The sequence below is a fragment of the Pinus tabuliformis genome, chromosome 5_2, assembly GCF_031772625.1.
Source record: "Pinus tabuliformis cultivar Carrire ecotype Pingquan chromosome 5_2, CPIR1, whole genome shotgun sequence".
Classification (NCBI taxonomy): domain Eukaryota; kingdom Viridiplantae; phylum Streptophyta; class Pinopsida; order Pinales; family Pinaceae; genus Pinus; species Pinus tabuliformis.
The window spans coordinates 732,074,510-732,146,598 of NC_142306.1; the positions used below are offsets into that span (position 1 = coordinate 732,074,510).

At 35.1% G+C, this 72,089-nt stretch overlaps 1 pseudogene; it reads left to right on the plus strand.

Annotated features, from left to right (window-relative positions):
- Nucleotides 1–8,571: 8,571 nt before the first annotated feature.
- On the plus strand, nt 8,572–28,737 carry LOC149161305 (putative disease resistance protein At5g05400; annotated as a pseudogene).
- Nucleotides 28,738–72,089: the final 43,352 nt, after the last annotated feature.

The following is a 72,089-nucleotide window of genomic DNA, read 5'->3' on the forward strand; positions in this document are numbered from 1 at the left end:
ACCTTGCCCGCTCTGCTGACTGGGGAAACTACGCAAAAAGGGTTGGACAGACACCTAGTGCCCGTCCCTGTCTCCCTCCAAGAATTGTGCAATTTTCCCAACCAGCCACCAAGACAGACGACCGACTTCTCACCCAGCAAATTGTGTAGATTTTGAGCAAGCCCCTTAGCAACCCAACATTCCACTTAGCTCAGAAATCGTGCAAAGGTGTTCAACAGGTCAGCCTCCCAGCAATTGTGTAGTTTTTGTCTGTGGCAACCCTGCAACCCACTGCTAGCTCCCTCCAAGAATTGTACAGATTTTGCTGCCAAGCCTCCTGAAGCCCGTAGTCAGCCCCCTCCAGGAATTGCACAGTTTTTTCTATCAAGTGCCTTAGCAGCCCACATTGCCTCCCTGTAGAAATTGCACATATCTTCCCTCTAGTAGAGCCAGATCCCATGGATAGTCATTGCTTAGCCAGATTTCCTATCTCAGTCTCCCAGTGACTTCTACGCAATTTTCACCAGTAGTGCTTGGAGCTCGCATCCCAGCTTGAAACTTGCCTTGCACAGTTTTGCAACCTTGTCCTCTCTCCCAGCCACCTACATCCGAAAGAGAACGACCATACATCATGGTGGACTAGGAGGTTTATGGATTTGATGTTGTCTCGTCATGGTGACTGTGACTGTAGATATAGGTACATGAATAGACATAATGCGATGACATATGGGATGAACGAGGAGAGTACATGTAAGAAGATGTGTTCTTGAACGAACGAATGAACGATGCATGTGAGGAGATGTGCTCGTGAATGAACAAACATGTGAGGAGAAATTTTTGTGAACAGACAAAAATGTCAAGCATGCCAAAGTACAAGCAAGGAGCAATGTGCACATACGACATCAAGTGAACCCCAATGACCATCGAAGACTCCGCACACCTTTCCATGCAGAGGTGAAGTTGTGATACACCAAGAGGACATCCATCACTCAGCAGTAATGCAACTCGACATGTACACCACCACTAGCATGAACATACCAGCATTGTCATGTTGAGTAGTGTCACGATTCATGTCAGCCACATCACTACTATGGGCCCTACTGTTGTAAATCAATGTAATGTAATGTGGAAGTCCAAAGGACCCACTTGTAATTGGAAGAGTTATGTAAAGCTGAAGAGTCAAATAAGTCAAACAGTCATGAGGGAAGTTGAACAATCAAAAGGGTGAGTTTCATCCTTGGTTATAAATACCCCCTCATTTGTACATGAAAAGGACTTTTCACCTAACTCCTCCCACATAGCCTTGAGATTCTGTAGTCTTTTCTTTGAGGAGCGAGGAGTGGCTCCAATGCCCCTTTCACGTGGTTAGTGATGTATGGTGTATCGATGTGTCTTGGAACTTTTGCTTAATTCACAAGCCTGATAACAGGCCAACATGTTTTCACACATGTGTTCTAACTATTTGTAAGATTAAACTTGAACACTTGTAATACATGTTTCTTTAACCTGTGTTAAAAAATTGACCTCATTCATTTTCTCTAATACATATAATTATGAAAATGTGTTGTATAAGTTATTAACACTATCTTGTCCGTGTTGGTTACCTCCACGGAAATCAGACAAAACCTTTCACATAAACTTGTTATAACGACCGTCGCACTCATGCAGGCTGCTCTATTGGGTGTTTTACGTGCTATATTCCTGTGTGTGTTGTGACTTCTGCATAAGTGTGGACTGCTCCTCCAGAAGTTGTGCATGTCCTGTTGTGTTGTGTGTCTCTGACAGAGTTGGGATTTTCTCCCCATCGGCTAGAGACTCACTTCCTTCTTCTCTCTCTGCTGTGAAAGAACCTTGACACAAGTAACATTATCATTAACTAGGAACGTGAACCTAAAGACAAAGTAGACCACTCTCTCGTGCTGACAAGCAAGAGCTAAGGCAAACATTTAAGATAATGGAAATCGGGCCATCATACCTTATGGGACTCCTACACCAAACGGTGTGCGGTCTAGTTGGGACTTCATATTGGGGAGATCCCCTGAATGTTAGCGGGTCCAACACCGTTAACATCTTCCTGTATTGTAAGAATTCCTTTATTTTTATATCCCCATATAAGGATATCCGTGCCTTTAGAAATCGTTATCCTTCTATATTTGACCTCCTTATCATATGTTGCCCATTGGGGAGAATCTAGAGCATTGGGCTAATGTTGTCTACTTTTCCACTCTCGCTAGGTTGATCTAGCACCTGAGCCCCAAAACTTATTTGTTGTCAAGTTTGCAGATCGGTTAGTGAATAGGAATATCTCAGGAAGGTATTGACGAATAATTAAGTTTTCCCTCTATTTCCATGCATCTTACCAAAACATCACTTTGTCTCCCCCCCTGATCTCCCAGAAGTTGTGATTACGTATCAAGTCTCCATTTTCTGCTGCTAGGTTCCATATTGTAGATCCTCTTGGTGTACCCCGTGTTCTCAATCTCCCTTTCGTAGATGGTGGCATTCTGTATTTCCTCTCCTGCATCAGCTTCCATAGGTAATTTCCTCCCTGAATCCATCTCCACCATAGCTTTGCTCCCATGACTTGATTTAGAGTATAGGGATCTCTGAGACCTAGACCCCCTACCAGTCTGGGTTTGGTTAAACAATTCCAAGATAAGAGGGCCCATTTCTTGGATTTTTGTGCCCCTTACCAAAGGAATCTCTTGAAAATATTTGTCATTTCAGTGAAAGCAATTTTGGGCGCAGCAAGTCCTGAGAGTTGATATATGGGGATCGATTGCAGCACTGCTTTCAGGATAATTACTCTACTCGCCATGTTGAGGGCCCAAAAGGACCATATTTGAAGGTGGGCTTGTAGATGATCAAGAAGAGTCTTCCAGCTTGAAACTCTGAGGGAGTTGAAGCTGAGGGGAATACCCAAGTATTTTGAGGGTAGGGAGCTAATACAAAAATCCAATATTCTAGCCATAAAGGATTGAGACTAAACAATGGCATTAAAGAAAAAATATCTGACTTTCCTTTATTAATCTGAGTTCCCGAGGCTTGCATGAAGTCTTGAAGAATGATCAAGAGGAATCTTGCCTCTTTGAGAGTGACTTGGTAGAACATCATGATGTCATCAACAAATTGTTGATGTGTTAAGGAGATATCATTCCCCCACACGCACGACCCTTTGAATTGACCTTCTTGAACCTTTGTTTTAATATATCTCCCAAGACTTTCTGCCGCTAGGATAAATGAGAAAGGGGAGATTGACTCTCCTTGTTTAAGCCCCCGGTAGGCATTGAAGGTTTGAGTAGGGGAGCCATTGAGGAGGATAGAGAACACCAGAGAGGATATAAGGGAGGATATCCACTGAATCCATCTAGGGTCAAAGTGAAAGGCTTGAAGGACATGCAGAAGGTAAGTCCAACTTAGATGGTCATAGGCTCTAGATAGACCCAACTTAATCATCATGCCTTTTGATCAAAGGCTTTTGAGGGAGTGGATGGCTTCTTGAGCCGTAACTATACCGTCTAGGATTTGGCAACCCTTGTTAAAGCCGGTCTACTCCAGGGATACTAAATCCGAGATAATTGGTTTAAGAAGATTCACCATGATTGTAGAGAGGATTTTATAAATAACATTACATAAGGGTATAGGCCTGAAGCCCCGAGGCTCTTCAAAATGTTTAGTTTTAGGGATTAAAGCTATAAAAGTAGAGTTGAGGGCTAGATGTACCTTCCTTGACCTTCTGGATTCTTCTACCACCTCCAGGATGTCTTTGCCCAGAATTGACCAGGTTGCCTGGAAGAATTCTGTAGCGAATCCATCTGGCCTTGACACTTTGTTTTTGGCCAAATATTTAACCACCTTTTACAACATAACAACTCGCATGAGTGCCAGGTTCTGATCTCTGTTGACCAATTGGGGTATGTGTTTGGTTATTCGATCAATAAATTTTGATCTGTTAGGGAGAGGCTCTAACATGGTATTTTGGAAATTGTTAACCAATAGGTTTTCCATATCTTCATGTTGTACCAATCTATTCCCTCCTGGGTTGAGCAACGAAAATATTTGATTATGTTGTCTATGTTGTACCATGGCTTTATGAAAAAAGTGGGCGTTTCTTTCTCCTTCCCAGAGCCATTATACCCGGGATTTTTTTCTTCCATAAAATCTCTTCTTGCTTCCTCCTTTCCTCAATATTGGTTAAGAGCTTTCCCTCTTCCACAAATAAGGAACCCGAGCGTCCATTCGTTATCATTTGTTGTTGTACCTGTTGCATGCGGGCCTGAAGTTGTTCTTGGTCTTGCAGGATATGACCAAATTCATGTTTGTTCCATTTCTTGATCTTCTGCTTTAACTCTTTCAAGCAAAGCTGGAATGTGTGCATGACATTTCTTCCCTGTTCCAAACTCAAGTTCAACCAGTCCTTTACTTTATCAAGGAAGGCAGAGTCACGCAGCCAAAAGGATTCAAACCTAAGAGGTTGGTTTCGATGCCCCTGCTTCAAGTCTTCTTCCAACTGAATAGGGCAGTGGTCAGAGCCCAGGCATGGCAGAATCAAGGTTTCGTAGTAAATATCTCTACTGATAAGATCTTTAGATGCCAAGAACTGATCCAGCAGAGAGGCCACCTAGTGAGCTCCTCCCCACCTGTTATTCCAAGTGTGTATTTCGTTAATGGTTGGAATGTCCACGAGATGAAAATCTGCTTGCATGTTCCTGAACAATTCCATTTCTGGTTCCTCTCTTCTTATACCCCCTTTTCTCTCTGCTAGCGAGGTTATCAGGTTAAAGTCTCCCCATATCAGCTAGAGTTTTCCAGTGTACAATTGACTCAGCTTCCCTATGCTCTGTAGGAAAGTTCCCTTTTCGCTTGGAGTGTGAGGACGATAGATCATCGAGATTAGAATCCATTCCATGGTTCCAATGTGCCAAAAGCGCCATGACAAGATGTGAAGCATGCCCATCTAGAATTCCACGATTACTTTTGTAGGGTTCCAGAGTATGGCAATACCTCCTGCACTTCCTTTTGCATCTATTTCTACTACTTCATACTTAGGGTAGATTTGTCTAAGTATTTCCTCTATTTTTTCTCCTGATACCGTGGTTTCTTGGAGGAGCATTATCTGAGGCTTCTCCTTTTGTAGGCAATCTTGTAAGTATCTCTGCTTACCTTAGCTATTGAGGCCTCTCACATTCCAAGAGATTACTACCATTAAGAAACTTTGTGTAGTTTTTGGAATACTGCTGATAGCGGTATTACCCTTCCAGAGTTAACTAGCATCTTGCCAACCATTTGGATTGGCTCTTGAAGGTTTTTCCTTCCCCTTTTCATTCCTCCTTTACTTTGGGTCTGCTGCTCCTGCAAACTTCCCAATTACATCCCAGGTTGATCCATCGAATCTGACTGTCTTTGGCCTTGGTTAGCCATGTATTGCTGGAACGTTTCTCTATACAGTTTCTTTTGGTCTTATGGCATAAATCTTTCATCTAGGTGTTGCCACTCGTTCAAAAGCCTATTCAGAACTACATCCTTCGTGCTTAGCTCCTCCTTGGATGCATCGACGCCCATTGCAGTAAGATCAATTGATTGTTCTTGTTCCTCTTTGTCTGACAGTTCTGTTTTGGCTTTCCTCTTTGGTGTGGTTGTTGATTTGGATGGATCTCAATCTTGGTCCAGGTCCTCTGGTAGTTCTGCCTCTTTTGAGGTTTCCCCTTCCTCCTGCAGCACTTCAAACCTGTTCTGGCTTACCCCTTTCTTTTGATGGTTGGAGCCTTGATTTTGCTACACCTTTATGTTCTTCTTTTTGTGTGGAATCTCCTTAAACCCCTCATTCTTGTCTTGTGGTGAGGTTTGTTCCTGCGACAATGTCAACTCTTCCAAACTAGATTTTTTCAGTGGGCATGCTTTGTACAAATGACCATACTCATGACATCGGCGACAATGAAATGGTATGTGCTCATAATCTAGAGGTTGCTGCCAAACCTCGTCTTGGTATTCCATTTCCACTGATTCTGGGAGAGGTTTCGAGATATTCATATAAACACAGATGCGTGCATAGGATGTATATCTTCCCCTACAATTAGACTCTGCTATTTTCACAAATCTGCTGATTGAGTTTCTGATACCTTCCAAGATTTCAGGGTCCCAGAAATAAATTGGTAGGGCATAAAGGCGAACCCAGACAGGAGCTGCAAGGAATTGCTCCCTGTCTGGGTTGTAGAATTCCTCCTAGTATCTCATGAAGAGACCTGCATTGTGGTAGAAATAAGGGCCATTTTCAAAAATCTTTCCTTATCTTACAGATTCGAGAAAATTACTGTAAAAAAAATTCTGGCTCCCAACTTTAGTTCTATATGGCCTTTTGGATGCCATCTCCATTGGATCCATTTGATCAGATCCTTTTCCGTTGGGGAAATGCCAATAAACTTGCAGATCATAACATGGTCTTTCACATAGATACTATATTTCTCTAATTTATTCATTGGGATTACAAATCGAGGTTTCTTGGTTGCTCTATGGAGGTATTGCCCTTAGATTCATGCCTGCCACTAGGATTTGAACACAGGGCCAGTGATAGGGCCGACATTCTCAAGGGAGCCAGGGTGATTGCGTGGATTACCACTTGAATCTCCAGCGGCCACACTATCATACGAGGGGATCACTCCCCCCCCCCCTTTCCGGGGCTCTCATCGCCCTTGTCAGATTCAGACTTTGTCGTATCGATGGCAGGGTGATTAGGGTGGCTTCAGCGTTCGAGCAGGTTCACGAAACCCTAGTAGAGCTCTGATATTATTCTTCCATTCATTAAAAATACATTTTTAAAAATTTAAAAATTACACCCACCATCAACCTCACCAAAATCACTACTTTATAACATTACAATATTAATATAGAGAATTTTCTATCACATTCAATATTTTTAACTAGAATATTGTGAGTTGTCTGTCACCATCAAGAGGTAGAATTGTCGTTCTTCATCTACATTAAGAAGACAATTGTGAATTTCCATAACCAATTGCAGGTTGTCCATCACCATATGGAAACATGATGATCTAAATAAAGATAAGAGATTCTAATAATTACTGCTATATTTTATTTTTTCATCTTTTGCTATTTGTTTCCCATGGCACTAATTTTTTTTTATTGGGAAGGTGTGCATATATGATGGTGATATCATGTTGTAAATTTTACATCTAAATTTAAAGCCTTCTCGTAAAGGTGGGAAGGAATTTAAAAATGCATGTCTATACTTTTAGGTAATACTATTGTTGTTATTATATATTCGAAGTTATAAGTAAAGACGTAAAAGTATTTTTATAATTTATTTGATTTAAATAATTGGTGATTCAAATGAGATTAGTTCCTTCTCTTGTTATATCATATACCATGTGTAGTCGAGTTGGGTAAGAAGATTTTAAGTCTCCAACGATATGCATCCAAAGGAAATGATGGTTTGGTGATAAGAATGGATTGTCTTTGGGATATGTTGTGGGAGTTTGAAAGATGGACAATATAATTTTATTTAAATTGGAATTAGAAAATATTTCTCTTAAAATAAAAATAAAATAACAACTTAATTAAAAAATAATATTTGCTATAATATTTATATATATATAGAATCTAGAATTGCTTTACAACCTCTAAAAAATATGGTAATTTTTTTTTAATATTTTCAAAAATTACCCTTACCAATAAGTCATCTTTCTACATTATCAATTGAAATACAAATAATTTCCTATTATACACTTTATAATATATCTCTAATAAATCATGGTTTGATATTTTATTTAAAAAAATATGATTTAATAATTTCCTATTATACACTTTATAATATATCTTTAATAAATCATGATTTGATATTTTTTTTTTTAAAATATGATTTAATAATTTCCTACTATACACTATAATATATCTCTAATACATCTCTAATAGATCATGGTTTGATGTTTTATTCTTTAACTAATATATGTGAAATCCTTGATGGATAATCTAATAAAAATCTAAGTAATATATAATATATTTCTTTGTCGGGTTTGTCCACACCCATTCAAATATGACACGCCCACTTCACAGTGAACCGCTAATTTTTGTCTAGAGGTACAGTAATGAAGAAGATGCATGGAAGTTTAATAATGCTTTCTTTAATTCGCTTTCATGCCCACCTTCCAGAAACGACATTTCCAATTTCCACTAATCCATTCATAATAATGAATGACAACAAGTGGGAATGGGAATTTTGAGTGAGCTGTTTTGAGTGGTCCCTCCACTGGCAGCTGAGTTGCTTCACAGCTCCTGAGTGCGAAGGCAAGGTTGTCAAATCAAGTGACTGAGTTGCTTCACAGCTCCTGAGTGCGAAGGCAAGGTTGTCAAATCAAGTGACTTTCCAGCTGTTTGAGACCGAATTTCTCTGAACGTCACTGTGAAAACCAGGTGAAACAGAACTGCAAAATAAATCCACACACCCTCTGCACAGCCTTGGCGCAATTTGAGCGAAGAGAAATCTTAATCTCGCTGGTGATTTAGCCCTGGGAAGAGCAATCATAATTTTGCGTTGAAAGTTTGATTTGGGATTCACGCGCCGTATATCTCTTGAAGCCAATGGCCGGCGTTAGTAATGCTACTGGATGTGCAGCCAATGTGTCGAGCAATATTTTGAGTGGCCCTTGGAACAAAGTTGCTCAGGTTGTCAAAGACATTATTTCTTTGCCTCAAGCTGTCGCTGAAATGGAATATCAAGCTCAATGTCTGGAAAATGTAATAGATGCAATAAACGAGAAGCTGGCTCAAGAACAAAAACCCCCTCAAAGAATAGTGAAGGCTTGGCTGGACAAGGCGGGACAGGCCATTGAAAGTTCAGGATCTATCGGCAACGAGTACCAGCAACGAAGAAATTGTGTGAGTTGCTGCCCAAACTGTTTCTCCCGCTATGAAATCAGCAAACGTGTTGGAGATTGGAAAGTGAAAGTTGCTCAACTCCACTCAGAGGTGGCCAATTTTCCAGCCAACGGAGAATACGGTGAGCTTACTCCGCCGACCCAGATGCCGATCCAGACCCCAAAGTTTTTTGGGAATGGAATAGCAGATGCACAGTCCGAGCTTGAGAGTCTGTTAATTGAAGACATGAGCGTTCGAGTTATCGGTGTGTGCGGCATCGGGGGTATCGGTAAGACGTCGCTGCTTGAGACCATCAACAACAGCGACAAGGTACGCCAATCATTTAATCCTATCATTTGGGTCACCGTCTCCAAAGATCCCAAGATCTTAAATCTCCAAAAGTGCATTGCTGGTAGATTAAACATAATATTACGAGATGAATGTGACTTTGAATGGCTAAAATCTGCGCTGTACTCATATTTAAAGGATAAGAATTTTCTCCTTTTTCTTGATGATATATGGGAGAGTCTGGAGCTTCAAAGCCTGGGAGTGTCATTGAATGACACAGCTTCTAAAATTGTTCTGTCCACCCGGAGTACAGCTGTTTGTACGCGAATGAGAGTGGATAAGATCATCAGCGTGAAACCGCTGTCAGATGATGAGGCTTGGCAACTGTTTTGTAGCGGAGCTTTTCGGCATGGGAATGTTCCACAGGAAATGGAAGACATTGCCAGGAAAGTAGCCGGGGAATGCAAAGGTTTGCCCCTTGCTATAAATGTAATTGCTGCTGCAATGCGAAACCATAGCTATCAACATGAGTGGGTGCATGCTTTACATCAAATGCAACCAGTGGAGGAGACCTTCTATGGCACGCACGATGACATTGAAAAAGAATTATTTCAGCGCCTCAAGTTGAGCTATAATGTTCTTCCAGAGTATATGAAGATTTGCTTTCTATATTTTGCAGCTTATCCTGAAGATCATCGAATCAGGGTCGAAGAAATTATAGACCTCTGGGTGGCAGAAGGTCTGGTCAAAGGCAGCGGAGAGAATTATTTGGCTGACACTGCGCACAGTTTTGTCAACCACTTGAGTGATCGCTGTTTGATTGAGGTGGTAAGCAAGGATCCTGTGGGAAGGATTGACAATGTGAAAATACATGATGTTCTTCGCGATCTGGCGATTCGGGTTGCGGAGAAGGAGCAGAGGTGTTATTTTAAAGAAGCCGGACGGGACGTGATAAATTTTCCCTCAGCGGAAGTCGTGGGCGAGGGCTGTGAAAAATTGTCGCTGATGAGGAATAATCTACAATCCCTCCCGACAACATTCGCATGCTCGTCCCTCTCGGTTCTCCTGTTAAGTGGGAATCATGGTATTAAGGAAGTTCCTGAAAGCTTCTTGAACGAGTTGCCCTCACTGAGTGTCCTCAATCTTAGTTACACTGGCATAGAGTCTCTGCCGCCCTGCATCCGAAATCTGAAGCATCTTGCCTCGCTCCAACTACGTGAAACAAACATCCGTGAATTGCCTGAAAGCATTGGCGACCTGAAGGAGCTACAATTCTTGAATGTTAGTTGGTGTAGACAATTACGGTGTCTTCCCGATAGGATAAGTGAGCTCAAACGGCTGAGGGCCCTCGACATAACCGAATGCAGCAGTTTGGAGCATCTTCCGCGTGGAATCTCGCAATTGGTTTCACTGGAAAGATTGGAGATGTATGAGTGCGAGATTGCATTGGAGTTCGAGGAGGAGGCAAATGCAGAAAGAAAGAATGCTTGTTTAAAGGACCTGCAAACATTGAGCCGTCTCAGGGTTTGCCAGGGGGTAAAAATAAAATCGGCCGTTAAAGAGGGGTTTTTCGGAAACTGGTCAAAAATGAGAAATCTGTCTCTAGATTGTGAAGATGCAAATGGTCAAGATTACCTTCCCCAGGATATGCAGGTGATGAAAGATCTAGAAAGTTTGACTCTTGAAGGATGCGATGTGGAGCGACTGCCGAGTTGGGTTACTCAATTCCGAAAGCTCGCATTGCTTGGGCTACATAGATGTAAGGAGTTGAAATATCTCCGGGCGGAGTTGCCATATTTGAGACACCTGGCGATGTATGATTGCGGTAAGTTGGAGGAGTTGGAGTTGGGGATGGGGGCAGTGGGAGCAGCAAGTGCAAGTGGAGGGTTGGGAGAGGGCGCGTCACCGCTATCCCCTATGCTCAAGTCTGTCGATGTATACAATTGCCCGAAATTGAAGAGACTGCGTGGCGGATGGGACAACCTGAATCATCCGGAGGAAATAAGAGGTTCGACAGAATGGTGGGATGCAATCCAATGGGAGGATCCCAACATGAAAACATTACTTCAAAAGGTTCGACAGAATGGTGGGATGCAATCCAATGGGAGGATCCCAACATGAAAACATTACTTCAAAATAAAGTAGGGTAGAGTGTGTTAGCGTGGATGTAATTGGAGTAATTATTATATGAAATGTAGTGTTTGTCATGTCACGTGTCACTCCATGATTTTTACATGTTCCTTTGCTTTTGTGTAAATATAAATATTGCCAACTTTTTAATTCCAAACTATGTAGTTATATTTTGTATTTTTGTAAGTAATGTTAATAAAAATAAACGTCATATATTTAATGGGAATTTTTAAATTTATTTAAATTAAAAAATTGTAATTAATATTTTGGTTAACGTTGTTCATATTTCTCATTATTTGTAATTATATTGTTTAGTATGTAGATTTATAATTTCAAAAAGCATTAATAAACATTAAAAATATTAATTTTTACTTATCTAGATTAAAAATATAATTATTAATCTATATAGGTAATGAAAATTTATTTATGTATTGTAAAATAATTAAATATGTTAAAATTTTGAAATACATAATTAAATATATTAAAACATAGTTTCCAAAAAATATTGTATTTCTTTTAAACATGAAATTACATTTAAATGAAAATAAGATTTAAATTAAATATTAAGTATTTATTGAAATTGATTATTAAATTTCATAGTTTCCAAAAAATATTGTATTTCTTTTAAACATGAAATTACATTTAAATGAGAATAAGATTTAAATTAAATATTAAGTATTTATCGAATTGATTATTAAATTTCTAAATTGTAGTTAGTTAAATTCAAATAATTAAAAAGTAAATATATCGCATGTATTACTGAAATTTTAAGTATTTCTTTTAAACATGAAATTACATTTAAATGAGAATAAGATTTAAATTAAATATTAAGTATTTATCGAATTGATTATTAAATTTCTAAATTGTAGTTAGTTAAATTCAAATAATTAAAAAGTAAATATATCGCATGTATTACTGAAATTTTAAGTTAGAAAATGTATGAATATAAAAAAAAAATTATAAATTAAAAGATTTAATGATGGATTTATTTTGGATATCAGAGTAATGTTTAAAGTAATAATCATTTATGAATATAAAAAATTATTAAATTAAAATATTTTATGATGGATTTATTTTAGATATTAGAGTAATGTTTAAATTAATAATTAATAATATTAAATTTAATATTTTGGTTTTAATCCTATTTTGATAATAGATTTAGTTTGTTAATGAATTTATATTCAATATTGTTTAAATATTAATTATCTTTTGTTTAAAATTTCGAAGTGTTAAAAAAAATATTGATAAAGATAAAAATTGATATTGAATTAGTGTAATACATTGTTTCGTAATGTGAGATTTTGCCCCTTTCTTGGCACAGAGTCAACTTTATAATAAAGTCCAAGGCATAACATTGCAAGGTTCATATATAACATAGTTGGAAGTGTGCTACTATTGTATTGGTCAAGACCCTAGTTCGAGTCCTAATGGTAGTCAGGTCATAACAATTTTTTTTATTTTTTTTTATTTTTGCCATAAAGCTTTATTTTGTTCAATGTTTAGCAAAATGACGGTGTACATTTTGTAGCACTGACATAAGCATTTGAGTATTTTGTAGAAGAGCGCCTAGAAAGGGGTAATCTATAGAACCCTTAATTTATTATGTAGTTTTGTATTGTTTATGAGTTTCTAGGGTAATTATTGGTCCAAATTGGATTCTAGATGATGCATGATGATCATGGCTTAGAGATGAATGCTTTTAGAGGCATGGCATGTCTTGTTAACAAATATTCAATGTCGAGAATCTCTATTGCATGATTTTTTGGGTCCATGATGAGGGTGTAGTGAATTTTTTATCTATAGTGAAAATACCTTCCCAGAAGGGTATTTCTGACCAAATTGTTGAGCATGTTAAAGAAGAAGTATGACAAGGTATGATAGATTATGGGCAATAATTTTACAATGACAACCTACTCATTTTGAAATCTTATTTTGATTAAAGATAAGGTCGATCTAATTGAAATAATTTGAAAAGAGGTCGATAAGGAGTTGCAAAAGGAGTTGGGTGCCTCTATTGAGGTTGGAACCCCAATCTAGTTAGATCCTTGAGTAGGTTGGATCTAACTCATCATCAAGGTTAGTTCCTTCAGCAAGTTGCAGCCTAAAGTAGGTTGAAGCCCGCTCATCATTAAGGTTGGTGCCTCAATCAAGTTGTAGCCCATAGTGAGTAATTGTTTGCATACTTTTGAAGTTGGTACCTCAATCATGTTGTAGCCTACAGCGAATAACAACCTGCATATCTTGGGGGTGGTTGCCTCAAATAGGTTGGAGTCTGCAAATCTATGTAATGAATTGAAGATAAAGAAGAAGAAGGATTAATGCTTTTCTCTCGTATGGATTTCCATGAAAAAACTTGTATGTGTTTTATGTGATGGCTCCTTGATGTGTTATTAATATGATGCATTATTTTATGTATTGCTACATTTATTATGGTTATGATTCATTGTATTATAATTGAATTACTGTGAAAAGTTATGAAATAGTAAAATTGCTCTCACACTGATTCAGCCCCTTTGTAGAAATTTGATAGAAATTGCAACTGCTCAATATTTCAAACTGAAAAAAAGAGACACAATTCTACTCTACTAATATGCAGAATAGAGATCACAATTTAGAAAAACATGCATAGACATGCAATAAGAAAACCAAAAATCTATAGAGATTTCTAGGGAAACCCAACTGGGAAAAACCCCTCAAGCCCCTTTGCATAAAATAGTTGAATAGAGAAACTATTACAATTGCTAGCTCCAACTCTGAGCTCAACCTACAAAAGAATAATTGTTCTCTCTACTAAATGAGAAACTCTAGCCAACACTTAGTCAATTATCTGCTCATTAAGCCTCCTATTTCCTTGCACAAATCCTCAGGAAATTAGCCCCTAAAAGATAGGAATTTCCTCCAAATTGATTGTGTAATTCCAAAGGATTGATCTCATGATTGCAGGCAACACATATACACTCAAACTAGTATATAACTCATGTTACACTGGCTTTGACATCTCCACTTCAGCTGTGGAACTCGAATTCCATGCATGCATTAGCTATTTTGGGCTAATTTATTAGTTAACTGATAGATATTTGAGTTAAATTATTGTCCCACATCACAACTGACCTTCAACTGAATCTATCAATAGTTATAGGTCAAATAACTAAATACAACAAAAAATAAATGAATGATATTACTAAAATTTAGCAATCATACATGCATAACTGAACTCCAAGCCCACTAACTTGAATTTACTGAGTTAATTGAGTGACAAGATCCATGTCACACTAGTCAACTGCCTTCGAGTTGTCTTGCTGATGTGGAAATTCAATTTACTTAATTTGAATAAGGCTAAAGTCAAATTGAGCTTTTCTTGCTACATTTTTTCAACACTCCCTGTTAGCAAGAAATAGATTTTTCACCACCCCTATCCAACACCTATGGAATTAGAAATTTACCTCTTGACAATACCTTTGTCAAGATGTTAGCATCTTGCTTCTCAGTTGGAATGCACTCTAGCAACATAATTCTCCTCTGCACATAGTCGTGCAAATGGTGATATCAAATATCAATGTGCTTGGACCTGTCATGAAATATTAGATTCTCATAGAGCTTAATGCAACTATGATTATCACAATATATCACTATCAAATCCATCTCCTGACTAAAAAGACCCACAAGTATTTTCCTCATCCATATGGCCTCACATGCTACTTGAATTGCAACCATGTATTCAACCTCTGTTGAGCTAAGTGCCACAAACCTTTGCTTCATGTTGTACCACGAAATAGTTGTGAATCCAACACTAAAGATAACACATGAAGTACTTTTCTTGTCTGATGGACTCCTTACCCAATCTGCATCGGTGAAGCCTTGAACTTCACTCCCTCTATCCTCTTGTACCATAATCCATACTCAATAGTGCCTCTAAGATACCGTAACACATGCTTTTCTACCTTCCAATACAACTTGGTAGGCCTCACCATAGCTTCACCCAATTGGTTTACTGCATAGCACATTTCGGGTCTTGTGTTCACAAGATACATCAAAGACCCCACAAGCTTCCTGTAAATGGCAACATCAACCTCTTCACTTGAAGTGGCATTCTCCTTCCTCCAGTTTGTAGCTAGAGGTGTGTCCATGGGCTTACAATTCTCCATGTGAAATCTCTGAAGTATTTCAGAGGCATACTTCCCCTGAGTTTTTTTTTTGGAAAAAAAACATGGAAAGTTAACCATGAGTGAAATTCAGCCCTTGAAATTTTCTCTAGATTCAATGTACTATGATGCCCACAACTCCCATAATATTTACAATTAATGCAGCAATAATGCAAAGAAAAACCCAACAACATGCCCAAGGCTCCAACAAACTAGGGAAATGTCATCCAAATATTTCAAGAAAACCCCAAATTCAGCTTTTCAAAACCTACATATTAGCCCTTGTAAAGACAAAATAATACACTATAGTCGATAAAATATGTGCCTTTCTTAGACATAATAAAAGTAAACATAATGAAATTTTCTAAAGCTTAAAATTACTAGGTGATTTGATAGATAATCTTATAGAATCCTACCATAACACACCCATCTCTTTGTCATTTAAAAAGAAAAATGTCACTAAATTTTTATAAAGTAAAGGATTATGGTTAATTGAGAGGTGATCTAATTAAATCCCATTGTAGCAATTCTTTTTCTTTTTAAATAGATGGAGCCTAGGCTAGGGCCAACCCTAATGTTGGTTTATGCACCAATGGGATACAACAACCATTGCACAAGACTTGGTCGAGCTTGGACACTCCTTGGGATAGTTTATTTCCCCCATAGGTGGCAATCACTATCAATCCCTTCTCATGAGATTTGAACTTGAAAGTTAATGGGGACTAAACTCCATAGAAGCCAACTAGTTTACATCTCATGCGTAAATCACATCATAACATATTTGGTCATGGATTATTTTTCCACTTACTATGATTAAGGAGATTTAATAAATCATACTTTACTTACTCAACTTGTGAATGAATATAAAGAAGTACAATAATGGTTTCAATATGTTGAAGTGCTACAATAATTGATACTAAATTTAATCTCATGGATATTCTCTATATTCACCATCTAAATTGTCTGTTTTTTTAATAACAATGCTTTTCTCCAACCTATGAGGTGTAGATTGATTGATTTGTGTGGGGTTTTAGTCTCCATCAGGTCTCAAATTTTAATTTTATAGGGAGGGATTGAGAGTGGGAGATAAATATCAGGGTTGCACTTTCCCAATAACCATTCAAGTTTGACCAAGTCTTGTACAATATTGGTGCCAACATCATATTGGTGGGTAGATTTTTCTTCTATCCAACATTAGGGTTGGCCTCATGCTAGGCTAAACCTAGTTTTGAAAAAAAGAAAAGAAAAAAACATTGCTATGCTCCACACAAATCAAAAGCTTTCTTAACTCTATAATTTTTAAACAATGGGAAAATTCATCATAGCTCAGTTGCTAACTAACAATGGGGGAAAGCATTTGTGGATAACTAACAATGGGGGAAACCATTACTGGATGTTATCCACAAATGTGAGTTTCCTGATCACTATATTCAAGAAAAACCATGCCTCTTGGAATAACCCACTAGTGGATTGTAAGGGGCTATGCTTCCTCTCCTACCAAATGTCTTTGAATCTTGGTTCATTAACTTATTACATTACATCTAATAAAAACAAACTCTTAAACAATCATAACTAATTCCGTTACCTCTATTCAATATCCTTTCATTCATTAAAAATATTTATAAAAGTTTTCTAAAATACAATGGTAAAACTTATCATAAATCAATTGTCAAACCAACAGTAGGGATAACCATCACTATAGCTAATTTATATAATTAACCTATATTTATATAACAATAATTATTATTATTAAATTAAAGTAATTTTTCTATTAATTTTACACAATTTTTTTTTTTTTTTTTGTATTTATTATATTACATATTCCATTGTTGTTATTATTCGTGAAATGCAACGTAATCTTCAATAAAAATGCACTTGTTTTATCATAAGTTATAATAATTTATTCATAAAATTGTTAATTGTCCAATAGTGTAATCTTCAACCTAGATGTATAGGATAATTTCATCTCTCTTCTTTTATGACGTACATCATAAGTTCATCTTTAAAAAAATGTAAGTACTTAAAATATACCAACATAGATCCATTTTGATTTTAGATTTTGATGGTAGATCTAGAGTTAAGATGGATATATGATGATTGAATTATTAATTAAAATTAAGTATATTTATAATTATACAGCTAATAGATTTGTTTTATTATTTTATTTTTATGTAATTTGACTAAGTCAAAATGCTAAACATTACATTACATTATAACATATTTACCATAATGGACTAGAGAGCTCTTCTCGACACAATAATAAATTCATTATAAATCACTTTATTTTGTAGTAGAAAACCTAATGACAATTACAATTACAAATTCAATTTATATTTTAATTAGTATAGTTTGCCCCATATATATTTTATTAAGATAAATATTTGTCATACATTATCTTTATATTTTTTAAATGTTTATTATTATTAGTAAAACTAATAAGTCCATGAGGTCTTGGATAGACAGTGATCGAGTGTGATGTTAAGGTACTCCTTGATGTTAAGTAATCGGTTCAATTACATGCCCTAATCGGGTGTTATTCTCGAACATGACCATGATGTAGCCTCACTGTTGCCGAACTTACCAAAAAAAAAACTTAGAAGTTAGCTTTTAATATATATTATTTTTAATATGAATAATTTATTTATTAAATATGAAGAATAATACACTGAATGATGGAGCAAACACGAATTTAGCAATCATTGAATAAGCTTAAAACGTTTCCATTAAGTAAGCCAATATTTATACATTTTTATGAGCCAATGATCATCTCAATCATCTCCTATAATCTTTCAACTAATTCTACAATCTCTCCAAAATTCCCTTAACTAAAAAAATCTGTATCTAAATAATAGTTTTGAGACATAACAACAACGACAAAAAAATAAAAATTCATAGCAATAATAATAATTCTAGAATACTCCAAATGTTCATTTTCTAACATTTCTTCCCCATAATGATCATTTGGAGAAATTTCAAAAACCTCTTTCCTTTGCTAGTTCCTTGGTGAAGATATCTACAACCTAAGCCTCTATTTTTTAATACATGATCTCAATCACACCTTGTTGAACTATATCTTGAACACAATGATACTAGATATCAATATGTTTGATCTTCTTATGAAAAACTAGATTGTTCGAAAATTTAATAACACTTTGATTATCACAAATCAACTAAGTAGGTTGCTCTCACTACTCATGTAGAGCCTACAAATTTTTTCTTAACCATACTGCTCGACAAGATGTTGTTGCTGCTGCTTTATATTCTACTTTAGCTGTGGAGAGAGAAACAATATGTTATTTCTAAATATTTGAAGCAACTATGGTTGAACCCATGTTGAATGAATATCTTGAAGTTGATTTCCTATCACCCATGCAACCTTCCCAATCTAAATCTGAAAATCAATCATCCTAAAATCCTCTATTTCTCTGTATACTAAGCCATAACCAAATTTAGCAGGCATATATCTCGAAATCCTCTTAACTTCCTTCTAATGCAATTCCTTGGGTTCTGACATTAACTTGGATACCATATTTATTGCCAAAGATATATCTAGTCGAATTGAAGTTAAGTAGATCGAAATTCCAACCAACAATATAGAGTAGCATCAACTATATTGGAGTCATCATGTCTATATAAATTCATCATGACTTCCCAAGGAGTTGCAGTTGGTTTGCAACTCAACATGTTGAACTTTTTGAGAATATCCCATTAGTACAATTGGCTTGTAACATAAAAATACCATCTTCCTTATGCCATACTTCTATACCCAAGAAATAATATGACTCAACAAGATCCATCATTTCAAATTTTGCAAACATATGTGACTTAAACATTTGAAACAATTTATAATTTTTCCTTGTATAGATCAAATCATCAAATAAGAATATCTTGTTCTAACTAAAGCATATAAAGATTAGATTTAGATGAACTCTTGACTAAACCATGATCTTGAAAACCTTATCAATTTTTGAATACGAAGCCCTTGGAGCTTTCTTTAAACCATATAGAGTTTTCTTTACTCTGTACAAAAAATCTTCTTTACATGGAATCTCAAAACCTTTAGGTTATTGTACATAGATTTATTCATCTACATAACCATTCAAGAATGTTAATTTAAGATCCATCTGATAAATTATCCACTTATATTGTGCAACCAGTATAAGAACCATCTTGATTCTATCCATCTTCGCTACTGGAGAAAATGTCTTTGTATAATCAATCCCTTCCTTATGAGTGTATCATTTTGTAGCTAGGCGGATTTTATACTTATCAATTGAACCTGTTATACTCCTATACCAATAGGTGTCATATTTCATGATTGACTTGATGAGCTCTGTAATATGTTCATCCCTTCCCTTGTTGCAAAGGTTTTCCATATTATCAAAAAAATAAAAAAATGTAAAAATTGTAAAGAGGGTATGCCCTAAAAGAAAAATCAAAGGTAAAAAGAATAAAATGGTCAAAAAAGTGAAAGAAATGAACCCCAAACAAAGAAATATCAGGAAAGTGTGCAAGTCCAAAATGCCACTACTTTTTCATTTTCTGTAATAATCATTGTGTGCAACTTGTTAAATTCATGCCACAATTGATGAATGGCCAAATAGCTTAATCTTGGCTAGTTCATATTTGAATTTCCAGTCTTAGAGATAGAGAATAAAATCTGACCAAACTGTTTAATCTTGGCAGATAAGTAGATAGGTAGAGTAAATAAAAAGGAGCTCAACAGTTTAATCTGAGCCCTTGGATGTAATAAGTGCAGACTTAGGTAGGCTTTCCATACAAGGAAAAGAAAAGTTGATGAGGGTTTGCTAGTCTAAGTGCACCCAAAGAAAGAAGGAAAAAACGCTAGGCCAAGGTAGGCAGGGTAGGTAGATGGTGTTGCAGAATGAGACTTGTGATGGATTATGTTTCTAAAAATGTGTTAACTTTCACTTCTATCACAAGTGCCAAGCTGATATTCTACTTGATGCAGCTCAAGTGAGGCAAGGTTACATAACTAACTTCCCTTCATACTTTTCCCTAAAGATTTCACTAATTTCCCCAAAATATTAAGAATCTGCTCTTGATATCACTCAAAAGCCACTCATTCCATTTCATAATGATTGCCTAAGTAAAACCCTATTTTACTTAGGAAAATGGCCATATCTCTCATCTAAACCCCTTTTTTCCTTTAGCCTAAGTTTTAATGTGAAATTCCAAACATTTTAACTTAGCACTGGTTCATTACATTTTTTCATATTAACATTTAACATATAATATATAACTCCCACCCTAATACCCTTCCCTGTATTATATAAATATAATAAAAAACCCCCGAATATTAATATTCCCGCCCCGGTCGAATACGACCATAGTTACAATTTGACAGAGATTGATGAATTTGTTTGAAATTCATTGAGAACCCTCCCCACCGCGTGCTATATGGGATTAATTAACCTCCGGTTGATTAATAACCTAACCACCCTGCAGACCAATTAAAACGTGCCCAATACAATTAAAAACATAATTTAATATGTCAGGCCTGCTGCATTAAACCCTCGCCATCTCCGAAGCCCGTCCGCCGTCCGATCTCTGCCCTCACATCCAACGGTCGACGATCATTTCGCGACCCCCCTTGCCACTGAACGTTAACTCGCGGGGAAACAACGGTTTTACCCCCGTACCTATGCCATGCGTCGCCCATCGAGGGTGCTCGCTCCCTCTCGGCCTGAAACTGCCCAGCCCCAAAGGCGGTGCAAGCAAAACCACTTACCTCCCTTCGCTGATGTCATCCGCTAACGTCAACTGTCCTTTGCTGACGTCACCCGCCACATCATCTGCCCCCATACTCCCACTGATGTCATCCGTACTGCTTACGTCATCCTCACGATTAAATGAAGAGATCCCGCCAAAACTTTAGTTTGTCAAATAAAAGGGTAAAAAGCCATTTTTTGCTACAGTTCACTGCATACCGCACTCCCGTGCAAAAATTGGTTTGCCCCAATTTCTCGACCACCTCTTGACCAGAAAGATGATAGCGCGAGCTCCACAGCCTGCCATTCAACCTGCAATATACAGTTTTCCTCCTCAATTACAAGTACCTCTTCAGCTATCTCAGAAGCCACGAATTGGTGTGCCGACTGCCGAAAATGTCTCAGCAATCTCTGCAGAAAGATCTAAATGTTATGAATTAAAAGGCGCAGAACAACCTCCAATGTCCTGACAACAGGTGTTTATCCATAACTGCGCGATTACCGTGGGTAAAAGGAGAATTTTGGGGAATTAACCGCAGGAAGGTGAACAAAGATGAACAGAGGTGAACAAGGCAAAGTGTATCAGATCAGCATTAAAGGGTATCAAAACAAGTCAAAGTGGAGCAGGTTAGAATTAAAGAGCACAGTTAAGATAGGCAGCCGGCGCAGAGTTACTACAGAAGACCGCTGCCAGCTGAATTAAAGAGCCTGTCTCCAGCACAACATCAGTTTACCTCTTTTCCATTACAGAGACTAGCTGTTTCTATTTTTTGTAAACCATTATTAGTCATCCTAGATATTATCTCACAGCTGTTATGATATATTTGTTGTATATTTTGTTGTATAAATACCCCCTCCATTAGAGTATTGGGGGGTGAAGTGTGGATTTCCTAGACTCTGCTGTAATATTGAAATTTTGGGATAAAGAGCTATTGGAATCAACTGTTGTATGGCCTACTGGATGAAGAATTGAAGTAGAGGACTTGTCACAGATTTCTTGAATCAACCACTGGATCAATAAGTCCTCTATATATTGTGTTTTAAAGTTTTCTTAGTTTATTATATCATCTATGTTTCATAAATCTGAATGATAAAGAAAAGGTTAAATTTAGAATATGCTTGATTGTGCTCTGTTTTCAGTCCTTATTGTTCTCTGTGTTTTCTTCAGAATTTGGATAAACAAAGAACTATTAATTGCCCTTGTTTACTGTTTCTTTCATGTTGATTATTTGCTAAGGAATACTTAACTGCTCCTTATCAGTAACCATCCATTTTCCCTCTTTCAATAGGTTGAAGGATTATTAATTGCCCTTCACCCAATTTGAGCCCATTCCATCTGTTTCAAGTCTCTATTTGTTCCCTGTTTGACTACCTTGCTCTGTGAAGTCATCCTCTATTGAGAAACCAAATCCAGAAAGCCATATTCTTTGACTCCATTAGCCCAATGGATTGAACTGCTCTGTTTTACCTCTCTGTTCTATTGAATCTCACCACCCAAACTCAAACAAAACCCTTGAGCTTCATAACTAGCCTAACACCTTTAAAAACAAAGCTAAACCACAAAGAGAGAGCCCTCTCTGGATACAGATTGGCTAGATTATGTATCTAAAAGATTGGTCTGTGGTTACCTCGGCCTCCTTTCCCCTTCTTACAACTTCTGGGAAAATCTGAGTGATAACAGAACCATCTAATTTATACTTAGTTTTACGCACCTATTTAGTACTAATTACATATTTTCCTTTGGGTAATTTGACCAAATTCCAAGTATCATTCTTCATTAAATTATTGATTTGTGTGATTTGTGCTTCCATGGCTTCATTTCGTTCCTTTTTAATTGATGTTTCTGCATGATTATTTGGATCGTTCATCTCCATTTCTTTAGCCATAAGTGCAAAATTTACAGCCTAACTTTAAGATCTAGTAATAATTTTTTCAAAATTACTATCATTTAAACTTTGTGAATTGCTTGAAACAAAGGAGAGCTTGAAAATCCTATCTTCAGTCATTTCTCCTCTTGCTACCACTTCTTCTTTATTCGACTTATCCATGATTAAACATCCTTTGTTTTCAAATACCAACTTATAATTATGATCCATCATTTGTCCCATAGAAAAGAAATTCATTCCTCAAAATTGGTGATATCAATGTGTCATTAATAAACTTCTTCTTCCCATTGCAATGTGGAATTGCAAATGTACCTTTCCTTTTCACTTTTGCAATACTATCATCATCAAATACAACTTTACCATAATAGTTACCATTTATTCTAGTAAAAAACTCTTCTTGAGATGTGACATTCTGAATCAATATACCATGCATTAGTTTCTTCATTATGTGCCATCAAACTTGATATGAACCACTTATCATTTCTACTTTCTTCAACCATTGTATTAGCACCTTTTCATTCATTATCTCTCATTTTTGCATAACAATCTCTTCCAATATGACCAAATTTGTGACATTAATAACATTGTGGTCATTTTCTTTGATATATTTCTCTTCCTCCATCTATTCCTCTTCCTCAAGATCCACATTTCCTTCTTCCTCTGAACCTACTCAGACTCCTTCCTCTGCCTCTTGAAGGGAATACATTTCCTTGTAAATTATGTTGATTTTTGTTCTAATTATGAAAGCTTTGATTATGGAATTGTCCTTTTCTTCTTCCTCTACCCCTATACTTTATGGAGAATGCATTATCCATGTATTCACTTGAATAATTTTCTTCAACAACTAACAAATATCCACTTAATTCATCAATCCTTATGACATTAAGATCCTTAGAAACCATGATACTTGTAGTGACCATTTCAAGTTTTGGTACAAATTTTTTTAAGATATTCTTAATCATTCTTCTTTCTAGAAATTCTTTTCATAATGTCCTTGTCTGATTCACAAGATCCTGAATTTTTGTGATGTAATCATTCACTCATTGATTACTTTGCACCTTTGAATTTCCAAAATTAGTCCTTAATTTTCATAGTTTATAAACTACTACTCTTCATATGTATTTTTTAAATTTTTCGATGCATCATTAGAGGTTTGTGCTATACTAATTTGTGGAAAAATTGAATCATCAACTACGATGCCAATTAAGGAAAGTGTTTCATTGTCTTTCTTGATAGATTCCTTTAATTTTTTATTATCGTTAGTATCTAGTGCTTGATGTTCATCATCATAAGGCATATCATAACCATCAATTACCAATTCCCATATATCTTTGCTTATAAAGATTGGTTGCATTTTTCTCCTCTAGTAAACATAATTAACACTTGTGAGTTTTGGAAGTATTATATTGCTTTTCACCATTGTAGAAATTGAATAGGACACCAAAGGAAGCAAAGAAAACAATAACAATGTCCCACTTCAACTCGAGACACGAACGATTGTCCCAAAAAACGAGACTCAACCACCGAAAATTTAAGGATGGCATTTTTTTTTAAAGTTTAGAAACCTTGAAAAATCTCACTTCTCATAATATGCGATCTCTAAAATGTTTGATGATATTTTTGTAACAATATTCAAATGTCTAAAAAATTTATATTCTCTAAATATAATTTTGGCAAATTTTAAGGTAAAATAGTTCTATATTGTAAAATTTGGGCGAATAATATAAAAAAAATGAAATTAGTGAATAACTTTTTTTGGTAAAAGCATAGAAAAGTAGGCCACTTGTAAATATTAGCCCCTAAAATTTTACCTATCGACCACCACCTCCACCAAAATATTTTATTAAATTAAGAGTACAAAGATTGACTATATATATAACCTCAACTTTTAGTTTATATAAGTCATTGGTAATGCCATGGATAGAAAAATAATTTTCTATTTGGGCAATATCTAAAATAATCAAATTTATTCGTATGAACTTTGGAGAGTGATGCATTAAATCATGATACCAAAAAAGTGGTTGGGATTTTTTATAAAGAGCATGTGAGTGATTTGCATTTAATTTTTTGGGATTATTTCTTAGTTAGATTGATGTTTATATCTAATATATTGATAACCAAGTGGGTACCTAATATCTTCAACACCTTGCCTTATTAGTTCATAATCATATATAGACATTTGAAGGAAGATTGAATACTATTATCTTTGTTTTCAAGTTGTTTCTTGTAAGAAGGTGAGATTTGAGCTCTTTGAATATACAAAGAATAAGGAAAGCTAATAACATTAAATTCATTGTAAAATGGTACTAGACAATGTGACATGTTTTTGAATGAAGAGAATAAAACGTGTATATATATATATATATATATATATATATATATATATATATATATATATATATATATATATATATATATTAATTACAATTAAATAAAAACAAAAATATTATTTTATTTTATAAAACAAAAGCTATTCAATATAAAATTTATATCAATAAAAATTGTCTATATATATATATATATATTTATAATTATCTTAAAAGCTATAAATTTAACTAAATATTTTAATCATAACATGTACATAAATATCTTAAAAACTATAAATTTAACAAAATATTGTGATCATAACATGTACATAAATATCTTAAAAACTATAAATTTAATTAAATATTTTAATGATGACATGTAAGTTACCCATAATTTCTATCACTGACATAGTTTTAAAAGTCAAGTTTAAAATAAACTAAATTTTAAATTTATGGGTAAATTTTGATAATAAAAAAATGATTGTCTTGTGAGACACTCTCTAGCTCAATATGGAAGAGATGTTGTAATGTCCTGTCCTATTCTGTTAAACATTTTGACTAGGTAAAATTGCATAAAAATAAAAATAAAAATTAAATTAAATTAAAAATGAAATGAATCTTTAAAATAAGGTTGAGGTAAATTAGTAAATTTAGCATTCATGGTTTTGACAAGCCATGGTTTTTCCCATAGTATTCTTAACCCATGTTTCTTCTCATCATATTTTTCTCTATTATAGCCTATTTAAAGGCATAAAATTCCATATAATTTAACTTTTTTATGTGTAAGATGAAGCATGTAATTTACTTCATATTTGTTTGTATATTATGGATATATTTTTGAAGAAAATTTAAAAGTAGTTGTATATTTTTGCATATAATGTATATATCATGCAAAATAAATTTAAAAAAATATAAGTCCATTGATGAGTGTGCATGAATACTTTGAAAATAACACTATACATTCAAAAGGAATGATAAATAAAAATCAGAGTAATGACAAAATTCTATTTCAAAATCATCTCCAGTAACATTTTCATTTTTCTTGAACTAAATTTATTTTTTTATAAATTTTTCCATTGTTTAAATTTACTTGAAATCTAAGATTTAGTTCCAATCAAATTTAAATTTAATATAATTTTGAGATTTAAATTTTATGAAATTAAAATCACACGAGGAGAAGTTAAATTAAATTTATTTTTATTTTTATTTTTTCAAATGAACTTTTCTTTAAATTTATAAATATATTTTAATTTAAAATTATTTGAGTAAAATAATAAATAAATGCAATACCCCTCAGTGAAGTGTAAATATTTTAATTTACTAACTTATTATGTCGTAAGGCGTTCCATTTGAAATGAACTTCCCTCTGGGCTTAGTTGTCTTCACTCTGCACCATTAGATCAAGTGTTAGACGATTGAAGTGTTCCCTTCCACTGATCCCACCAAGTGAATTGTTCTACTCTGCTCAACCAACTCGATCAATCCTCGATTTACTCTCCTCAAGTAACTTGCTCATTAATTTTTCAGTTGGACCATCGCATCCCACCCACTGAATTCACTGTCTGCAAACTCTTTAAGTTTCCACTGAACTCACTGTCCGCAAACTCTTTAAGTTTCCTTTGAACTACATGGTAAGCCGACTCATTAGGTTTGTGATGCTTTCCCTTGATTCTCAAGATCATGGGGAATCTAACCTTGAGGTGATTGTTGGAAACGCCCAGACTCCATACATTTGTGAAATATCTCGTCATAAGGTCACACGATCGAACCCTAGGGCACATTCCGTGGATGAGTACACCGAGAATTGGTGGTGAAAGGGTTAGAACTCTGTCACATGAGCCAATGAATGGTTAGAATATGTCATTGAGGACACCATAAATACTTAGTATGCACGTCAAGACTGAGTTATTTGCAATGCCAAACTCTGGAGATTCCAACTTGCACATACATATTGTACAAAATAAGTTAGATTTGTTTAGTGATTTCGTCTATGAAATTTTGTGGTTTAAAGATGAACTCAAGATCTACACATGGCTTGCTCTTCATCGTGAAAACATCACTCTCAATACCAATGATGCATTAAATTTTTATTATATCAGCATGGGATTTACGTAAATCATGCTCTTGTTAGGTCTTTATGGATGCATTAACTTCTGCATACTCTGAAGTCATGTCAAACTTGTTTTTGGCAGTGTGGAGTACAATGTTTCATATGTCTATCATGCTCTCTTTGGATACTTTGATAGAGACAACGTGGCTCTGCTAGGCTTTGCTAAGTGAGTACCCTGAGGTTTTCTTCATATATTGGTGTGTATGTGTATATGTATGATTTTTATATATCTATGTAAGAGGAAATAAGTAGCATATTTTCTCTGATCTGACAGGTACTTTAAGGATGCTAGTGACGAAGAGTGGGATCATGCAGAAAAGCTCATGAAATATCAGGTTTCTAAGACTTGAGAGTTTTAATTCAATCTATTGTTTCAAGCCTTAAACATTAGTCACGCTGGTTATAACTGTTATTTTAAACTCTACCCTGTATTAGTGCTTTCTTTGAGTAGAACATCAGAGGTGGGAAAGTTAAACTACGGTCCATTTTATTGCCTGCTATCATGGAGTTTGACAATGCTGAGAAGGGTGATGCCCTTTATGGTGAGTCCAATCCATGGACTTGTATATTTTCGTTCGTGTGTCATGTTATTTTTTGGTATAATGTAGCCTGATGTTTTTTTGGTCGGTTCTCAATATACTGGTTATAGCCATGGAGCTAGCCTTGTCTTTGGGGAACCTGACAAACCAAAAGCTTTTGAACTTGCATGCTATAAGTATCGACTGAATTCTTAACTGGTTGATTTGATATATCATGTTACTTTTAAATATTTAAAATTATGCCGCGTTAAGAAATAATTTTGAGAGGTCATGCGTTTGATTGGAGCAGGTAGCCCAAGAGGCTAACGATGTTCATAAGATGGATTTCACCGAGGGAAATTTTCTCATTGAGTAGGTCACATGCTCTGCAATTCCTCCCTTTACAAGTAGGAGAGAAGTATAAATAATGATCTAATAAGAGGCTAATTTTATGTTTTCCTCTACAATCTTGCAGGTTGAAGCTATCAAGAAAGTATCAGAATATGTGTCTCAGTTGAGAAGGATGGGGAAAGTCCATGGTATGATGATGATAGGTTAATTTTAATAATATTTGAGAAGAGGCATTTTTTTCATACTGATAATGAAAGTGAAGAAATTATATGCAGGATTAGTGATTCGATCATGGCTCATTACTAAAAGCTGGACTTGTAATTCATTTGATTCTGTCCTTTCCTTCTTTGCACTAGTATGGAATTTTGATCAGATGCTCCTCAACAGAGATAATGTGGCTAACGTAGGAGCTCTTGCTGCTACCTGACTTGACCGAGAATTAGATTTTGAACCCTACCTTGATAACTTGAATAACCTCAAGTCCTTTGAGATAAATTTTAGGTAGTAAATGATCGCAATATATATAGACATATTTATATATCTATCTTAATATGAATTTCAATGTTATGATTTATATTTTTGTCGCAATTCCAATTGACACATCATCAAACTGTTTCTCAATTAGCCCTCGCTAGAATGCTTGGGGATATAGTTGCATCCATTTGGGTTTTTCAATACAGAAAGAATTTGTCTGATATGATTGATGTTGGGCTTTATTTCTGATCTATATTATTAAGGAGCCCTAATATTATTTGTTATGATTGATGTTGGCTGGCCCTAAGATTCTGTGTTATGATTTATGTTGGTGTTCTACTTCTTATCCCTAATATGAGGCTAGTAATCTTAGAGAAGTTGCACCCATTTCAAGGTGCATGCTGAGTTGGTTGGTTGGACGCGATTGTTCTATCTCATTTCATGGTGTTAGTACTTGGCTGTCACCAATTTTAGGTAGTTTTCCTCTGATTCAATTTCAAGGTGTCTCGGTTGGTTTGTTAGATATGATTATTCTATGTCATTTCATAGTGTAAGCACCTGGCTGCATGTATTTTTTGGGAGTTTGCATCTGTTTCAATTTCAATGGTGTTTGACTTGGTTTGTCAGATGCAATTGCTTAATGTCATTCCACAATGCCAGCACCTTCAAACTCCTATAATTAAAAACATAAATCGAAGTACAATAAGATTAGAATGCTTCTAAATGATGTGTATGGGTCATCTATTTCGAAATATTTATTCTTGGGATATCATGTTAGTTGGATGCATTGGGACTTTTAGGGAGCATCTTCATGTGGATTAGCCTATTTTTTCATCATCAATTTTGTTTTCAAATATATTTTTGAAAGTGTAAATGGATTTCAGTCTAGAAAATTGCTTCTAAATGATGTGTATCAAGGTCATCTATTTCAAAATGTTTATGCTTAGGATATCATGTTAGTTGGATGCGTTGGGACTTTTAGGGATCATCTTCATGTGGATTAGCCTATTTTTTTTCATTATAAGTTTTGTTTTTAAATATATTTTTGAAAGTGTAAATGGATTTCAGCCTGGAAAATTCCCCCCCTTATATTAAAAGTCATATAGAATCCGAAAATGTTTGACGTTATATTGATAACCACAACAAATCAAAACAATATCCAGGAGAAATGTTATCACAACAAAAAATAAATTAAAATCCAATTAAGCACAGGCGTGGACACATTTAGAAATCTCCAAATGTAGCGAAGCTACTAAACTACAAACTTTGCCAAATATTCATTTAACGTTTAGATGATTGCATTGGAAGTCCACAGAGTGTTTCAATATCCAGCTAAGAATAGAAATTTCCAGGTTCTAACGATCCTGCTGAAAAACCATTGGTGGTTTCAAAGTCTAGTACCGATGCTGCCCATAGATTCCAAAAGTGGTATTGTGTGTGAATATCCAATATCATGGATAGCCATCTCATCTCACATAGAATTCTCTGATCCGCTTTTCTCTCGGGATCATTTATAAAAACCAGCGAGTGAAAAATGTCAAGCTTCATGTTTTCTCCTGCTTTAAATAATTCACCATAAATCCACAACTATGAAATACCTAACCTGAAAAACAAATATGTAAAAATTTTGGAAGTATTCAATGTTAAAATCTAAATCCCATTGTGAAACAACAAACGACCAACATCCCTTTGTTAAGAGTCCTTTTCTACAAGATGAAACCCCATTTTTAGATTTTAGTTCTACATTTCAGTCTTATTTGTATTGGATAGTAAAAATGAATCAAATCACAAAAAAATATAAACTCTAAAATTCAATTATTAGTGTGTCAATGGATGCAAAAGAAGCTACTTTTGCTTACCTTGGATATAAATGACCCTTTTGAATTCCTTCTATTCTTCTCAAGGTTCTGGTTCCCATTCACACTTGCAACAATGGCCTCTTCAAATGCAATTTCTTCTGTATAAGTCTCCAACATAGGTTGAAGTTCAATCTTGAACTTTTCTAATCTATTGTTTGTCTCAGGCTGCATGCATGAATCATTTTGCCAAGCTAGTTTCACCGACCCTTGATATAACTGGGCCTTCAAAATCCCTTCTGTTGTTCTCTAGCCTCTGGTTGCCATTCGCACTTGAAACTCAACTTTGATATACAGGTCTTTAGAAATCCCTTTCATTTTTCTTTGATTGAGGGTAGCTTCTCACAAGCACATACATATTGTACAAAATATGTAATTCATGCATAAACAAGAGTGGTTTGAGGCCTACAAGGCTAGGAAAGGACTAGATTTATAATGCGAGTGGTATTGCAACTCCTTTGGATGTGAGAAGAAGTGTTCCTTACCACTGTTCTCTTGATGGAAAGGACTTCCTTGCACCTTTCTTAACCCAGAGATTAGTGAAGGGGGCACTAAATGTCGAACAAGGTGTGGAGTAAGTACCTTGTAATCCCAGGATCCATAGAATTATCCAAGTTGTAAATGTAAATGCAAACAGGTAAAGGTTCATGGTGCGTTCAACACTATTGGTGCTAATAGAATTCTTCCCATCGAGGAGCTATAGTCAGCCATCGAAGATCTATCTATATTTAGTAAGGGTATTCATTCCACTCCATGGATTACTCACTCACAAGGAGTAGAAACAACTCTTCTCAACCGTACCAACTACATCCCTATACTCCCAATCTGGTGCAGTTGTCTTTGTCGTGGAAGGCACAAAAATTAACAAAGAAGACACAAAAATTAACAAAGAATGAATGCTTAGATGGCAGCTATTCAGGGCGACAAGGAGCAACAACTTAGAGGCTTGATTGACAAAAAAACAAAGATGGAAGCTAAACTTCAGTCTACTGAGACTATGAATGGTGAACTGCAACAAGCTCAAGTTGAGACACAAAGGTTGTTGTCAATAATTCTATCTTGTTAGCTTTTTCCAAGCCATTTATGATTTCATTTTAGTTGTTTATAAAAGGTTTCAAGGAATTTTCTTGCACTGCTTTGTTCCCTCATAGATTTTCATGAACAAGATTGCACAACATTTGTCACTGGCCAATATCTTCCAGGGATGAACCTTTCATTAAACCTTTTGTAGCATAACATGAGACATATATTGATAGGAATTTACTTGGATTAAAGATAAGGGAAGGAGACATGATCATTCTTTATTGGAAGAAGTCTACAATTTATATGCAATCCAGATTCATTGATATTCTTCAATATGTTGCTTCACAGTCACCAATGAATGGATCTACCCAGGTTCTTCATTAATCTTCCTTTTGCATTTATAAATCCATGTTTCTTGTTGGATTGATGTTGTTTGTATGACAACTTTCTGTCCCTATGACTACTTGAGATATGGTGCTAAAATGATCTAGGGTTTTCTTACAATTACTAATATCTGAGGCTCAACTAACATTGCAAGTCATTTTTCTTTGAATGTATAGAATTTAATGGTTTCTTTGCAATGGTAGGTATTTTCAATAGAATATTGGTTGCTTTGAATGAAATTTCCTAGTTCATCTCGGTTTTCATATGATAGAATACATCTGAGAGTTATACGTGGGATAGGATATCTGTTATACATTGGATATTGGGAGAGAATATATGTAATACATTGGATAGTGGTGTAGAATATTAGTTATAACACCTTGGATAGTGGTATAGAATAATAGTGACAAGCTATTTAGAAAATGGTTTATTCTCATCTAATTTATGAAAATTTTCAATTATGTTTATGTTAGGATTCCAAGAAACTCTCCTAGGTTGCAACTCGGAGATGCCTGGTAACATATAAATTCAACTTATTGTTGCAAATGGATGAATGGAAGGAATGATGCTTGTCCAAGCTAGATAACCACTTCTACTTTGCTTAACTCCAGACATGCGTGAACACCCTTAGACTACAAGGCTTTAGACCACCAACTAATCACAGTTTTAAGATTGGGTGAATATGGAGAACATTGACCACACCAGTAGATGCACAAGACCATGTGATGGCTGGCTACAACCAGTAAAGAAGCCTGCAAATCTAATCTACTAATGCATAGATAAGATGACAACTTTTTGGCACTAGATAAAGAGGAACCTGAATAACTTATGCCATGATACATACAAGTTTTCAACACAGAGATAGGATGACATATACTCTAATTCTAAACATCAAGAGTTCAAGCATACAACATATCAAGGACAACTTAGAAGAAAAGAGAAATGGAAAGTGAGAAATTAATAGCAAAAGAAGCTTGTATTAGCTGAAAATGAAGACGAGACGCTGCAAGTGTCAAAATAGTTACAGTCTCCAGAAGTTGAACCTTACATCAAAACATCAACCATCAACCCTGATTACATCTTGTTTCTGGGTATATATAGAGTTTCAATACAAAGGAACTTGGCCATTCTAGGTATGGAGGGGTCATAATTGACCACCAACTGCATTTAGTTGCCTGATGGAGCTTCTGAGTGTGTTTGCTTGCTTTAGTGGATGAATCTGATTTTTTTCCTGTGCTCTGCTGTCCTCTCGGGTAGCTGGAGTGCTTGTATCAATGAGGCCCCATAACTGTTAAATGCAGTTATCTGTTCATGCTCCATCCTTTTCCTCCTCAACCATACTGTTTGTTAAATATGGTGGTTGAGGAGCAACTACAAATGGTACTAGAAGACCAGTCACCTTCATCCTTCGGGTGCACAGAACAGTCAAGGGACATGGACTGCGTGGCAAATGGATGAGTTGGACGAAGGAGCAATATTGGCCGTCGGATCGGGAGGATAGACGACGGGGATGACCTGGCATAGGGTATTGGAAGAAGCGAGAGCGGAATGATCGTGGGCCATTGGATCTCAGGCAGACAGATCCAACAGTGATCGGGCGACGAAGGCACACAACGTTTATCGGGTGGGAATGAAGGTTTTAGTGGTAGGCGGTATTGATCACACCGCCTCAAGGCATAAGGTGGTAAGAGAACGGATGCGCGCAATCCCATTCAGCGCGTGACGTGTGGTGGTGGAGGAGAGAGGAAAACCACTCTCCATCATGCGCTTTCATTCCAGCGCTTTGCGGGCGCGGAGAGAGCGACTGTCGTTGGATCTCCGGTAGAGATGATTGGGCGGCGGGGATTATGATCGTGCAAGTCACTTTATTTGACGCGACAGGAGTCGTTGGATCAGCGGGGAAAAGTCAACGACTATGATTAAAGGTGATGATGGGTTATGGAAGTGTGGGGTCATGTGGACACGGCTTTATGAGGATTTAGGCTTTGCACTCGGGGCCTGAGGAAACAGGGGTTTATGTTGGGTTTTAGAGGAAAAACAGAGGTAGCAGGGGTGAAAGAGAGTAAGCGGAGTAAAGGAGAAGAAGGAAGATGACTGTTGTGAGCTTTCTTTTGAGCATAATCAATACAACCAAGCTTATATCTGGCCTTCAAAAACCACAGTTATAGCAGAGCTAACACTGGCTCCTTCTGGGGATGAGATCCTCCCTGTGAGGTCTCAAGAACTGCAGATCATTGCCTTTCCTACGAAAACCAGGTCAGCAAAATTTCCTAATGTTCCATTGGGCATGGAGTCTAATTGAGCCTACACTAAAACTAATAAAACAACATATTTACAACTTTAAGGCCTGAAAACCTTAAACAACATAAATTTTCAAAAATTGCCCATTAACTGGGCCATCAAAAACTATTTCTCCTTCCATACTTTGCAACATGAAAGTATTGTTTCGCTGGATCTGAGAAATGATAAAAGGCCCAGTCCATAGAGCATCAAACTTCCCATGGTTACCTTTCTTCTCTTTCAGTGCATCCCACTTAAGAACCAAGTCTCCAACCTGAAAGTTATCTGCTTTTGCCTTCCTGTCAAAGGCTTCCTTGATTCTTCCCTGATGTGCTGCAGACTTTTCAACTAGCTGTTCTCGGATCTGATGTACTTCTGCTAAATCAGTGATTCTTTTTTCCATGTCCTCTTCCTCATTCTACTCTTCTTGCAAGAATTTTGCCACAGGGAGGGTTAACTGAATTGGGAATACAACCTCAGTGCCATATACCAGCTTGAATGGAGAATTCCCTATGGATTTCTTAGTGGTTACTCTGTCAGCCCACAATGCATATTTGAGCTTAGAATCCCAATTCTTTTTGTTGTCTTCCAACAGCTTTTTAATTATCCTTATCAGGCTCTTGTTGGAAGATTCTGCTAGACCATTTCCTTGAGGGTAGTAGGAGGTGGAATGAACTAGCTTAATGCCCATTGAGTCACACATGTCCACCAACTCTTTTGCCCTAAAAGCTGCTGCATTGTCTGTGACTAGTTTATGTGGACAGCCAAACCTAGTGAAGACATTCTCTGTTAAGAACTTCATGACTACATGGTGATCAGCCTTTCTGGTAGGGATGGACTCAATCCATTTAGTGAAGTAAGCAGTGGCTACTAAGGTCCATCTGTTTTGGGCATTGGAATGTGGATTAATTTCCCCTATGAAATCCAAACCCCACTGCTGAAAAGGGCCACTGGCATGTATTGGTTTTAAGGGCAGGGACTTCAACTGTTGTTTTCCTTCAAATCTTTGGCACCTGTCACAAGATTTAACAAATGAAAAGACATCAACAAACAAGGTGGGCCAATAATAACCAGCCATGATGATCTTGTGGGCTGTAGTTTTCTAATAATTATGCCCTCCACATATGCTGGAATGAAACTGCTGCATAACCTCCATGGATTGTTCTTTGTCCAGACACCTTAGAAGAATTCCAGAGGGGTCCCTCCAGTAGAGCAGTTTTTCATGAATGCAATATTTAGCTGCCCTGAGCTTGACAGTCCTAGCTTGGATTGAACTTAGGCCTGGAGGCACTTCTAGCTTCAGTAAGAATTGAGCTATTGCAGAGTACCATTCACAAGAAGCTAAACTTTCTGCTAATGACTGGTTTTGCCTTGGTTCAACTATTTCCTCTCTTGTCTAACCATCTTCTGAAATTGTGCTTAGGAGATTTATGTCCAGCATTCTGCAATTTTCTTCAGCCATTAGTCTAGCAAGGCCTTGACCTCTGACTATCTTGGTGGGCTTCAGCTCTATGTTGAATTCAATCAGTTTTGCAATCCATTTAGCCCATCTTCCAGTAGCATCTCGTTGTGTTAGGAAATCTTTAACTAAAGCAGAGGGCACATATGCAATTACCTTGGAACGTAGAATGTAAATTCTAAAAGCTTTCAAAGATTTGATAAGGGCATATGCCTGTTTTTCAATGATATCATACCTCAGCTCAACATCCCTTAAGGTTTTGCTGAAAAATGCCACTGGATGCTCTGAACCTTCCTCATCTGCTTGCATCAAAACTGCTGCAAGGGTGTCATCAGAGGCAAACGAAAATATATGGAACTCCTTGCTATAATCTGGGCTGACCAAAGTAGGAGCTTCCATAATGGCCCTTTTGATGGATTCAAAAGATTTTCTTGCTGCATCAGTCCATTTGATTTTTGACCCCTTCTTCACCATGGAGGTGATGTGCTCTACAAGTTCTGCGAAATTAGGGATAAACCTCCTTACAAAATTTATCTTGCCCAGAAAGGATTGGATGTCCTTTTTTGATCTCGGGGCAGACAAGGTCTGTATTTCTCTTACTCTTTCTGGGTCAATTTTGACACCTGTAGCAGAAACAATGTGTCCTAACAGCTTACCCTCTTCTAAAGCAAACTGTGACTTTTTAGGATTGACTGAAATCCTAAACCTTCTGCACTTCAGGAACACTTTCTTCAAATGCTGCAAATGGTCTTGATGGTTGTTGGAGTACACTGTTATATCATCAAGGTAGACAAGGACAAACTTATCCTTCTCTCCCACAAATGCTATATCCATAGCTCTCTGAAAGGTGGCTCCAACATTCATCAGCCCAAAAGGCATCTTGGAATACATAAAAGTGCCCCAAGGAGTGGTGAATGCAGTCTTCTCTTGGTCATCTGGATGTACAACAACCTGGTTATACCCTGAAAATCCATCCAAGAAAGACATCACTTTGGCTCCTGAGACCTTCTGCAGCAAATGCTCCATCTTGGGTAGAGGATAATTGTCTTTCTTAGAGCATTTGTTTAAGTTCCTGAAATCAACGCAGAGCCTGATTTCTCCACTTTTCTTCCTTACCACTACCAAATTGGCTACCCATTTTGAATATCTGAGAGGGACTATGATTTTGGCAGCCAGTAATTTCTTGATTTCTTTTTCAATCAGAGGGAAGAGTAAAGGATTTATTGGTCTTAGCTTCTGCTTGAAAGGGATGGTGTCTTTCTCTAAGGGAATTTTATGCTGGATGATATATTTGTCATAAGTTTTCAAGTCACTATATTCCCCGGCAAAAACATCAACAAATTGCTTCATTAAATTGCAGTACTCAAAACATTGGGCAACAGATATATGGGTGGATAGATTTACATATCTTGGATGATCTAAGCTCCCTAAATTATGCCTATGGACTGCAGATTGGTCTTCTTTTTGGGCAGCCTTATAAGGCACATCATTCTGGTCAAACAACTTTTCTAAAGGAACTAGGCCTTTAGGTATATGATTGTTGGGTAGTTGGACAATGCTATTTTTTCCAATTTTGTTTCTAAGCTGGGACTGGGGACTTTCTTCCAAGGCTTCATTCTCTTGATCAATTTTCATTTCAGAGAATTCATCAATGACTTGCAGAAACCTATTCACTTCATCATCATCTTCAAAAACTTTCCAATGCTAGACATTATCAGGCAAGGATGGTCTATATTTCATCTAAACTTCATAAACTAGTCTGGGAGGCATGGGAGGGATAAACATGCTAGCAGACACAGCAAGGGAATCAACAAGCTGATTTTTGACTCTAGGGATGTATGAGATACAAAAACTATCAAAAGAATCTTTAAGTCTCCATACCTCATCTCTATATGCTTTCAGCCTTGGGTGCTTTGCTTGAAATGTTTTGTTCACTTGCTGAATGATGAGATCAGCATCTCCAAACACCTTTATGCTTCTGATTTCTCTATCTTTAGCTGCGTTAAGGCCCAATATCAGAGCCTCATACTCTGCTATATTGTTGGTGACTTGGAAAGCTAGCTTAAAAGACAGATGTGTGCTTTCTTGTTCTGGAGATATCAGCACCACCCCTACTCCTGCAGTTTCCCTTGAACATGCTCCATCAAAGAACATCTCCCAAACCTATGTTCCTTCTCCTTCCACAGCCTGATTCACTGGTTTCTTGATCTGCATTGAGGCCTTTTGAGATTCTTCAATTTGGAGAATACATGCCCCAAAATCAGTGTCCACAGCATAAATGGGATGATTAGAAGGATTCTTCTCATCACTGATGATGTATGCCAGTTGTGATTCTCTATACAATCTCCTGCTCTCCCCTCCAAAAACTGGGACAATGGCATAAGATAAATCATTTTGTAATGTTCCACCTAGCCTCTTAATCCATCCTTTGGACAGAAGCATGCCAAACTTAGGAGGGACATCTGCTACCACAATGTCCATCATCATGCTCTTCATGGGCAGCTGAGTTAGGGTAATGGCCAAGTCTTTGATTAATCCTAGACATTTTACCTTTCTTGAATCAAATGAGAATAAATCATGATACGGTCTGGTGATATCAAGGCCTAACTCTTCCATGACAGCTTTGGGCATCAGATTGTGGCTGGCCCCTGTGTCCAGCAAGCAGTTATGGAGGGTTTTATCATGAATGGTCAAGGAGACATAGAATGATGGGGAGCAATTGTCAGAGGATTCAGTCATTGGGCTGAGCACAACTGTAGGCTTATCATCTTGAAAATTTACATAGTCATGAGATGCTTGTGAGGCTTTTAGCTCAAGGGCATCAAGGATAGGCTTTCTAAAAACTTCGATCTTTACAAGTTCTATCAGAGGTACATATATTTTTAACTTTTGGACTTCTGATTCAAAGCTGAAAGGGGAAGGGGACTTATCAAGACCTCTTACCTCTTGAGCTGGTGCTTTAGGGATGATAGGATCAACTGCTAGTCTATTCTGTTTGCTAATTTGCTACTCTGTTGGGACAACAGCTCTTTGGGTAGGATTCTCCTTGACATTGCTTGGTCTTGACCTCAAATTATACCTTTGTTGTTCATCAGTCTGCAGAACAACTTCTCTATCCCACTCTTGATTGGTCTAGTCCTGGAGCAATGATTCTTCATAGGCATCCAATGTCAAAAAGGAAGCACTGCCCTTATCTTCCATGCAATGAATTTCATCCTCTTCTTCAAACTGTTCTCCCTCCATGACCACGTTTTGGAAAGGAGCCTTAACCTTTTGTTCTTCACCGGCTTCTTTACCCCTCTGAATAATATACAATTGTTCATTTACTCTTCTGAATGGATTTGGATTTCTTGGAGCAAATGTGTTTGAAAGCCTTGCCTTTCCAGAGCTCTACTCAACCTTTAGCTTGGATATTTCAACAGCTAATGACTCTATCATTTTAGCCATTTTGTCTAACTTAGGCTCTGAAGATGAAGCAAAGGAAGAAGAAGCCTCACCTCTCTACCTCCTTCTATCAGCATGACCCTTAAATTTCTCTACAGCCATGATATTAGATTCCACCTCTAAAGTTGCATCTTGCATTTCAGCTAGAGTGGCACATCTTCTTTCTCTCAAAAGCAAGAAAAAATCAGAATCAAAAGCATTGGAATAGGTGAGTTTGGCAGAGGTGGGGGTAGGCTTTACTTCTGCTGGTATCTTACTGTACATATGATTGAATCTTTTATTAAAATCAGACAATGATTCCCCATTTTCCCTCTTGAGGTTTCCAAACTCAGTGTGGTAATATAGCAGGTCTTTTTAATCTCCTCAATGTTTCATAAATACATCATCTAATGCTTCAATGTCTGCTATGGACCTAGTGGTCAATTCTTTGAACCACTTTCTAGCCACACCATCGAGGCTCTAGACAAACACTCTCATCCACACATGATGTTCACTGATATCTAAGTTATCAGCATAACTATAAAAAGACTCAAGGTGTTCTTCAGCTGTTACTCCCTCTTTATCAGTGAACTTAGGCATGGCATTCAAAGAAACATGCAAGACCAGGGGTCCATACCTAGCAGCTATGATTCTTTCCATCTTTGTGGGTGCTTGTTGGCCTGCCATGACTGGGGTAGGTGGAAGGATACTGGTAGTTTGAACGGTAGGGAGCAGTGAAATAGATGACAGAGACAAAGGAATATGATGGACTGTATGGGAGGCTTTCTTTGGACTGAGATCCAAAGGGGAACTGAATGAACAAGGAGCTTTATGAATCTCTGAGGGTATTTCTTCACTAACAATGCTAGGCTCTATATCTTCAAACTATACATTCTCAGCTATAATCTTCTCTTGCATAGATACATAAGATTTTTAGGCTTACCTCATCCTGATGCTCCTTTCTGTGATGTTTTCCTCTACTAGACAATCTTCTCAGGGTCAGGCATTGGGTCAACTGGTGAATTTTGAGGATTTCTCTGAGTATGCCTCACAAACTGAGCCAAAACTGTAATGTGGAGTCGCTAGATAGACGATTACAACCAGAAATGTGTCCAAACTTTGTCTATCATCAAAGCTGGAACTGTGTCGTTCTCCCAAGGAAGCTGAGCTTCAATCTCCTCTCCTTGGCAATGGTGCCAATTATGTTAGGATTCCAAGAAACTCTCCTAGGTTGTAGCTCGAAGATGCTTGGTAACATATAAATTCAACTTACTGTTGCAAATGGATGAATGGAAGGAATGAAGCTTGTCCAAGCCAGATAACCACTTCTACTTTGCTTAACTCTAGACATGCGTGAACACCCTTAGACTACAAGGCTTTAGACCACCAACTACTCACAGTTTTAAGATTAGGTGAATATGGAGAATACTGACCACACCAGCAGATGCACAAGACCATGTGATGGCCGGCTGCAACCAATAAAGAAGTCCGCAAATCTAATCTACTAATGCACAGATAGGATGACAACTTTCTGGCACTAGATGAAGAGGAACCTGAATAACTTATGCCATGATACATACAAGTTTTCAACACAGAGATAGGATGACAGCTACTTTAATGCTAAACATCAAGAGTTCAAGCATACAGCATATCAGGGATAGCTTAGAAGAAAAGAGAAATGGAAAGTGAGCAATTAACAACAAAAGAAGCTTGTATTATCTGAAAATGAAGACGAGACGCTGCAAGTGTCAAAATAGTTACAGTCTCCAGAAGTTGAACCTTACATCAAAACATCAACCATCAACCCCGATTACATCTTGTTTCTGGGTATATATAGAGTTTCAATACAAATGCACTTGGCCATTCTAGGTATGGAGGGGTCATAATTGACCACCAACTGCATTTGGTTGCTTGATGGAGCTTCTGAGTGCGTTTGCTTGCTTTAGTGGATGAATCTGATTTTTTTCCTTTGCTCTATTGTCCTCTCGGGCAGCTGGAGTGCTTATATCAATGAGGCCCAATAACTGTTAAATGCAGTTATCTGTTCGTGCTCCTTCCTTTTCCTCCTCAGCCATACTGTTTGTTAAATATGGTGGTTGAGGAGCAACTGCAAATGGTACTGGAAGACCGATCGCCTTCATCCTTCGGGTGCATGGAACAATCAGGGGATGTGGACTGCGTGGCAAATGGACGAGTTGGACGAAGGAGCAAGATTAGCCATCAGATCGGGAGGATAGATGACGGGGATGGTTTGGCAGAGGGTATCAGAAGAAGCAAGAGCGGAATGATTGTGGGTCATTGGATCTCAGGTGGACAGATCCAATGGTGATCGAGCGACAAAGGCACGCGGTGTTTATCGGGCGAGAATGGAGGTTTTAGTGGTAGGTGGTATTAATCAGACCGCCTCAAGGCATAAGGTGGTAAAAGGACGGATGTGCATGATCCCATTCAGCGCATGACGCGTGGTGGCGGAGGAGAGAGGAAAACCACTCTCCATTGCGCGCTATCGTTCCACCGCTTTTCGAGCACGGAGAGAGCGACTGCCGTTGGATCTCCGGTGGAGATGATCGGGCGGCAGGGATTATGATTGCGCAAGTCATTTTATTTGATGTGACGGGAGCCGTTGGATCAGCGGGGAAAAGTCAACGACTGTGATTAAAGGTGATGATGGGTTATGGAAGCGCGGGGTCATGTGGACATGGCTTTATGAGGGTTTAGGATTTCCACTCGGGGCCTGAGGAAACAAGGGTTTATGTTGGGTTTTAGAGGAAAAATAGAGGCAGTGGGGGTGAAAGAGAGTAAGCAGAGTAAAGTAGAAGAAGGAAGATGACCATTGTGAGCTTTCTTTTGAGCATAATCAATACGACCAAGCTTATATCTGGCCTTCAAAAACCACAGTTATATCAGAGCTAATAGTTTAGACAATGCAGTACCTTTACAGAAATGGTAGGTCGAGGACACATGCCACAATCACATGCAAGACAACCTGGCATGGTTCCTGACCATTTTGGTCCAGCTATCCATCATCCTTTAAGGCCACATCCTTTGGATCAATTACCTCCTATTGAGCTTCTGGAATGGAGATTGGCAGGTCAACATGAAGAGTTACAAAAGCTTGTGATGGATAACCAAAGGGTGGGTGCAACACATGTAGCTCTAAGAGAGGAACATGCTAGTACCCTGTAAGAGTTGCAGAGAATGCATGCTCAAGTGGCAGTTATTCAGGGAAACAAGGAGCAGCAACTTAGAGGCTTGATTGACAAAACAACAAAGACGAAAGCTAAACTTCAGGCTACTGAGACTATGAATGGTGAACTACAACAAGCTCAAGCTAACACATAAAGCCTGATGTCAATAGTTCTACCTTGTTAACTTTTTCCAAGCCATTTATGGTTTTGTTTTAGTTGTTTATAAAAGGCTTCAAGGAATTTTCTTGCACTTCTTTGTTCCCTCATAGATTTTCATGAATAAGATTGTCACACCACTGTCTTCTAAGGACTCTGTCCCTATGATTTTGGTTTTTGTGATAATCTTGCATATGTGTTTTTCTCTTTTTCATTATAATGTCAAATGTTTCTTCTACGAATGCCTCTTCATTCTGTTTCTTATCATTTCATTTTCTTAGCCTTGGTTCTAAAGATGTCATTTTGTAACCTAACAATTATAAGTTAAATTTATTAAATGGATATCTTGTTAGATCTAAAAAATTTATTGACTTTGTTTTATGCGTTGTATAGTGATAAATCTTGTTATTAGATATCTTGCTAGATCTAAAGCGAGTCATAAAAATTCTATGGAGACAGGGTTGGGCTTAAGCCCTGAAATTGAATTTGTACCCTAGGTTCAAATTATGTTTCTGCTGACGAAATTCCTAAGCGTGCAGCGTGAGTTATGCTTATAAGTTTGACATTAAGCTCCTTTTTTCAGCTGGCCATCTCAACGACCTTTTTTCATTTTTTATCCTGCATGTTTCATTTATTTCATGGTTGTAGGAGAGTTGAAAATTGCATGCCTTTTTCTTTTCCATTGAATGTATCCAATAAATGAGACTGGTAGTGTTATCAGATATATTTTTAGGAGCAAAATTTAACCTTAAACATTTCATGTTTCGTTTATTTCATGGTTGCAGGAGAGTTGCAAATTGCATGCCCTTTCTTTTCCAGAGAATGTATCCAATATATTGCACTAGTAGTGTTATCAGAGATATTTTTAGGAGAAAAATTTAACCTTCTCGCAAGTTTTCATTAAACATTTCATAGTAATGTAGTCAATATATTAGTTGGTCTTGGAATCAACTAGAATGGAATGAGTAATATACAAGTTTTCATACTAGTTCCCTTTTCCTTGATGGTCTCATAGAACTACTAGTCAGTAACCTTCATAGAAGACTAACTATGCTTGAATGGAGAATTACTCACACTAAGTCAGTTGCTTGGATCAAACTATCCATAAGATAAATATTCTCTGTCTCTAAATATATATATATATATATATATATATATATATATATATATATATATATATATATATATATATATATATATATATATATATCTATATATATATATATATATATACATATATATATATATATATACATACATACATATATATATATATATATATACATACATACATATATATATACATACATACATACATATATATATATATACATACATACATATATATATATATACATACATACATATATATATATACATACATACATATATATATATATACATACTTACATATATATATATATATACATACTTACATATATATATATATATATATATATACATATATATATATATACATATATATATACATATATATATATATACATACATATATATATATATATATACATACATATATATACATATATATACATACATATATATACATATATATACATACATATATACATATATATATATATATACATATATATATATATATATATATATATACATATATATATATATATATATATACATATATATATATATACATATATATATATATATATATATATACATATATATATATATATATATATATATATATTAATGATGATTTTATTATTAGTAATTGATTAAATACCTCATCTTACTTATGTGTTTTGATGATTGATATATGTTTTCTAAAATAAACTAATTGTATTATAGCAAAATAAATAAACCATTAAAAGTATTTATTTTACAACTACATGTATTTTAGAGAAAATGTACAATTTTCTAGTTTAACTTTATTGATGAGTTGTGTGTATCACCTCTTCAAGTGGCATCTACATTTGAATTGGAAATTTTGACATTGTAATTGTTTTATTTGTTCTTAATTTGATAAGCCAAAGATTTACTCTTAAGAGTTCACCACTTTAGTTTAAAGTTACGTAGAACAATTATTTGAGACATTGGTGAAATTTTAGTTTTTTTTGGAGTTGAATGCATCAAATTTGGAAAATAAATCTACTCAGGAGTTTGGGACTCTTATTTATGGATTCTTAGCATTCCCTTTCGCGAAATGCTCTTTTTATTTTCCCAAGATTTTCCCATAACTTTAAACTTATTTATATAATGTCAAAACAATAGTCATCATTAAATAAATAAATAAATAATTAATTAATTAAATGATTAATTAATTAATTAATTAATTAAAGACTTAATGCTCAATAAGTTCAGGTGAGTTAAGAACACGGAGCAGCAACATATAGGCTTGATTAACAAAATGACAAACATGGAAGCTGAACTTCAGGTTACTGAGACTATGAATGGTGAACTACAACAAGCTCAAGCTGACACAAAAAGCCGGATGTCAATAGTTCTACCTTGTTAACTTTTTCCAAGCCATTTATGATTTCTTTTTAGTTGTTTATAAAAGGCTTCAAGGAATTTTCTTGCACTACTTTGTTCCCTCGTAGATTTTCATGAATAAGATGCATAACAATTCTACCTTGTTAACTTTTTCCAAGCCATTTATGATTTCTCTTTAGTTGTTTATAAAAGGCTTCAAGGAATTTTCTTGCAGTGCTTTGTTCCCTCCTAGATTTTCATGAATAAGATTGCATAACAATTGTTACTCACCATTGTCTTCCAAGGACTCTGTCCCTATGATTGTGTTGTTGATATATATATAGTGCTAGATGTTTTGGTTTTTGTGATTATCTTGCATATGTGTTTTTCTCTTTTTCATTATAATATCAAATGTTTCTTCTATGAATGCCTCTTCATTCAGTTTCATATTGTTTCATTTTCTTAGCCTTGGTTCTAACGCTGTCAATTTGTAACCTAACAATTGTAAGTTAAATTTATTAAATGGATATCTTGTTAATATATGAAGTTTTTCGGAAAAAAATCACATTGAAAATATTTGGTCGACGCATTTCAAACCAGCGAGTGCGGTTCATCTTCAGGACAAGATGAAGAGACAAATCTCAGAAGAAGGCTAAATAGGAAGAAAGGTCAACCTAACAGCTAGAGTAAAACGACTATATTTGACTAGGGAGTGAAATTAATTTGTTTAATTATTTAATTAATTAATTATTTATAAATTATTATTATTAAAATAAACTTAAATGACTATATTGGACTAAGGGAAGGAATTATTTAAATAATTAATAACTTGTAAATATTTGTCTATTTAATTTGTTTATTCATTCCTTTGTTTATTTACTTATTATTATTAATTAATTATTATCCGGCCTAGAAAAAATAATAACTAAAGAAAAATATAAACAATGATAATGAATCAATAAGTAATAATATTCATTGAAATTAAAAATAAATTAAATGAAGAGGTAAAAAAATAATAAATAAAAAAAATATCAAAAAAATACAAAAAAATGAATAAATAAATAAATAAACAATATAAAAATAAAAACAAATAAATATTAAAAGTGAATAAATAAATAAATAATAATAAAAAATGATAATAATGAAAATAATAATAGTAATAAACAAAAATACTGATAATGAATACAAAAATAATACTACTAATAAAAATTAATAAAACAAATAAAAAGAGAGGGTAATCCTCTTTAATGAAAATTAATAGGGAAGAATAAAAAGGGGGGAAAAGAACATAAAACCAATAAGAAAGGGGATCAAAAAGCTCAGACAAAGAGGAGAAAAACTAAGAAGAGAGGGCGGGAATCCAACAGCTACTAATTTTCTAGCCGTCATCCCTATTAATATTATTAGAAGACCTCTCAATTTCAATGGCTTCCCTAAACTTGCGGTGATGAAAATGAGAAATCTTTGCAATGACCTTAGCCTCCTCAATGCATATATGATGTTTGGTCTTCGCTACATGTTCTGCCAAAGCAGAAGATCTAGTCCTCCCGTGCTTGATATTAGCAGCATGTTCCTTAATCCTTTGGTTAATAGACTGACCCGTTTCGCCAATGTATGAGATCCCACATGAACATGGGATTACATAAACACCTTTCAAATCCATAGGGTTCACTTGGTCATTGACAAAATTTAGGGATCTTCTAGTGGTGTTGAGGGGTCTAAAGGTTGTGGGGACATTATGCTTCTTTAGGATTCTCGCAATCTTATCTCTCATCACTTGGATGAAGGGGAGGTGAACTCCTGAACGATGATCAATTGTGTCAGTCTTAACCTTAGGGCCCTTACTAGCTTTGAGGAAAGCTTTAACACCCCGCTGCCTACTATAAACATTCTGGACAAAGACATTAAGGAGATGGGACTTCTATTTAGAAAGGTGGTCTTCATATGAAATCCTTAAAGCAAAAGTGGCTAACGTGCTAAGAACACCTATCTTCTGAGTTGGAAAATGATGGGAACTCACATGAAGATACTGCTGAGTATGATTCTTTTTTCGATACACCTGATCGGAGAAAGATCCATCAGCTTTCCTTGAAATGAGGACATCAAGGAAAGGAAGGAAACCATCAACTTCTCACTCCATGGTAAAATTTATGGAGTTACATTGATTGTTAAGATGCTCAAAAAGTCTATCTAACTTATCAGGCCTGTGTTGCCATATGGAGGAAGTGTCATCAACAAATCTTTTCCAAAGCTTAGGTTTAAAAGCAGTTGAGGATAAGGCTTTGGATTCAAAGTCTTCCATGAACAGGTTTGCAACAATAGGGGACAGGGGTGAACCCATGGCCACCCCACAAGTTTTTTTATTAATTTTTATTAGTAGTATTATTTTTGTATTCATTATCAGTATTTTTGTTTATTACTATTATTATTTTCATTATTATCATTTATTTATTTATTTATTCACTTTTAATATTTATTTGTTTTTTCCCCAGATGTGGGTGGTAGATAGGAATTTAATGTGCGAGAGAGTAAGCAGGCGGCCCATCCGTATGGCCACTTGTGCCTTCACTTGTGTGATCTTATTGAAAGACCTGGCTCTCAGGCCGACGCCATTAACCAACTGGAAAAATCAAGACATTCCCTGCAAGTCCAGAGATATGGAACAGAGTCATCCTCATTACCCCATTCAGCCTCTCAATTGCTCCTACCATCCCTCTGCCTCTGAGCCGAGCCTTCGCACAGCCACTGGAAGACGCTACAGACTCTTAAGTTGCGTCAACTTGGGCAATGGTGACCATTACTCCCAGTCCCTTCTCTGCCACCTGCGTTCTGAGGTCTCAGCTCCTTCCTCTGCCCCGATTGTGATTTCCTCTGACCCCTACCTCTTTCCTCCTGTAGCTCCTGGATTGATTCCTGACCCTGTTTCCATCCGCTCTCAGCAGTCTCCCACTCTCAAAACCATGCGACATCGTCATAGAATGAGGAGCAAGCGCAGTGGCAGTCAAGGTGGCGCCACTTGTCCTGTGTCTTGGCTCCCTTCTGTCTCATCCTCCTCTTCAGTCTCCCCTTCCCTTAGCCTCTCCAATCCCCGCTCCCTTGGCAAGTATCCAGACACTCGAAGCGGCTGTGGAAGATTGAGTACCAGTGAGGCTCGTCACTCCAGAGGCATCCCCTAGCACGTAGCGACCACTGCTACCTCTCAACAAGCACACTTCCATTTCCAAAGCCCCATGAACAAGCCGTGCATAATTGTCACCATCACGGGGGATTTCAAGGAAGTCCCTCCCTCCAGTCTTGAACCAACGCTCAGCCAGGAATTCAACCAGGACCCTCCATTCAACTTCACTCCAGGGGAGCCGAGCTCCAGTTTCCATCCAAAAGACAAGGGCATCCCATCTAGCAACACACAACAAATGCTAGGAAGCGAATCTACCCATAAGGATAAGGGCATCCAAATTGAGGATAGTGCAGGTGGCGGACATGCAGAGAACACTGGTTCTGAGGATTACGGATGGTGTTCGATCGTGGAGGAAGAGCCAACAGAAGACACGTTGCAGCTGCTTTCCAGGTTATGTGGTGAGCCATAAACCATTTTCTGATTAGTTTCATTATATGTCATTTTGATCCTTGTTTCCTGTCAGGTCTTTTTCTGTTTTAATCTCCAACTTGGGTGACAAAATTTTTGAATTTTGTTCCCACTTGTCGATTTACAGTGGAAAAGTCTGAGTCAAGTTTTAAAAATACAGTGTTTTGATTACATTTTTTGAATTATGGAACTATAGCCCCTGTGCGGGTAGCTTGAACTTTCCTAATTTTGTGCTTGGACTGGTTTCCCCATTTGGGGCAGTCACGATTTCAAGGTTGGATGCTCAGAATGGTCATACAACTGACCCAGTACCGCTGAGGCCAGAGCCTCTTTGTACATTATGTATTTATAAATAGATCAATTTTACTTAGAAAAAAAAATTATTTATTTGTTTTTATTTTTATATTTTTTATTTATTTATGTATTCATTTTTATTTATTCTTATTTATTTATTTATTTATTTTGGTATTTTTATTTTAATATTTATTCATTTTTTATATAATTTTTATTTATTTATTCATTCATTCATTTATTTATTTATTTTTTACCTCTTCATTTAATTTATTTTTAATTTCCATGAATATTATTATTTATTGATTCATTATCATTGTTTATATTTTTTTTAGTTATTATTTTTTCCAAGTCGGATAATAATTAAATAATAATAATAAGTAAATAAATAAAGGAATGAATAAATAAATTAAATAAACAAATCTTTACTAATTGTTAATTATTTAAATAATTCCCTCCCCTAGTCCAATATAGTTGTTTAAGTTTATTTTAACAATAATAATTTATCAATAATTAATTAATTAATTAATTAATTAAACAATTTAATTTCCCTCCCTAGTCAAATATAGCCATTAGGTTGACCTTTCTTCCTATTTAGCCTTCTTCTGAGATCTTTCTCTTCATCTTGTCTTGATGATGAACCACACTGGCTAGTTCAAAACATGTCGACTAAATATTTTCAATGTGATTTTTTCCGAAAATTTTCATATATTAACAAGTTATGGATCACATAAGCTTGAATTCGAAAATGGATATCTTGTTAGATCTAAAAAAGAAATTTATTTTATTGACTTGGTTTTATGCATTATATAGTGAATAAAATGAGTCAGGAAAATTATGTGGAAACAGGGTTCGACTTAAACCCTTAAAGTGAATTTGTACCCCAAGTTCAAATTATGTTTATGTTAATCACATTTCTAAGCATGCAACTAGCAAAGGACTTGGCTAAAGTTCTGTTGATGCAACTGCAAAATTATGTTGAAATTGTAGAGTGTGAATTAGAAAGAGCCATTTACAGTAATTTGATTGAAGAGACTATCTTTGGTCTTGTCTCATAGGGATTTGTGTTTACTTATCACTTTTGATTGTTGCATTTCTTTGGGTATTACGGTATGAAAAGTCTACTTGCAGAGGACACTTTGATGCCATTTCCCAAGTAGGTACATAGATCTGTTTGTGCAAGACGTCAAATGAATTCTATGTTAGACTTTGTGCCTAATCTCTAAGATGACAATTCCAGATTAGTTTTCAAGAGGCACCCTTATAGAGCATTTGAGTTGTTCATGGTTACTATCTTGCAACTCTTCTCCATTCTGCAACTCTTGACAAATATGGAAGCATTTCCCTAGTCTTTCTTTGTCCTCAAAACTCATAGAGTTACTCTTACTGTTTCTCACTAATAAGCCCTGGAAAGTCTAGAAGTATTCCCTAGTCTCTCTTTGTCCTCAAAACTTAGAGAGTTACTCTTACTCTATCTCAATATTTTGCCATGTTTTTTGTTTACTATCTTTTATATTCAGTGATCTTCTATATTTCACTACTCTTCACAGATTTATGCCTTACGATGTTTCCTTTGTAACATTTGGTGCAAATGCTAGTTGAAATGGTTTGGCAGACTATGGAACATACGGAAGGCATGGTATGAATAGATAATAAACATAAATGTTTATTTTATTCTAAATTTAATTAATAAAATTGGTCAGGAGTTAAATTAAATTTATTTTTATTTTTATTTTTTCAAATTAACTTTTCTTTAAATTTATAAATATATTTTAATTTTAAAATATTTGAGTAAAATAATAAAGAAATGTAATACCCCTCAATGAAGTGTAAATATTTTAATTTATTAAATTATTGTAATGGTTTAGTAGACTTTGGGCCATATAGAAGGCATGGTATAAATAGATAATAAACATAAATGTTTATTTTATTCTAAATTTAATTAATAAAATTTTTCAGGATCAGCCATGGAAATTACAAAGGGAAAATATGCTAAATGCAAATTTCACTTTCTAGATAGTTAGTAGATAATTATTCCTCTCCGTAGAGATAAATCATCTCAATTAGGTAAAAGGGAGACAAGAGGGTGTGATGGAATACTTAGAACCTAGTTAGAGGAGGCCCAAGAGAGGAAACTAAAGGTGAACAATTGATACCTCAAACAAGACGTTGTTGAGGGAGGCACGACGCTACCAGGAAAAATGAATTCTTGAGTTGGTTGGCTAGTGGAATTCCCAGTTAGACCTGTGAGGTTTGTGAAATTGTAGGAATTACCTAGTGTGGTCAGATAAGCCCTAGGTGGACCTAGTCTGGTCCCTACCAAGAAAAATGTTTTGGAAGTGAAATTGGCTCGAGGAAAGTTCTTGTAGAGACTACTTGTATTCATTGGTTGGATGGAGAAATATTTTCACCTTTGTGGTTTTCGTGGTGGCCTAGTTGACTTAAAACAGATAAGTATTTTGTGTAACTTTTGTTTTAGGTTTTGTTTCCTTCTAGGTGTAAATGGTTTTTTTGTGGTTGTTATTTTATAATTATGTTAAATCGTAAAATTTTGATTGTGATTTGATATGAAACAAAAATAATAGAATAACTAATTCTTATAATTAGCTAGATAGTCTCTAGGCCTAGCCACATAAATACCAACAACCAGAGATAGTTTTGAGCTCTAAATAATAGGACTGGAAGAAGCGAGGTAAGCCTTGGACTAGGCCCACCCTCTTCCACCAGACTAATAAGTAAATAAATTTGCAGACAGATGATTGAAAACAAAATACCAAATATATATAAATGAGTCACTACTATTTTGTATAATCATTTCTAGAAATAAAATAAAATATATAGTTGGTGTAACCCTTTTAAGGGAGAACCTGTTAATATCAAGAACCTGTTAGGGTTTGGAAAGCATGTTTGAAGTCTCTAGGACATGTTCGAAGCTAAGATATTTGGGAGGAAAGTTAAACTAAAAAATACATATAATAATATGAAGAAAATAATACTCGTGGGACTCTGAGATTGTTTCCAAGAATGATTACATTTACACTGCTAAAAACATAGGGCTAGTACAACAAAGCCAAACTTCAAACTAACCCTTGTCATAAGAGAATTGTGTTCAGGGAGCATGAATATTTTGGTCAAGACTGACCCTGTTAACAAAGCCAATATATAAAACATAGGAAGAATAATTTTTTTACATTGTGAAACCCAAAAGGTCCACATAAAATAATTAACTGATAAATTATCAAATTACATTGTTGAGAAGAATGTTGAATAAAGATTGTTGGAAATTAAATTTTGAACCATGTTCTACAAAATTAAACAGTTAAACTCAAGTGACATTGCATATACTGAATGGTGTAAATATATATATTAATATATGTTCATATTTTCCAATAGATATAATTACAATAGGTTTCCCATATACGACCAAAAGTCTTGATAAGGGTTCGAGTCAAAAGTATTTACTAAACATTTGAAATTTTAAAAAAGCTAAAATGTCGAGAACTAAATTCACAAAATACAATCATTTTTCAAATCTAATCAAACTCTAAGAACCCTAGTTTAGGGGTAGGACAATAACCAGGTGCGGCCTCTCCAAATATTGACCTGGAAGACAAAGAAGAAGGGTTAACAAGAGAACATGGGTTAATTTGTCTGAAAATTTGAATATTTAATCCAACCAAGTTAGCTGCTCCAGAAGAGAGAGAAAACCCATATGTAGAAAAAATGATCGAACAATTAGTGGGGCTAATAATGAGTTATAAGCACAGGGGCTTCACTCAATGAACCTATGATATATCACATGTTTTCATGGCACACTAAACAATACCCTTAAGTTGACTACATATTGGAAAATGCCTCTAAAAATCACATTATTTAACACCCTATAAATACGAACCTAATACTCCTTCCCAATTTAAAAATCTTCTAATTTAACTAGATATTTTAGATATCCATTTTTCGTTAACATTTTTTATACATGTTTATATCTTTTCACTAACTTTGAGCTCCATCTTTTATACCTGCTAATATAAAAACCATTTACCCCCTATTATATGCTCAATATATTATGCCATTTTTTCTCAATATATATCCCCCAATACGAATGCCCGTGGTATGGTATTTCTTCACTAGTGAAGTCGTCATGGTTATAACATTTAATCAAAATAAGAAATGTCCAATGTAAGATCTTGCATCGCATACCTGTAGGTTGGATGTGAAACCAAGAGAAAATAGGAGTAAGCCTTGCACAGCAGGCAAAGGAAATTAACCTAAGAACTTAAAATCCTAAGCTAAAATTACCCAATCCTTTGTATACGAGCATGACTGGGTAAAAGTATACATTTTCCACATCTCAGAGTGAAAAGAATTTGAAGAGTTCCATTGAAAGTTGGTCTTTGACAAACCCCGGAGAAACACTAGAGGACGATCATCGTCAAGAACAAAAAGCAAGAAAATAAAATTAAGACAAGATGCTACAACATCTAGAAACAATCACATGAAAATAACAATTTCTCTTCAAACCAAAACTCTCCATCAAATTGATAATTAAAGTGAAGATTTCCTCAGCGAAGTAACCCATACATTTTTGCGAGTTGGATTTTGCATCTCTATAATTCTAGCTTACTTAAGGGAGGGTAATGATTGAGAAGTGTATATATTCTAGACACGATGGAGTGAGTAGTTGCAAAGCTCTCCCTATAAGAGCACATATGCAAATGATAATTTCTTAGTGTGACGGGAGAGGAGTATTTATCCCATAACCAAATCCCATACCTCCTTGCCATTTATTACAATGCTAGAGGGTATGAGCCATGGATCTGTTGACACCTCAAAAAAACCCTACATTGACATGATTGCAGATATGGAGAATCCCAATGCTTGACAACTATCACTACTCGAACGTTCATCAAGGACAAGAGACCACGCAATGTTATAAGCACTTGCTAGGTTAGCATATGCATAAACATTATCATAATGTGAGTTGGAAAGGGTTATGTATCATGTTGAACCATCAAAACTATATCAATATAACTACAACTCCATCTCATGTTGTGGCATTAGAAATTGTGGCCTTTCCAATATTAATCAAAATGAAAATAAGACATTGCAACAAACAAGCATTAATGTGTACATGTACTGAACTATATGTGTGTGTGTGTGTGTGTGTGTGTGTGTGTGTGTGTGTGATGTTAGTTGTCAACTTACTGAGTGGATGGTAGAGAGTCAAATATTATGTGTAGGCCTTATGAATAAAAACTCAGAGATTTAACATTAATTACAACCAAAAGTAATGTCATGAAGAGATTTCATACTAGAGCATCAATGTTCCAAAGTTTTTTGTTTTTTGTTTTTTGTTTTTGCTTTTTTACATTGGTGCATGAGTTAGGGATGTTACAATAAATTTATATAACATATAATATAGTGAAAAGAGATGATAAATAAAAATCAGAATAATGATAAGCATTCCAAAATCATCTCCAACACAATTTAAATTTTCTTGAACTGGATTTATTTTTTTATAACTTTTTCTACTGTTTGAATTTATTTGTAATATGAGATTTAGTTCCAGTCAAATTTTAATTTTCTAAAATTTAGAAATTAAAATTTTATGAAATTAAAATCTCAATAGTGGAAGTTAATTTAAATTAATTTCTTTTATATTTTTCCATAAAAAATTATTTAAATTTAAAATAATTTGATTAAAATTAATAAAATAACAAATAAGTTTATATCAATAAATATTTTCATTTTCAAATTAAAACCAACCTAGATCCATATACCAAGTGCCCAGAAAGATCAAATTTCTTTAGGTACAAACCTCTTTAAGATTGAAAATAAATTTGATCTCTCTCAACACTTGGTAGATTTAGATTTAAGATGGATCCAAGCTTATTTAAATAAATAAATAAAATGAAAGTAATTGTAAAACGCTAGTTTCAATTAAATAGTTACTTTGGTTTAAAATAATTTATAATGAAAATAAAAGGCAGTAGCTCCACTTAAATAGTTACTTTTGATTAAAACAAAATATGATGGAAAATAGAAGATTTGTTCTACTTTAACTCTCAAATAGCTAGAAAATAGGAAGCAGAATGTGTGTTGAATATGTTTTTAATAAAGAGTACAAATGGGAAGAAAATAAGAGAATAAAAATAGTAGGAAGAATTGAATGTATGTTGAATATTTTTTCAATAAAGAGTACAAATGGGAAGAAAATAAGAGAATAAAAAATAATGTGACATTTCATATATTTTTTGTTAAGATGGTTGGAGGAAAAAAAAGGGAAAAAATGGATGAATGTGTAAGTACTTTTTGTTTTTTCTGAAAGGAACCCAATAGCCTCCCTAACACATGGCTACTAGTAAATAGTATCCTTGACACATAGCTTCCTCCTTGACATAGCTACTAGTAAATCTTTGCGGTCTACAACCTGTCCTCCTTTTCGTAAAACAGATCATAACAACGGGAATTTGAACCTTGGATCTCTTAGTTTTCTCAAGAATCACATTACTTCGATCGCCAATTGAGTTGCCCCCTCGAAAATTAGTGTATGATTTTTTGGTTGATCATACATTGTGTTATTTACTTTAAAGTGTTTATATAATTATTGTATATTAAAATTTGACATTAATTTTAGATGAAAAACAATAATAGAAAACTAGGTGTAGGTGACATAGTTAAATATATGGTAGACTTAGGCTATTGTAAAAATAGTAAGATACTAAAAATATATAATAGAGAGCCCCTAACCACTTATTAAAGTTGAAGAAGAGGTCAAAGAACCTCTTGAAATTTGAAAAGCTAAAATGTATATATGGTTTATATAGATAATTTCATTTATAGCCTCCTTTATGAAATCTCTTAATGTTGCTTGAATTTTTAATTTTATTGAAGGTTTTTTTACCAATTTTGTTTACTCATGAATATGTCTCTCAATACTAGGAAGGAGATTTAGATCTGGGTGATGGAAAAAAGGTGAAATAGTAAAGAAAAGTGTGTGAAGTTTCAACATCTGATGTTATAAGACTATATGAACGAGGACATTTAAAGGTATAGTCCTAATAGAAATAGTTGTTAGCCCCACTCTCACATAACACAATCTAAAGTCCAAAATATTTAAAATTATAAAACATGGATTAATTCCTACTTGTCTATTCTAGAATGAGTCAGTTCCTCAAACTTAGGAGTTTGTTTAGATCAAGGTTGTTGACAGATTCTCTCCAACTAGTTAGTTTCCTAGATTAGTGTGTGGTTGAGATATTCACTCAACCAAAGTAATTGTATCCAAGACAGGCGCACTATCTTGAGACATACTCTTGATATATTTATATATTATATGATTATCATTTTTTAGAGTGTGAGATATACAATACATTGAGGCTCAAAATCCTTTTCTGCCAAAGTTTGTCTATGATATTATTTTATTTATTTATTTAATTACCCTTTATTTGGTATCAGAGAATGAGTGATTCCATAGTTTGGGCCTAAGGAGCATTGCAAATCCCGATTGGTTGAGGAGCCAACAACGTTGAGCGCCATACCTATGTAAAGATTTTGCTAACGAGAAATTGAACCATGAAGCCCTTCAGGAACTGGTCAGACTTGAAACATGGATTGATATGTGTGGCAAGCATGGGCTGTCGCACGTGGGAGCCATCAAAGAGCACAAACATTGAAGGGAAATCCAAGAAATCATGCAAAAAAGTGGGTGAAAATATCAACAAGTGACGATGTAGTTTTTTAATCGGATTTGAGTTCCGACATCGATGATGATGAATATAATGACGATATTGAAGAAGAAGAAACCATGGTGCAGAAATCTTGACAGAAGACAAAACAAGTAACAAAATACAAAAGACCAGGCACTTAGAAGATGAAGAAAAAAAGTAGGAAATGGCATCTGTATGTAAAGGATCTATCCGAAAGAAGAAGAAAGAAAAGATGCATCGCAAAAATTGCTAGCAAATGAAGGAAAACAACAACAATATCACATAAATTTATCAGAAATGTGGACCGTTCTGACTCCGTTTCAAATGCATATTTTGTAAAACCACCTAAGTGTCCTAGGTCTCAAATAAAATCCACCAAAAATGAAGAGATAGGGTGGAGATATACGCGTAGGAGAAAGAGAATTCCAGAGCCTTTCACCGGTGTTGCCTGAGGATGAGGAAACTCCATCACGGACCAAAGATTTCCAATATCGACATCATAGATCTTTGATTATATAGGATGATTCCCTTCGTCAATCGAAAGTCATAGAATCTGGATGTGCCTACAAAATCATTGCCCAACTCCAACATTTTCTCCAGTTTGGAAAGTGAGGAATGATGAGGGTTCACATAATTGAAATATGACGTTATTTAGTTGCAGGATCGAGTCCCACACGTAGACCACAATGCTTGTTTTTCTTTTGAATTTAACAGAAAAGAAGAATGTGTGGAGGTGTTATCTTCTCGTACTTTATAATACCCCCTGTGAGCTAAGGTGAGACCATGTGATAGGTAGAACCACATAAGTGTTTCCACTAATGCGTAGTAGCCGTTATGCTTTATATTGAAGACTAAACCTATGAGAGCATTGAAGGAAGGCCATGGCAAGAAACGAAGGAAGGCCATGGCAAGAAACTAAGTGTCAAGTTGTTGTTGCGTTGGAGTGAGTGGAGGAGAGAAATCTAGTATCCAATTGTCTAGTACGTTAATAGTCTTGTGGCTGGATTATAGGCCACAAGGTGAGCTAAGACCGATACATTATTGCTTGTGGGAGAAATTACTAATTCCAGTTGTGTTTTTTCATTTTCATATCAAAAGTTAAAATAGATTCATAATTCGAGATTGCCTTGATCAGTGGATTAATGACACTGTTGGTCTTACATCTTCAATTGTGGTTATCGTCTGAGAATGCATGGGCAGTGATAGATGAATTGTGTTTTTGTGGAGGAATGTGACTACTCTCCATGGAACCTTGTTGCCTTTTCCTACAATAAACAACAACAAGACTACACAGCTGCTTATGAAGACAGGGACAGATGAAGGAGAGACTATTCTATAGGTGCAGATGCAAGTGTGGGTTTGAAACAATATGGAAATGCAATGCCATGCAAATATAACATAATCTAGAAAATGTTAGAGTTTTTTTTTAGTGAGGGCCTTAAAATTCCTTCTAAATTTTCCTTTAAAGCTTTCCAGCCCTAGAACCTTGTAATTTTTTTTATGAATTGAGAGAATTTGGCTCTTGTCTAAAAGTTTTTTGGGTTTTTCACTCAACATTTGTTACCCATTTATTCTACCTTAAAGACCAAGATTACAGAACTATTAAGGACTAAGTAGACCATATTTGGGAGGCCGAGTTTGTTATCTTGTTGGCTAAATCCATTATCCATAAATCTTGATAAAGCATTGTAGCTTTTGGATTCTCTTTGAAAATAAATCTGATCATGAAAAGCTATCAAGGGACTCGAGGTTGGAACGGTTGAAGTTGGTTATTTAATCTAGAGTTTTCCTTTATGTAGATCAGAGAGGGGGCAGTCTCGAGAGTTACCGCAGAAGGGATTCAAATGAAATGTTTCATGTTGTTTATGCTAGGGTTTCTTTTGGTGGTTTCAACACTTGTTTTTTGTGGCAATAGCTGATATTGTCATCCAAGTTTTTTCCTTTCAATTTTAACTTGTATGACTTTCCATAACTTGAAGCTAGATTGGGGTAGCTATAGTTTTCGATTGTCTTTGGTTGATATACCTCTTATTTATGTCATGAGATCACATATAATTGTTTGTGTTTATTCTCCGTGTGATGTGTTGAGCCTCTCCCATGGTCCTTATCTTGGCATATTCTGTTCACTTGCATCGATTGTGATTCTCATAGTTAAGGTTTTTTTGTTTCATGTTGAAACTTCATTACCAAATACCCTCTTTGTGAAAGGAGGCCTACATTTGAAGCATTAGTGGTGAAAAGTTCTATGTATTATTATAATAGTTCCGGTGAGGAGAGGGAATGAGTGGAATAAGAAAGAGAATTAGTGCATAAGGTGAAAACTAAATGGAATGTGGTCATAAAACTTTGAAAATTGAAATGTCTTGAGAGTTTTTTTTAGAGACAAAGTTGAAGTCATTTTTTTAGTGGAGTGTTGAGACTTAAATTCACTTGTAATGTAAGTGAGTAAAGAGTAAAAGTCAAGGTCAAGCTAGAATCATTGATTGTAATTGGGTGCATGACCGATGGAGCCTGACACCCTAAACTAGATGTTAAGAAAAATTGATCAGGGTTGAGTTATTAACAGTTAAATAAGAAGTTATTAATTTGGGTGGATTTTCGGTAGTACCTAACACCCCTAAGGTAACATAAAAGAAAGAAAGTGTGATAATCAAGAGAGTGAGTACATGCGAGCGTGTTAAAGTCCTGTTGTACTATTCAACAACCCCCATTTTAATGTATTATAAATTTCCTATGAAATTTGTTATATTAAAATAGGGACCCTTTAGTTTTAAAAAATCCTTTGATTTTATTTCTTAACAAAAAAAAGACAAAAGAAAAAATAGAAAATCAACATAAAAAATTGTTAATAAAATCCCATGACCAAAGTTTAATACTTAGGCTTTCTAATTAAAACCCAAGTATTAAACCTTGATTATCCAAAAGTCAAATTTTAATAGCCCTCGAGACCAAAACTATATGTAGCCTTCAAAAAACCTTAAGTATTAAACAATAATGGGTTATTAAATAACTAGAGTCTCATTCCTCACCATTTCCCTGCATCGCAAAAGTTCCATAAGTCAAAGACCCCTCTGCCAACTCCATTGTCATTACGATATCACCCTAGACTCAACGATGGCAAAGTTAATGCAATTTTGTTATCCCCACGTTCGCAGATCTCAATAATTGTAGAACTTAAATCTTATCCTTTCCTGATTGCGATGTGCAATATTCAAACCGTACCCAATTGGAAAATTAATCGTAAGAAATAAAATCCTGCATCTGTGGCTATCGCAAATCCCAAAAGTTCCATGGTTGATGCTTGCATTCCGATTACGATATGTGATTTTATACCGACAGGGTCGTGAACTTTACTTTATAAAATATTGCATCTGTGGATATCATATAAACCATTACCCAAGTTTCGTGACCTATCTCTTATGCAGCGGACCTGCTGGGATTATACACTACAATCCATAAACTCCCGCATCCGTGCGATTGCAAAAATGTAAGGCTTTTAATCTCGCTACGCTTCACCTATTGTGATTGTGATATAAGCCTTGGACCTGATAGGATTATACATGTTAATTCATATATTTTCCCCCACGTCCACGGATATCGCAAATAACATAGGATCATTGCTTCCTGTCTCATGTGTTACACCGATTGTGATTGCGATATGATCCATGTCATTTGCCACATCAGCAGTGATGTCAGATCAACATCACCTCTAACATCATCCTCCACGCCATCCCAGAATCGCAAAACATAAAACTTTAGGAACCGTTAGCCATCCACCTTTCTGATGTTGCGGTTGCGATATCGCAATTGCAATATTCAAGGGCCATATGTCATGCTTCTCCTCCTTCGTCCATTCCGATTACAATTGCGATATGATTTGAGAAAGCCCCCATTGGATTTTGTGGACTACTCCTAGTCTTAAAGCGACTGCGGTTATTTTGAGTTCTCCCCCTGGTCTAAAAGTAATTGTGATTTTGTCTTTCTTGCGATTTAATTAAAACCGCCAAGCCTTCCCTTTTCATCAGCGTCTGTTTTGCGATTTGTGATAAGATCGTAAAGTCTGCCTCTCTTATCACAAACCTCACTACACATTCTTCTCCATGATGTTTGTGTTCAGGATTTATTACGCTCAACTCGCTTATCAGTCTCATTTATTTTTAGCTTATTGATTCTTGTTTTTCGTGTTCAGGTTCATGACAGAAGAGGACTATTGTGCTGATAAGTGGTAGTTCAGTTAAAACAGACAGACAAACATCCAGATAATCTGATGGAACAAAAAAATCCGATGAAGACAACAAATCACGTTTAGAAATTTCTACCAAAAAATTGTTTTCCTTTAAGCGTTATTTAAGGTATCTGTTTAAATTCCCTCAATGCTTTGCACAATACATTCAGTTGTTTTTCTGCTATTTAAGCTTGCTTGTTGTATAAAATTAAGGTCCTGAATTTTATGAAGAAAGCCTTATGAAATCTTGCGCTATTGTACTTTCATAATTTTCTCAATAGAACAACTCGAACATGGTTTTAGGAATTTTCATAAAGAATTTTGAGAAGTTGCATTTATGTACTCCTGAAATCATCTTTGTGAGAAGGAATAAAATGTTGTTATTTATTTTATGAGCTTAGAAACGTGCATCTAGTATTTCTAGCTTTGTACCTCTATTTTGTTCACAAATAAATAGTGAATTTATCTTTTCAGATTGCTTATTACATGGTAATTAAAGAATAGTGTTACATGTATTCATTTCTGATCATGTTGCCATTGATATTTTTAAATACATGTTAAGCAATTTGCTTTGATATTCTAAATGCGATATGAGTTATACACATTATTTTGATTAACTATTTAATCAAAATAATCATCTTGAAATATTTTCATTTCCATTGGTGTTTGAGCAATCTATATTGTCATTTACTAAGGAAAATCATTATAGATCGCATCTAGATAAATGTTAAACAATCCTGGGTTATAGAGTAGATTAATGCATATGTTTTCCATTTCACTCGTTGTTGCAAATCCATCTATTTCACTCCACTATAAGCATTACATATTCATTCAATCACCTTTCATTGGGAAACTGGTCCCATTATATCTAGTCGAAGCCACTACCTAAATGGAAAAAGGGTTTTCTTAAGGTCTAGACTGGCTGGTTTTCCCCTGTGTTGATGCAGCGATTTTCAAGGCCTCAACACTTTTGGCGCTAGAAGGAGGGCCTGCAGATTATGAATGGAAATTAATTCCAATCCAAAAACAAAAGGCCATTCCAAGAGTCATTTCCCCTCCAAATCTCCTACAACTTCCAGATCCCCTCCAGAATCTCCTACTTTTAGATCAGGAGTTGTACATTCACCTCCCAAGTCTCATAGAATACTTACTAAGGTAATCCCTGTAGATTATACTCCAGAATCACCAGAAATTATAGCTTTGATAAAGAAATTGGAAGTCGTCTCCATTTCAACAGAAAAGCCTGAATCATCTGAAGTTTTTGAAGGAAGTATAACTTCTATTTTTCACAGAACTAGTGTTTTGACTGGGTCCCAAAATGGAAAACTCAGAATCTCTCCATTTGAATTTCCACTTCAATTTCGCCGAACGAAAACTGCTACATCAGATTCCCAAACATCTACTAGTGAGATTACCTCATTCTCTCATTCACAAACATCTCCATTTATTCCTTTTTCATTTCCTTTTTCTCTACCGATCACTTCATATATTTCCATTTCCTCTACACAAACGACTAGTGTTGCCTCAAGCAGTACTATCACAACTACCAATTCTTCTTTCATCACATCCCCCTCCCCAACTGTTACAATGACATCTAGACTGTGGTCTAATCTAGGAGTTGTTCAAATGAAAGCACCACTTCATCCTCTACCAAAACATCCTGAAAGATGGCTTCCCAAATTCAATCCAGATGATGGGTTACCTGCTAAAGAGAACCTTCATAATTATATTTTAGCCATCAATCTTAATGAGGTAGTTGAAGAAGACATTGTTTTTAGATTATTCCCGTACACTCTTACAGGATCAACAAGGTCTTGGTACTTTTCATTACCAACCAATTGTATTATTAGTTGGGATATTTTTGAAGAGAATTTTTTACTAAATTTGGTGATGATCGCTCAACCGCGTCTCTTATCAATGACCTTTCCAATTTAAAAATGAATTCAGGGGAAAAGATAAAATATTTCAATTCCAGATTTAACAAATTGTTAAATAAAATCCCAGCTACTTCTAGACCTGGTGTCGATGTACAAATTGAATGGTGTATTTCATGTCTTCCTTCTAACGTAGCAATTTTTGTAGATAGAGCTAATAAAAATACCTTGGTAGAAAACATGAAAGAAGCTATGTCTGTAGAGAAGGGGATAAATACACTAGAAAAGAAAAAGGATCAGGAAGACATAAAATTAAAAAGAGTTACATTTAAGGATGAATCTAAAAAGAAATCACTTAAAGATCCATTTGATCTTGAAGGCTTACAACAAGTCCTTAGAACTTTGTCTAACGAGATGGTAGAGATCAAAAAACAAGTAGCTAAATCTTCTTCTAATTTTTTTTTTTAGAACATACAGAAGAAATCAGCCACCTAATCCACAACCTCCAAACACGATCTCTAATGTAGAAACTAATGATGAAGATGAGGAGGAAGCAACATTTTCTGTTGATGAATCCCAAGATGAAAAAATAGCTGAGTTAAATGGAATGTGGGATTTTATTCTTCCTATTTCTGATAGTGAAAATGAATATGAAGCATTACTTGTTGGCACAAGAAGTAAAGGTCTAGTTGATCCTATACAACCAATTAAAAAATAGAAACCTTCAACTTCCACTGCTAAAGATAAAGTTGTTGTTAAAAAATTCACTTCCACTTCTCCCTAAGTAATTCCGTTTTCATCCAATTCTCCATATTCACCCAGAACCTTAGTAGTTTCAGATACTATTGAGTACAATATAGTTGAGGATATGAAGAAAATAAAAGCAAACATTTCCCTTCATGAACTCACTAAACTCAAACAACAACATAAAGTTTTACTAAAAGAATTGAACGCAGTACTTGCTTCTCCTCTTCTTGTTGTTGTGGTATCCAAAGCTTCTAACAGAATGGGTAAACCTCCTGGTCATTCATTATTCAATTCCTCTGATGCTATTCTGATAGGTGACAAGTCTAATTCACATATACCTCCTTTTCTTTTGACTTTTGAAATATTTAATAAAAATGTACATAACTTCTTGGTAGATTCAGGGACTTCTTCGAATATCATGCCATATTCAGTTTGTCTAAAATTAAACATGTCACCCTAAAAAACTGTAGTTCACATTGTGCAACTCGATAGGAAAAAATTCAAAATCATAGGAGAAATGAATTCAGTTCTTATTAGATTATCTTTGAATCCTGAAGTTTGTCAAATAATTGATATACTAGTTGCTAATATCCCAGATTTCTAGGGTTTAATTCTTAGCAGAGATTGGTTAGAAAAACTACATGGTTATTTTTGCACTGATTGGTCTCACTTATGGCTCCCATTTAATGTAAAGCCAAATCAAATTAGAATCAACACATGAAACATTCGGTAACAGATTTCGAAGGTGAAAATGAGGCGATAACATTTAATAACAACATTCTTGGAAACTACTCTACTGAATCATTTTTTGAGATTTTAAAGCACAAACGTCACCATTTCTGAGTAATTCTGTAACTTCTCAAATCAAAATTTTTTCACAAACAGACTTTTCCAGATGTGTAAATATGCTAGAAAAACGATTAGTTAATTATTTATTCTGGACATCGTATTTTGATGGGTCGAAATGAATTGATGGTGCAGGAGCATGTTGCATATTGATTAATCTTGAAGGTGTGAAGACAATGCTGACTTGCAGATTGGAATTCGAATGCACAAATAATATTGCAGAATATGAGGCATTGGTCCAAGGTATGTACAAAGGAATTAGCCTTGACATTAAATACCTCCAAGTTTTTGGAGATTCAAAAATTGTAACTAAACAAGTAAGAAACATGATGCATTGTATCTCTACACACTTGAAGAATTATCAGTCTTTGGTTCAGTCTCTCACTTCACATTTTTTAGCGTTTAACATTTCTGTTATTCCTAGGATTCAGAATGCCAATGTTGACCTTCTTGCTAACGTTGCATCAAAACTGATCCCATCTGAAGATTACAGTCCCGATATATTTTTTGTAGATTTAATCTTTAGACCATCCATTCCTGATAACATCACCAATTGGCGGGTATTTAATGATGATGAAGACATTTTAAGCTTCTTAACTTTTGAAAAATCATACGATGACCAAATAATTGATGAGGATGAACATAATGATAAATTAAAATAGAAAATTGATGATAATACCATACCCAAATCTGTAGTAAAACTTAAGGATCTCTATGATTTAAAAGACATATTTAAAAGAGTTACTAATTCAAATCTACAGAGTTCAACTTTGATATTTGAATTAATAAACCTTGGGACAGATCTTAAACTTCTGAACATCAAGTTAGGACTTGGTCTCTCGTCTGAAGAACGATTATCCTTCATTCATTTGTTAAAAAAATATAAGGATATCTTTTCTTGGAGTTATGAAGATCTCAAAACATTTGACACCTCCATCATTCAACACACAATTCTGATGACATCTAATGATAAACCTGTCCAACAAAAATTAAGGAAAATTCATCTGAACTTAGAAAATCAAATCAAAACGGAATTGAATAAAATTGTTAAGGCTAAAATCGTTTTTCCTGTTAGGCATTCAAGATGAGTTTCCAACTTGGTACCTGTTAGGAAGAAAAAGAGTGATATTCACATTTGTATAGATTTTAGGAATCTCAATAAGGCCAGTCAAAAGGATAATTTCCCACTACCCACTGTGGAACAAATTTTATGATCAGTTGTTGGTTCCAAACTTATGTCTTTCCTTGATGGTTTCTCAGGATATAATCAAATCATGGTCCACCCAAATGATAGGCTAAATACTACTTTCATAACTAAATGGGGAACTTATGCATACAAAAAATTCCATTCAGTTTAATAAACGCAAGGGCCACTTTCCAACGAGCCATGGATATAGATTTCAAAGGTATGTTAAACAAAATGGTTGTTGTTTATCTGGATGACATTATTGTTTATTCAAAGAACATAAATAATCATTTGCAGGACTTAAGACAAATTTTTGAACGCTGTAGAAAATATGGGATTTCATTAAATCCGAAAAAGTCTTTTTTCGCTCTTAGTGAAGGGAAACTTTTAGGATTCATTGTGTCAAAAAATGGAATTTACATTGACCCTAATAGAATAAAAGAAATTTTAAAAATTTCTCCACCATATAACAAAAAAACATGCAATCATTTTTTGGACAGATCAATTTTGTCAAAAGGTTTGTCCCTGATTTCTCACAAATTATTTTTCCGTTACAACAAATGATTAAGAAAGACACAATTTTTAAATGGGGTCATCATGAAAAGCAAGCATTCGATTTAATCAAACAGGCAATTATCAATGCTCCTTCTTTAAATACTCTGAATTTCTCTGATCATTTCATCTTATATACCTTTTCTTCTTCAACGTCTTATGTCGTTGTTTTCACGCAAATTAATAACCAGAAAATTGAAGCACCCATCTCTTTTTTCAGTTCAAATTTTCAGGGTGCTGAATTGAATTATTCAGAAGTAGAAAAAAAAGCATTTGTTGTATATAAATTTGTAAAGCATTTTAGACCTTTTCTTTTAAAAACACACACAAAAGTAATAGTCCCATTCCCAGCAGTGAGGCAATTACTAATGCAAAAATAATTAGGAGAAAAGAGAGCAAATTGGGTAACAGCTCTGCAGGAGTACGATATTGAAATTAAACCAACCAAAATTGTGAGAGGGCAAGGTTTCTGCAAGTTTCTTACAAGAGAATCCAACATACTAGCTGAAGGGGACACAGGTAACAATGAACACATTTATGAGGTAAGTGTATTTGATGCTAATTCCTAATAAGCTGATTTAATTTTTTATTTGAAAAATGGATATGCTCCTCCCGAACTCAATCATAAAAGAAAAATAGCTTTACGATTAAAAGTAAGTCATTATGAGATTGTTGATAACGTGTTATTTAGGAGAAACTATGATTCCATATTGTTAATTTGCCTTGAAAAGTACGAAGCACAAACAATTCTGTAGGAACTTCACGATGGACCAACAGATGGACACTTTGGAGGAGATACTAATGCACACAAAATATTACATGTTGGATACTAATGGCCCAATCTCTTCAAAGATACCCACGCATACGTAAGGAAATGCAAAACATGTCAAACTACTTCTGGAAGACAACAGAAACCAACCTTGCCTCTGCAACGAGTCAACATCGAACAACCTTTCGAACAATGGGGACTCGATATCATAGGTGAAATTGTTCCTCATTCTTCTAAACAACATAGATATACTCTGACTACTACATATTACTTCACTAAGTGGGTGGAAGTAATTTCGCTAAAGGTAGTCAATTTTGAATATGTTGTTGAATTTATTGATCAATTTATCATTACAAGATTTGGTTTGCCTTCTGCACTCATATTTGATAATGCATCTTATTTTTCAAGTACCAGTATGATTGAATTTGTAATTAGGAGAGTTTTTAAACTCAAATATTCTTCTAATTACTATCCCTAGGGAAACAGTTTGGCAAAATCCACTAATAAAAATCTCCTTAGAATAATCAAAAGAATTGTTGATCAAAATCAAAGAAACTGGCAGAAAGCTTTAATATTTTCTCTATGGCCTGATAGGATAACTCAAAAGGCCTCTATAGGCACTTCTCCATTCAACTTATTATATGGGAAGGAAGTCATCATTCCATCACATTTAGCTCTTCCTTCATTAGCCCTAGTTCAATTTATTGAAGAAACACCTTCTTCTTCCTTGTAATTAAGAAATTCGGAAATCCTAAAACTAGAAGAAGAAAGGGAAAAGGCCAAACTCACACACACCAAACATCAACAGATGGTGAAAGCTTCTTTTGATGCAAGTTCAGTCACACAAAGATAATTCCAAGTTGGAGATCTAGTTCTCAAGTGGGACAAAGCACACGAAGAAAAAGGGAAACCTACCAAATTTCAGAAATTATGGCTTGTCCATTTCATATTGTTGAATAGATAAGCCCATATACATTTATACTTCAAGATTTATTAGGCAAGAGATATTCTCTTCTTGTAAATGGGCTCATCTTAAAGAAATTCTTTTCTTAAAAAAAAAAAATGTAAAGAATCACTTCCATTGTACATCCCACTACAATCTATTTTCCTTTTACAGATTTTGTTAAAAAAATGTTAAAAAGTACTCTATTGACTTTTCAGACATCTCTTGAAGTTATTTTTTATTTTTTCAATTTGAAGGTAGGAATTTTTTAAGAAGTGATTACCAAAATTGAAAACTAGATAAAAATTATATAACTCGGAAGTTTTTCCATTAAGTTGTGAAATCTTTAAAAAAACCTCAAAAATTATATCCTTTTACTCTAGTTTCACTCAAAAAGGTTATCCTTAAAAAGTAAAGGTTGTCTTACGACTAAGCACTTTCAACTTGGTTTTGTCATCCAAAAATCTTAAGGAGTCAATGATCCTCCCCATCCATTAAAAATAGAATTTAGAGTGTAATTCTAAAATATAATAAATCTAAAAAGATAAGAGGTCTCATCACGAGCCTACTTACCATGTTCATAGGGAACCAATTAAACTGACATTACCATACTGAACACCAAATCAAGGTAATGGCTTATGATTTTTAATTGTAAGACAAGGGGTCTGATCATGAGCAAGCTTGTTCAGTTTGATTATTACCAGTGAATGGCATTGTCGTTATCTGGTCACTAAACCAGGACAATGGATTTTTAGCATCAATTAAAACAAAAGAGAAAAGAAAAGAAAATTAAGCTTACCTCTAATTATTTCACTATTAAATGGATGGGACATTGGATTGTTGTTAGTTAAAAGGTAACCATGTTGAGGCTATGAATGCTTGCTGGCAGTAGTGGCTCTACCTGTGACAAATGAGTACACTAAAAACTAAGTCGTAAAAGGCCCCCTACTTTATTTTTATAAACTCATTAATGACTAATACAAGTAAACAAACGTTTTTTAAAAGAAATTGAAATTTAATGAGTTTTATTGTCAGAGTAATTTTATTTATCTAAATGTTTCAAAAAGTAGTTTCCACTTTCTAAATTATTTATACTGAATATTTGAAGAAATTCATTATTTATCAGAGATAACTGGTTCTTCCTGTGAATCGCCAATTGTTGTATTGTTCAACAACCCCCATTTTAATGTATTATAAATTTCCTATGAAATTTATTATATTAAAATAGGGACCCTTAAGTTTTAAAAAGCCTTAGATTTTATTTCTTAAAAAAAAAAAAAAAAAAATTAAAAAATAAGAAATCAACATAAAAATTTGTTAATAAAATTCCATAACCAAAGTTTAATACTTAGGATTTCTAATTAAAACCAAAGTATTAAACCGTGATTATCCAAAAATCAAAATTTAATAACCCGCAAGACCAAAACTATACATAGGCTTCAAATAATGGGTTATTTAAATAATCAAAGTCTTATTCCTAACCGCTTCCCCACATCGCAAAAGTTCCATAAGTCAAAGACCCCTCTGCCAACTCCATTGCAATTTCGATATCACCTTGGACCCAACGACGACAAATTTAATGAAATTTTATTATCCTCACATCCATAGATCTCAATAATCTTAGAACTTGTATCTTAGCCTTTCTCGATTGCGATATGCAATATTCAAACTGGACCTAATGGGAAAATTAATCGTAGGAAATAAAATCTCGCGTCTGCAGCTATCGCAAATCCCAAAATTTCCATGGTTGATGCCTACATTCCTATTGCAATATGTGATTTGATAAGCCGAACCTGACAGGGTTGTGAACTTTACTTTATAAAATATTGCATCAACAGATATCACATAAACCATTACCCAAGTCCTATGACCTATCTCTTATGCGATAGTGATATAGCTGGACCTGTCAGGATTATAAACTACAGTCCATAAACTCCCATGTCCATGCGATTGCAAAAATATAAAGGTTTTAATCCCACTACACTTCACTGATTACGATTTGCGATATAAGCCTCAGACCCGATAGGATTATACATGTTAATTCATAAAATTTTCACCACGTTCGCGGCTATCACAAATAACAAATGATCATTGCTTCCTGCCTCCTATGTTACACTGATTGCCATTGCGATATGATCCATGTCATCCACCACATCAACAGTGACGTCACTTCTAACGTCATCCTCCATGTCATCCCGCAGATCGCAAATAACAAAACTTTAGTAACCGTTAGCCATCCACCTTTCCGATGTTTCGATTGTGATATATTGATCGCAATATTCAAGGGCCATATGTCATTTTTCTCCTCCTTCACCCATTCCAATTCTGATTGTGATATGATTTGAGAAATCCCCCTTTGGATTTTGTTTGGAGTACTCCCTGTCTTAAAGTGATTGCGATTATTCTGAGTTCTACCCCCGGTCTAAAAGCAATTATGATTTGGTCTTTCTTGCAATTTAATTAAAACCGCTAAGCCTCCCCTTTTCATCAGCGTTTGTTTTGCGAATTGCGATAAGACCGTAATGTCCGCCTCTCTTATCACAAGCCTCAATCCGCATTCTTCTCCATGATGCTTGTGTTCAAGATTTATTACGCTCTACATTTTTCTCCTAATTTCCTGCAAAACGTGATTTGTTTCAAATGAAACTTGCTTATCAATCTCATTTATTTTTAGCTTATCAATTCTTGTTTTCCATGTTCAGGTTCATGACAGAAGAGGACAATTGTGCTGATAAGTGGTAGTTTAGTTCAAAGAGATGAGAAAACATTGAGATAATCCGATGGAACAAATAAAGCCGATGAAGACAACAAATCACATTCAGAAATTTCTACCAAAAAACTATTTTCCTTTAAGCGTTGTTGAAGGGATCTAATTAAATTCCCACAACGCTCTACACAATACATTCATTTGTTTTTCTGCTATTTAAGCTTGCTTGTTGTGTGAAATTAAGGTCCTGAATTTTATGAAGAAATAATAACGCAAGTTCACACTATTTTTCTTTCATACTTTTATTAATAGAACGACTCGAACATGGCTTTAGGAGTTTTCATAAAGAATTTTGAGAAGTTGCATTTCTGTACTCCTGAAATCATCTTTGTGACAAGGACTAAACTGTTGTTATTTCTTTTATGATTTGAGCAACGTGAATCAGGTATTTCTATCTTTGTACCTCTGTTTTGTTCATAAATAAATAGTGAATTTATCTTTTCAGATTTCTTATTACATGGTATTTAAAGAACAATGTTACATGTATTCATTTATGATCATGTTGCCATTGATATTTTTAAATACATGTTAAGCAATTCGCTTTGATATTCTAAATGTGATATGAGTTATAAACACTATTTTGATTAACAATTTAATCAAAATAATCATCTTGAAATATTTTCATTTCCATTGGTGTTTGAGAAATCTATATTGTCATTTACTAAGGAAAAACATTATAGATCGCATCTAGATAAATTTAAACTATCTTGTTATAGAATAGATTATTGTATATGTTTTCCATTTCATTCATTGGTACAAATCCATGTATTTCACTCCACTATAATCATTACACATTCATTCAATCACCTTCCATTTGGAAATTGATCCAACTATATCCAGTCGGAGCCACTACCTAAATGAAAAAGGAGTTGTCTTAAGGTCTAGAGTGGGTGTTTTTCCCCCATGTTCATGCAATAAATTTCGAGGCCTCAACAAGTCCAAAATAGGTAAAGGAGGAAAACGTTTTCAGAGTACAGAGCTAGAAATTAAAGAATTGAAGAGTACAATCATGAATTGCGCAACAAAATTGAAATACTTGAATGGAAGTTAAAGAAAAATCAAAACATAATCAATCATATGACTAGCACACTATAAGCAACAAACGATCTTCAAAATGAACTAGATATGAAAGAACAAATCATTAATGCACTCCAAATAAAATTGAGTGAAAAACAAGATCTACTTGATGCATGATGTACAAAAAATATAGATGCACTGTGTGACACAGAAGACCTCATCCAAACGATAAATCCAATTTGTGAAACATATGACCTCATTCAGCATGTTGATAAAAGTTGTGACACAGATGATCTAATCCACCAAGTTGATGAAAGTTGTGACACAAATAATCTAATCCACTAGATGGATGTAAGTTGTGACATAGATGATCTCATCCTGCAAGTTGTGCTACTAAATGATGAAACTAGTAGTACTGAAGATCTAATTGAAAATTTTGATGCAGCTATGATATAAATGAATTATTAATAGAGATTATTGATGCTTAGTGTGATAGAAATGACTTAATGAATCCAACACAAAATATCAGCAGCAATAGCAGGTGTGAAGAACAACAACAAAATGGCC